General features: G+C 39.0%; 1 long non-coding RNA gene across 1 annotated transcript; it reads left to right on the forward strand.

Moving 5' to 3' along the window:
• The first annotated feature begins 8,878 nt into the window (after positions 1-8,878).
• LOC129658535 (uncharacterized) lies at positions 8,879-56,537 on the forward strand. Its single transcript, XR_008717394.1, has 3 exons — positions 8,879-8,918; positions 9,192-9,359; positions 56,420-56,537. It is a non-coding gene; the product is annotated as an uncharacterized LOC129658535 (long non-coding RNA).
• Positions 56,538-72,089: the final 15,552 nt, after the last annotated feature.

Consider the following 72,089-nt stretch of genomic DNA (forward strand, 5'->3'; position numbering starts at 1 on the left):
AAGAATTGAAAAATATGTCAAAGATAATGAACAGAGGTGGAATCTAACAGCCTGGGAGAATATGCTGTAGAAGACACATAGTTTGCCTCTGAAGCACACCTTTTTAGAGTACATGTCTTATTTGCAAAAGTGCTTTCTGTGGACTTTCCTGGTGGCAGAGTGGATATGAATCTGCCTGCCAATGCAGGGGACATGAGTTCGATTCCTGGTCTGAGAAGATTCAACATGTTGTGGAGCAGCTAAGCCCGTGAACACAATTACTGCGCCTGTGCTCTAGAGTTTGCAAGCTGCAGCTACTGAAACCCGTGCTCCTGGAGCCCATGCTCTGCAGCAAGAAAAGCCGCTTGATGCAAATAGAGAAGCCCATGCACAACAACGAAGACCCAGCACAGCCAAAAATAAGTAAATAAATAAAAACTTTTTTATAGAAGTGCTTTCTCTCTCACCTCCCTTTTGCTTTCAAAAGAAATGTTTAGTCAGCAAATTCTGTTGGGCTTTTAGCACACACATAGATAGCTAAAAACGCTTCTTATAAACTCAAACAGTTACAGATTAAATAAGAAAAATTTAATAACCTTAAATGACTGTAAATGAGTCCCTATAATTGAATATCAAACATGATCAATATTTGGTCTAATATTTATGAATAAATAAACACAAGCTTTTTACCAACAGAAATATTAATATAAACCTAAGCAGGCTCATTTGAACAAATAAATACAAAAATATTATGATCAAACTTAGTGTCTTCTATATATACATACTGAATTACATATTGACTGAAACAGAAAATATGGAACATAGATACACAATCTATAATAATATTGTCAGTATGTGGGCAACCTAGGAAGGAGGTTTAGAAATATAAAAAATTATGTCTGCCTAGACATCTCTTCAGGCCCCATTTCATTTGTTTCTTGCAATATTATTACAAATTCACAAATGAAGTCAGGTTCCGTTAAGTTTCCATTTTCAAGTTTAATTTTTAAAGTATAAATTTTTTCATAATTAAAACATTTAGAGAAAAATTTAAAGACTTCTGGAAATGTGTGGACTTGAATAGTAAATTTTATAAGGTGGGAAATAGTTCATTTGGATATTTCATTAATATTTTGTAATGTTAATGCTTACATTTTCTAATTTGAATGTTTTAAGTGAAACAATAGATTGTAAATGATTGATGTGAGTAATTTTAAATGATGTGTTTGATATTTTAAGAGTGCTATTTATTCCTCACAATCCAGTGATATGTATGGGTGGTTATTTGTACAATCCTTTCACATTGAATGAAAGAATAGAGTTCTTTGTATTAAAGTAGATATTTGGAATCTTGTTCTAAAGATACAAAATTGCTCTCGGAAAACACTAAGAGAAAACAGGCTGTATTGTTCTTTCTCAAAGAGCATAAAAGGCAATCAAATAAGTAAGTAGAATGTGGTAATTATTGAGAATGTTGATGGCACCCTTAAGATTAAGCCACAGAAGAGAAATGCTTTTTGGGGGATGACTTTTTTGAAAAATCTATTAAGTGAGGATGGGAGGAGGCTGGCAAACTTCTACAATCCATTTGGGTAATCTACCAAATTATATTTCTTGATTCAGCTTATACACCCTGAAAGGCACAACTGATTACTGGAGAGATGAAAAATAGGTATGAGGAAAAAAAAGAGAGAGAGAGAGAGAGACAGGTAAACTGAAGATAATAAAGATGCTATTTCCAGAAGATCTCGGACATGTCAAGACTTGAAGAAGCAGAAACCTGTGCATTCCATTTAGTTTACCAGATAGCCTCCAACAATGAAGATGAATTAAAGACTCCAGAAATATATGTCTTGGATATTAATTCCCTCACAGTTATCTTTCTCTCAGAAACTCCTTGGAGATCAGAGGACAAGACCTGATCTTTATATTCATGTTTTTGTAACTTCAAAATGAATTCTCACTGCTGCTCCTCAGACACTGACAACTAAATCCACAATGGAAATACTCAAAATGCTAGATGTTGAAACACAAGACACAAAGCAAAAAACTTTATTCTAGATTAATATGTATTTGCTAAATCAGTAACTTTCATGGCTAAACAATCTCATTAGGAGTTGTCATTGTAGTTTCAGAGTGAGGGATAACATACTGGTATGTGACACATCCTTGCATTGACCTCAGATGACGCATTTTTGTTGACTGACTCTATTACTGATGAAACATCAAGAAGGCTCTTAACTGGGTTGTGAAATACTGTTGACTATTTTAAATTGCTCTGATTCTTTTTGCTTTTGCAACCCTCCTATTTGACAGCAGCAAGTGCTATAGTGTGAATGCTTGTGTCCAGCCCCAAATTCTTATGTTGAAATCTTAACCCCCAAGGTGATGGTATCTGGAGATATTTTGGGGAGATTATTAAGTCATAAGGGTGGAATCCTCATGAAGGGGACTGTGCTCTTTCTTATAAAAGAGTCCCTAGAGAGTTTACTGCCCACTTCCCCAGGTGAAGATACAAGAGAAGTCAGCAGTCTGCAACCCAGAAGAGGGCCCCCATCAGAACCCCATCATGCTGGCACCTTGATCTTGGACTTCCAACCTTCAGAAATGTAAGAAATAAATATCTATTATTTATAAGCCACCCAGTGTCCATTTTTGTTTTGTTTTATTATAGCAGCCAGAAATAAATAAGACTGCAAAGTATTTCTAGTTTGCTTTAAAGTACAGAAATAGCTACAATATAACTCCAGTCTTCAAAACCGTGGAATAATGAATTTTAGTAATTATCTCATACTTAGAGTGGAAAGCCTCCTGAAAGTCCTTTCCTTTTTTTATTGTTTTATTGAAATATAGTTGATTTACAATGCTAATTTCTGCTGTATAGCAAAGTGATTCATTTAAACATTATGTATATACATATATATATACTCACACACACACATATATATATACACAAACTTTTTAAAATATTCTTTTCCATTATTCTTTATTGTAGCATACTGAACATAGTTCTCTGTGCTACACAGTAGGACCTTGTTGTTCATCCATTGTGTATATAAAAATTTACATCTGGCAAACCCCAACCTCCCACTCCACCCCTTTCTCCCTATGGCAATCACAAGTCTGTTCTCAATGTCCCTCTGTGAGTATGTTTCTGTTTCATAGATAGGTTCAATTGTGTCATATTTTAGATTCCACATATAAGTGATATCATATGGTGTTTGTCTTTCTGGACAAGTCTCTTCCTTTAAACCTAAAATTACATGTATTATCTTAAATCACCAAGTTCATAATATGTACTAATTATGATGACTAACATGGCCCATGACTTAAGAATAAGTATATATTATGAGGAATAAGAACTTTTTTGGCTCACACATATGCATGTTTATCATAAGCACCATGAACTGTCCTATTTCAAGCAATGTAATCATAAAGCAACATTATCACTGGAACTCCCACCACCCCTTTAAATCTACTCAGTGGAACTATGCCCTTCCTTGCACGTGCCTGTGAACTTATACTGATATGTGACTTGATTTCATTTTGCTTTTGGTAATTGAAATCCCTATGGGCATTTTTCCATTTCGGTTCCAAAATTAAACAAACTTGATTTTAAATTGAGATTTCTTCTCTCCCTCTAGCTGATTTCTTGTCATCTTACTGCCATCTCTGCTGTAAATAAAACTGCTTCACTCATTTAAGATTTTTTCTTTTTTTTTTAAGCATCTCTTCTGTACTGGTCACTGTGCTAGGCAAACCAGACATGAATGGTTCCTTATTTCAAGGACCTTACAGTCTGGTCAGGGGAGAATGGTAATAAAGATTTAAATAGACAAGCATAAGTGAATAACTGTCACAAAATATACAAATGAAAGAAGCACATAAAAGCTGTGATTGACTTCTCTGCAGGGACAGCCAAAATTTGATGGTGGTCTCTGTAGACATTCCCATTCTGTTTTTCTGAAAAGAAGCACCTTTGTTTGCTCCCCATAGTATAACTAAAACTGGACTCTGAAACTTAACCAAGTTTTATAGAAGACTTAGTAATAGCCTGAGAACATCAGCTGGAATGAACACTCTTTAGCAATATTAGTGAGTCTTAGAACCCAAGGGACAAAAGCTACATGCAGAGTCCCTACACAGAGTGAGGGTCAGTTCCCACCCACATGAAGCTGCTAGCATTTCTACATGGTACAAACTTAGGCCCAAATGCCCTTTGGACTAGAGTCCAGGGCATGGGATGCCCTGGGGTGACTAGCAGTAGGTCTGTCCTCTTCCTTCCAGGTATGTACTCCCACCATTGTGAACTGATCAAGACACATAAAACAACATGCATCACACATCCAAAACTGAGGTTATCAAGTCTTTAACGACACTAATCTTATAACTTAAGATAGCATATTAAAAAGCAACCAACAAAGGTTCAACAAAGTTTGGACTTTTTACTAAAAAAGGTCCATCTAGTCAAAGCTATGGTTTTTCCAGTAGTCATGCACGGATGTGAGAGTTGGACTATAAAGAAAGCTGAGTGCTGAAGAATTGATGGTTTTGAACTGTGGTGTTGGAGAAGACTCTTGAGAGTCCTTTGGACTGCAAGGAGATCCAACCAGTCCATCCTAAAGGAATTCAGTCCTGAATGTTCATTAGAAGGACTGATGCTGAAGCTGAAACTCCAATATTTGGCCACCTGATACAAAGAACTGACCCATTTGAAAAGACCCTGATGCTGGGAGAGATTGAAGGTGGAAGGAGAAGGGGACAACAGAGGATCAGATGATTGAATGGCATCATCGACTCAACGGATGTGAGTTTGAATAAACTCTGGGAGCTGGTGATATGGACAGGGAGGCCTGGTGTGCTGCAGTCCATGGGGTCGCAAAGACTCAGACTGAGCAACTGAACTGAACTGAAAGATATTTAAGTATCAGGACTTTCCTGGCAGACCAGTGGTTAAGACTCTGCGCTTCTACTGCTGGGGGCATGGGTTTGATCCCTGCTCAGGGAACTAAGGTCCTGAATGCTGAGCACCAAAAAAAAAAAAAAAAAAAAAAAGAAGATATTTAAGTATCTATGGTGAAGGGCAAAAACTGCTTATAAAAATCTAAAACTACAATTTTCCTAGTCCAGATCCATCAGGTACCTAACTAAACATGTTTGACTCTACACACAACTGAGCTACCTAAGGCCTGAACTCTTAAATTTTATTTCTGGGTTCTCACATTTAATCTGTGTCCGTCTGCAATATTTTATAAAAGCCAGAGTGAAGAAACAAAAACATTTTAATCAAATAAAATTCAAACCCTTAACAGCTTCATGACAAATGTCGATTACTTAACCAATCCAGGGGTCAACTTCATTATCTATACATTATTAATATACTGCATGCTCAATAAGTTGTGAGACTGTTTAGCATATTATTTAAGTAAGAGTTAGTATTATTATTAGTTGTTTTAAAAGAATTTTATGAATCCAATTATAAGTGGCTTCATAAGTAGTGGGCTGCTATAAGGTAACAGAGAATTAAACTGGGGAAATCACCTAGGAACTGGTAAAATGATTTACTCATATTGAAGAAACTGTAAGTAGGAAACCCCATAGGCATGATGTCAGGTCCTAACTGTGATTCTGCTTAGGTTTGTAGGAAATGGCACTAAGGCTGATGTTATACACCGACACTCTCTTTTGTTATGGAGTCTTAGCTACCTTTTGTTATCGTATAGTAATATGCTCATCCTCTTATATTAATTGGGTTTCCCTGATAGCTCAAGAATCAGGGAAACCTGATAGGTAAAGAATCTGCTTGCAATGCAGGAGATTCCAGTTTGATTCCTGGGTAAGGAAGATCCACTGGAGAAGGGACAGGCTCCCCACTCTAGTATTCTTGGGCTTCCCTGTGGCTCAGCTGATAAAGAATCCGCCTGCAATGTGGGAGACCTGGGTTTGATCCCTGGGTTGGGAAGATCTCCTAAGAAGGGAACGGCTACCCACTGCAGTATTTTGGCCTAGAGAATTCCATGGACGTCCATGGGGCCCAAAGAGTCTTGACATGACTGAGCGACTTTCACTTCACTTCCATTAGTAGACCAAAGACATGTTGGCGTGTCTTTTAAAAGGTGGCCTTATAGAGGAACTTTCACTTGCACACAAGTCTCAGATCTCAGGTCTGTCATTATTTTTCAAAGTTTCAGATTTGTGGGGGGTCAATTTTAGTGGATATAGAAAATTTCATGGATATAATTATTAATGTATAAATGATGGATTTTTAAAATATACATGTTGACAAGGAGAATATTTCTTTATGTCAATCATATTATAGCTCCTTCCTCTTCCCTACCTTGTTTCCTCTGAGAAGCAGTCCACAGGCATCTGGGATGAAAATGTGAGACTGGGCGAGGGCTGCACAGCAATGGTAATGTGTTTAGTGCCACTGAGTTGTATAGTCAAAAATGACTGAAGTGGTAAATTGTTATTCTGTGCTGTGCTTAATCGCTCAGTTGTGTCTGACTCTTTGTGACCCCATGGACTTTAGCCCACCAGGCTCCTCTCTCTATGGGGTTCTCCAGCCAAGAATACTGGAGTGGATTGCCATGCCCTCTTTTAGAGATCATTAAGTATATTTTACCACAATTAAAAAAAATTATAGACTACTGAGTACAGAAGTAATAGATTCTTATAGGAATATAATTGTGCTAAATAATTAAGCCCTTATTTATTTTTTTAATTTTTAGAATACTGAATTAATTTATGAGAGCTAAGGAAATGATAAAGTACCATCATCTCCCTCCCTTCTGTTTGTCTGCAACCAGTTCTCATCAGATACCCCTACCCTTTCTACAAGTCCAACCTCACAAGATTATCTCCTTTCTTTTTTCTTTTTTTTCTCTCTTTCTCTTTTTACACTTATTCCAAGTCTTTAAATTGCTGCACTCCTCAGGCTGAAACGGATGAATGAGACTTTAGACGACGGGTTCCTCTGAAGCTCTGTGAAATTCCTGATTGGTATATGTCAAAACAATCAAAACAGATTTAAATGTCAAGAGCTTTGCTCATCAACAGCTATGGGCAGCGTGGTCAGTTTACACTTTCAAATGTAAAGAAAAGTGTATGCTTTAGTGGAAAACTATGGATTGTCCAGATCCTAGAGGGTACCTTTTTGGGTTATTTCATTTTGATTCTACAGAAGCTATTTTGCAACTGTGTAAATATTAGCTGACAATGATGCAAAATAATTCTTGTTTTGCATGCACATTCTTTCCTCTCTGATAGACGTTGAGCTGAACTTTCTCTTTTCCCTTTCGTAGAAAACTAGTTTTATATTTTTCTGGATATTCACTTCAGCATTCCTGATGTATAAATGTGTCTAAGCTTTGGATTCTCATCTAAATGAGTTGTAACATCTGCCTGGTTCTATCATCGGCTATGAATAAAATAACATCCTTAATAGAGGTATTAATGTATCATACAGGTATTAATGTATCATACAGTTTTACACCTGTATGACAATCATGATTTTACTTTTCTTGAAAATTACTTGTTAATAAAGACAAGTAGACATTTATTTGTTTTCCTTAAACATAAGGGAAAGAAACAATTTATTTTTTAAGTTTGTCATTTATCCAGTCCTATTAGAAGATTCACATCAGAAAGTTAATTCTATAATAAGGATTGTATTATTTTTTGAATCCTATATGTATAATAATGAACAGTTGTCTTAATTTATTTTGCTTCTAGAGCTCATTTGTTGCTAAAACTCCACAAGATTGTGCAAAATGAACCACAGAAAGAATTTTATTCTCTTTCTGTAGAAAAAAAGAATTCAACAGAAAATAAGCTACCTGGACAAAAAAAGTGTGCAGATGTTGACAGCAGCTGGTTGACTAAAAGTCAAACTATTTTCAATAAAATCTGATTAATATGTTAATTCTAAATAAAATATGATGGTCCTTTTTTCATCTAAACATTTACAGAAGGTACAAGTATTGTGAGCCCAGGTGTGCAGAGAGTAAGAGAACTTGGAGAGACATTTCAAAAATCACTGAATTTCAAAAAGCATGCATTAGTTTCTACAGTGTCTTTAATAAATACTCTCAGGATGGATTAAACATTTCCTTAAAAATGTAAAAAAAAAAAAAAGAATCAAGTTACTACTAAATATGTTAAGAAGAAAAAAATCTGCAATATATATTTTTGCAGAAACAATTCAGAAATCTGTTTACGTGAGTATCTCAGAACATATTCAAAACCTGTTCAAGGCTTCTAAATACTTATAGCAAGTGTTTACTTTTTACCATGCTACAGCAATCAAGATAGCTGGAGACACTGTGAACAGTAGATATTGAAGATAACCTACAGTAAGATTGATCATATAGCTGTGCTAAAGGGAAAACCCTCGCCAGGATCTTTCTCCCAGTTTCTCTAAGATAGGTGTGTTAGGGTTGTCCAAAGAAACAAAACCAGGAGGACCTATATGTAGATTTAGATATACATAAGCAAACATATACATATATCTTATGTATATCTATCTATGCATAGAGATTTGTTATAAGGAATTGGTATACATGATTATAGAGACTGACAAGTTCCAAGATCTACAGTTAGCAAGCTGGAGACCCAGAAAAGAAAGCTGCAGGACGGAGACTTAGGGAGAGTCAATGTTTCAGGCTGAGTCTGAAGGTGGGAAAAGACTGCTGTTCCAGCTTAAGGGCCCTAGTGGCTCAGATGTTGTCTATTCAGGCTCTCAGATGACTAACTGAGACACACCCACATTAAGGAGGGCAAGGTCCTTTACTCACTCCTGCCAATTCAAATGTTAATCTCGTCAGAAACACCCTTAGGATGTCTGATCAACTGTCTGAACATCCAGTGGCCCAGTCAGTTTTACACAAAAAATTAAACATCACAGTAGGCGAGCAAAACTCAGAGCCTAAGAGATTCATGTTAATATATCTTCTATAACCATATGCTCCCCAATTCTGCCTCTCTATGTAAAAAGAGTCTAGAATATTGATTTGCATACATAGTTTTCTCACCCAGAGTTAACCTCTGAATATTCTAACATGCTTTGATGATCTGGGCTTCCCTCATAATTCAGTTCGTAAAGAATCTGCCTGAAATGCAGGGGACCCCGGTTTGATTCCTGGGACAGGAAGATCCACTGGAGAAGGGATAGGCCACTCCAGTATACTTGGGCTTCCTTTATGGCTCAATAGGTAAAGAATCCACCTGCAATGCGGAGACCTAGATTTGATCCCTGGATTGGGAAGATCCCCTGGAGAAGGGCATGGCTACGGCGGCTGCGCGGGCACAGGAGGGCCGAGAGGAGCTACTCCATGTTCAAGCTCAGGAGGGCGGCCATGAGGAGATACACTTCATCCAAGGTAAGGAGCAGCAGCTGCGCTTTGCTGGAGCAGCCGTGAAGAGATACCCCACGTCCAAGGTAAGAGAAACCCAAGTAAGACGATAGGTGTTAAGAGAGGGCATCAGAGAGCAGACACACTGAAACCATAATCACAGAAAATTAGTCAATCTGATCACACGGACCACCAAGTGAAGTGAAGTTGCTCAGTCATGTCTGACTGTTTGTGACCCCATGGACTGTAGCCTACCACTCTCCTCCATCCATGGGATTTTCCAGGCAAGAGTACTAGAGTGGATTGCCATTTCCTTCTCCAGAGGACCTTCCCGACCCAGGGATCGAACCTGGGTCTCCTGCACTGTAGGCAGATGCTTTACCATCTGAGCCACAAGGGACCACAGCCTTGTCTAACTCAATGAAACTAAGCCATGCCGTGTGGGGCCACCCAAGACGGGTGGGTCATGGTGGAGAGGTCTGACAGAATGTGGTCCACTGGAGAAGGGAATGGCAAACCACTTCAGTATTCTTGCCTTGAGAACCCCATGAACAGTATGAAAAGGCAAAATGATAGGATACTGAAAGAGGAACTACCCAGGTCAGTAGGTGCCCAATATGCTACTGGAGATCAGTGGAGAAATAACTCCAGAAAGAATGAAGGGATGGAGCCAAAGCAAAAACAATACCCAGTTGTGGATGTGACTGGTGATAGAAGCAAGGTCCAATGCTGTAAAGAGCAATATTGCATCACTTCAGTTCAGTCGCTAAGTCGTGTCCGACTCTTTGCGACCCCATGAACTGCAGCATGCCAGACCTCCCTGTCCATCACCAACTCCCGGAGTTCACTCAAACTCATGTCCATTGAGTCGGTGATGCCATCCAGCCATCTCATCCTCTGTCGTCCCCTTCTCCTCCTGCCCCCAATCCCTTCCAGCATCAGAGTCTTTTCTAATGAGTCAACTCTTCGCATGAGGTGGCCAAAGTACTGGAGTTTCAGTTTAGCATCATTCCTTCAAAAGAACACCCAGGGCTGATCTCCTTTAGAATGGACTGGTTGGATCTCCTTACAGTCCAAGGGATTCTCAAGAGCCTTCTCCAACACCACAGTCAAAAGCATCAATTCTTCGGTGCTCAGCTTTCTTCACAGTCTAACTTTCATATCCATACATGACACTGGAAAAACCACAGCCTTGACTAGACAGACCTTTGTTGGCAAAGTAACAGCAAAGTAATTTTGCCAACATTTTGGCAAAGTAATTTGCCAACACTTTGCCAACATTTTGGCAACTTTTTGGCAAAGTAATGGCAAAATATGCTATCTAGATTGGTCATAACTTTTCTTCCAAGGAGTAAGTGTCTTTTAATTTCATGGCATAGGAACCTGGAATGTTAGGTCCATGAATCAAGGCAAATTGGAAGTGGTCAAACAGGAGATGGCAAGAGTGAACGTTGACATTCTAGGAATCAGTGAACTAAAATGGACTGGAATGGGGAATTTAACTCAGATGACCACTATACCTACTACTGTGGAATGGAGTAGCCATCATGGTCAACAAAAGAGTCCGAAATGCGGTACTTGGATGCAATCTCAAAAACAACAGAATGATCTCTCTTCGTTTCCAACACAAACCATTCAATATCATAGTAATCCAAGCCTATGCCCCAACCAGGAATGCTGAAGAACCTGAAGTTGAACGGTTCTATGAAGACCTACAAGACCTTTTAGAACTAACACCCCAAAAAGATGTCCTTTTCATTATAGGGGACTGGAATGCCAAAGTAGGAAGTCAAGAAACACCTGGGGTAACAGGCAAATTTCGGAGAAAGCAATGGCACCCCACTCCAGTACTCTTGCCTGGAAAATCCCATGGACGGAGGAGCCTGTTAGGCTGCAATCCATGGGATCGCTAAGAGTCGGACATGACTGAGCGACTTCACTTTCACTTTTCACTTTCATTCATTGGAGAAGGAAATGGCAACCCACTCCAGTGTTTTTGCCTGGAGAATCCCAGGGACGGCGTAGCCTGGTGGGCTGCCGTCTATGGGGTCGCACAGAGTCGGACACAACTGAAGTGACTTAGCATCAGATCAGATCAGATCAGTCGCTCAGTCGTGTCCGACTCTGTGTGACCCCATGAATCGCAGCACGCCAGGCCTCCCTGTCCATCACCAACTCCCGGAGTTCACTCAGACTCATGTCCATTGAGTTAGTGATGCCATCCAGCCATCTCATCCTCTGTCGTCCCCTTCTCCTCCTGCCCCCAATCCCTCCCAGCATCAGAGTCTTTTCCAATGAGTCAACTATTCGCATGAGGTGGCCAAAGTACTGGAGTTTCAGCTTTAGCATCATTCCTTCCAATGAACAGGCAAATTTGGCCTTGGAATACGGAATGAAGCAGGGAAAAGACTGAGTTTTGCCAAGAGAACGCACTGGTCATAGCAAATACCCTCTTTCAACAACACAAGAATAGACTCTACACATGGACATCAGCAGATGGTCAACACTGAAATCAGACTGATTATATTCTTTGCAGCCAAAGATGGAGAAGCTCTATACAGTCAGCAAAAACAAGACCAGGAGCTGACTGTGGATCAAATCATGAAATCCTTATTGCCAAGTTCAGACTTAAATTGAAAAAAGTAGGGAAAACCACTAGACCATTCAGGTATGACCTAAATCAAATCCCTTATGATTATACAGTGGAAGTGAGAAATAGATTTAAGGGCCTAGATCTGTTAGATAGAGTGCCTGATGAACTATGGACGGAGGTTCATGACATTGTACAGGAGACAGGGATCAAGACCATCCTCATGGAAAAGAAATGCAAAAAAGCAAAATGGCTGTCTGGGAGGCCTTACAAATAGCTGTGAAAAGAAGAGAAGAGAAAAGCAAAGGAGAAAAGGAAAGATATAAGCATCTGAATACAGAGTTCCAAAGAATAGCAAGGAGAGATAAGAAAGCCTTTCTCACCGACCAATGCAAAGAAATAGAGGAAAACAACAGAATGGGAAAGACTAGAGATCTCTTCAAGAAAATTAGAGATACCAAGGGGACATTTCATGCAAAGATGGGCTCGATAAAGAAATGGTATGGACCTAAAAGAAGCAGAAGATATTAAGAAGAGGTGCAAGAATACACTGAGGAACTGTACAAAAAAGATCTTCAAAACCAAGATAAGCATGATGGTGTGATGACTCACCCAGAGCCAGACATCCTGGAATGTGAAGTCAGGTGGGCCTTAGGAAGCATCACTATGAACAAAGCTAGTGGAGGTGATGGAATGCCAGTTGAGCTATTTCAAATCCTAAAAGATGATGCTGTGAAAGCGCTGCACTCAGTATGCCAGCAAATTTGGAAAACTGGGCAGTGGCCACAGGACTGGAAAAGGTAAGTTTTCATTCCAATCCCAAAGAAAGGCAATGCCAAAGAATGCTCAAACTACCGCACAATTGCACTCATCTCACACGCTAGTAAAGTAATGCTCAAAATTCTCCAAGCCAGGCTTCAGCAATATGTGAACTGTGAACTTCCAGATGTTCAAGCTGGTTTTAGAAAAGGCAGAGGAACCAGAGATCAAATTGCCACCATCCGATGGATCATGGAAAAAGCAAGAGAGTTCCAGAAAAACATCTACTTCTGCTTTACTGACTATGTGAAAGCCTTTGACTGTGTGGATCACAATAAACTGTGGAAAATTATGAAAGAGATGGGAATACCAGACCACCTGACCTGCCTCTTGAGAAACTTATGCAGGTCAGGAAGCAACAGTTAGAACTGGACATGGAACAACAGACTGGTTCCAAATAGGAAAAGGAGTATGTCAAGGCTCTATATTGTCACCCTGCTTATTTAACTTCTATGCAGAGTACATCATGAGAAACGCTGGGCTGGAGGAAGCACAAGCTGGAATCAAGATTGCCGGGAGAAATATCAATAACCTCAGATATGCAGACAACACCACCCTTATGGCAGAAAGTGAAGAGGAACTAAAAAGCGTCTTGATGAAAGTGAAAGAGGAGAGTGAAAAAGTTGGCTTAAAGCTCAACATTCAGAAAACTAAGATCATGGCATCTGGTCCCATCACTTCATGGGAAATAGCTGGGGAAACAGTGGAAACAGTGTCAGACTTTATTTTTTTGGGGCTCCAAAATCACTGCAGATGGTGACTGCAGCCATGAAATTAAAAGACGCTTACTCCTTGGAAGGAAATTTATGACCAATCTTGATAGCATATTCAAAAGCAGAGACATTACTTTGCCAACAAAGGTCCGTCTAGTCAAGGCTATGGTTTTCCAGTGGTCATGTATGGATGTGAGAGTTGGACTGTGAAGAAAGCTGAGCGCGAAGAATTGATGCTTTTGAACTGTGGTGTTGGAGAAGACTCTTGAGAGTCCCTTGGACTGCAAGGAGATACAACCAGTCCATCCTAACGGAGATCAGTCCTGGGTGTTCATTGGAAGGACTTATGCTAAAGGTGAAACTCCGATGCTTTGGCCACCTCATGCGAAGAGTTGACTCACTGGAAAAGACTCCTGCTGGGAGGGATTGAGGGCAGGAGGAGAAGGGGAGGACAGAGGATGAGATGGCTGGATGGCATCACCAACTCAATGGACATGAATTTGAGTAAACTCCAGGAGTTGGTGATGGACAGGGAGGCCTGCTGCTGCTGCTGCTAAGTCACTTCAGTTGTGTCCGACTCTGTGTGACCCCACAGAGGGCAGCTGTGCTACAATTCATGGGATCGCAGAGTTGGACACGACTGAGCAACTGAACTGAAGTGACCCACTCAAATATTCTAGCCTGGAGCATTCCATGGACTGTATAGTCCAAGGGGTTGCAAAGAATCGGACATGACTGAGCGACTTTCACTTTGATGATCTGAGCTTGGAAGTCAGGTTGGATCAATTGGTGTGTATATACATTTGATTTGGAATGTAGAAGGTAATGTTTGCCTTCCAGTTAGTCCAGAGTCTCCAGAATCTCTTTTTTCAATCATTCTAGAAAATGCTGATAAATAAAATAGTGCTGAAGCTGAAAAATAACATAAAAAGACTAAAAAATATATATTTCCTCATATAAATAAAGAATTGGGCCAAAAAATATGATGTATTGAGATAAAAAAGAAATAGAATCAAAACTTATATTTTATATAATGTTATAGGTAGCATTCTAGGAACTTTTCATAAATTCATTTCTTGATTCTCATAATAACTCTATTTAGTAGGCTTTGTCATCTCTGGTTCATAGAGAAATAAGGTTATGAGAAGTATAGTTGAAATTGGTACTCTGGGCTGTTTGATTTCAAAAACACCACATTCTTCCCACTTCATCACATAGCCTTTTGCTTCTCTTTTACTTCTCTTTCCTTTTTCAAAATATCAAATATGGAAGTCATGTAAAAGATGAATATTAGTGTGTTTAATTTTTTTCTATTTCAAAATCATGCAAAGTATTCTTTAATTGGCAAAATATAACATATGAATGGATATCACCTTTAGAGTAAGTGTGTACGTATGTATATTCTAAACTTGGTAAGCTTGGGTGTTGTAAATAGAACTTGGCTACCGTTAGATAACTGGTGAAATTGAGATTCTTGACTTAAAAATTGAGGAGCAGAACTTGTATCCATGGTGATCCCACAAATGTGCCAACACCTGGCAAAGCACATTCGGAAACATCTTGTCAGCTTCCTTTAGAGACACATATAAAAAAGAGGAACAGGATAATGAAAAATCCATTGGGAAGAAACGCATGAGTAATAGAAAATTAAGAAAATACAAGTAAACACATTTGCTCCCCATGTGCAGGTCATTGTGGAAGCAAAGATGAACAAAATATGGTCTTTGTCTTAATGTCTCTATAGAGAGAGATAAGGATGTACAGAAATCACAATACCCATTTTTTTTCCTGTGTTGTTTTTAAAAAAAAATTTTTTTTAATTCACAATACACATTAAAAGTGGTGACTTTTGTCAATTAAAACACAAAGTGACAAGGTGCATTGAGGGGAAGAATTTGGATGACGGCTTGAATGAATGGCAGTATTTCTGAGGAGCATTGATAGTTAAGGGCAGTGAGAAATAAGGTGTTTAACTGCCCTGAGGTGGAGGTCAGTCAGTAAGGAATGTCACATGATATGGCTGCTCCCAGACCACCACCCCATCCCCTGACTGGCATGGTTTAGAGCTTGAAGTAATTTAGTCTGTATGCGCCATTGACCTTCATATAGATAATTCAAAGGGATATATTTCAGTCATTATTCCATCTGATATGTTAGATGAAATTGGGACTGTTAATCACTTTCTGCATCTAGAAAGGCTTCCTTCCTTTGGCTGCTTTTACTCCTTGGCATCTGAAAATTGTTATCTGTAGAGCTGCCCTTAAATTATATGCCCATCACATGTCTTCCCTGAGCTCCCAATGTAACCACTAAGAGCTTCAACAGGCAAATGAAAATAATCATACCTGAAAGAGAAGTTTCCCTCCCTCCTCCATTGTAAGCCTGGGATCATTTTGGTGTTCTTTTTCAAAGCAAACTACATGATCATCCAACTATTCACCAAGTTAGAAATTCAGGAATCATCCTCAATACCTGTCTCTTCTGAACACCACCATATCCAATGCATCCAGACTAAGGGTGACATTTTTTCCAAGTCTATCTCAAATTCTTACCTTCTCTCTTTCTCCTTCACTATTCCTTAGGCACACTGGCTTGTCTTGCTGTTTAGAACCTACACTGCCTCTTTCTGCCTTGAAGATTTTGCATGTACAGTATGTATCATTTGGCATTTCTATCCTACCCACCCCACACTTACAAACCATTTATTTTCAGACCAAATCTCAAATACAACTTTGTTGATAATGATGTTGATAATTCTTACAGATTAGATCTTTTTTCTCCAGCAGATCTCATAACTCCCATAGTTTTCTTTTGTATTAATTATTACAATTGTACTATACAGGTCAAAGGGACAAACTTATCTATCTGATTTGAACTGCTATATTTTGTTCTTCAAATTTTTATTAAAATAATTCCAGGTATATTTGGTTTGTATTACTAATAGAGACCTACTGAACTTTCCCTTAGAAAATGTCTCCAAGCCATCTTCATATAGTGATTTACATGGAAAATCTTACCATACTAAATATTAGAAGTTACAGAATATGATAGACTTAATTCTGTCATTTGTTTCTATTTACTATATATATATGTATATATACATATATACGGGTATAGAACATTTTATAATTCTATGGCAAGTGTATCACTGAGATATTTTTCCAAGCCAGAGAGAAAAAGAGACAGAAAGGAAGAGAGATTGAGAGAGAGACAGAATGAATGGGGTGGAGGGAAGAAGAAAGAAGTAGAAGAAACAGCTGGACTCAAATGGAAAACAACTGTTTTCCACATGTAGTTTAACAAATAAATATTTCATAAGGCCTTAAAATGTGCCCTGACTTTATTAAGCACAATATAAGGCACATTTCATTACTTGGTCCTTAAAATTAATTTCTTTACATATAAATCTAGCAAAAATAAGGAGGCCATATGACATATGTATGTCATGAGCAGGTGGATTAGTTGTTTTCTGATTGTGAATAAATACCCTTGACTACATCAGTGTTCCACACTGACCTCCAGATTGGGCAGCTAGAGGTATGTCAGACAGGTCACTGACTCTGGAACAGAGTATCTGGTAAATAGTAAAGCCTGTCTTCCAGTAGACTGGTGGAAGTCGTGAAATCCCCACATGTGACCTGCTTTATGATGCTCGAATTCAATCCTGGTTCAGATTATAGGAGATACTGCAATGCCAGTAGCTTTTCACTGGGCTCCAAAATCCCCTTGCTCTGTCTGGTTCTGGTCTAGTATGTACAAGGGGATTCAACCTATATCTTTATAAAGCAAAATGAAAGGGGTTTGACTCTCCCAATATGAAGGAGAATTTATCCCATGCTTCTTTAACAGCATTATGGGATGCTCAAATGGAGCATTCGTAACCTTTTTTAAAGCACCTACTTATTAGAAATACTCTGGTCAAGTAGGAAATAAGGGCCTTTCATCTTCCTTTCCTCCACCTTCTTGTTCTGGAGATAAGACACACCTAACCCAGCAGTCTTGCAGACCTTTTGATGCAGGAATGCATGCATCGGTGCAGGTGGCCCTCTGAGAGAAACGTGGGAGGCCTGCTTCACTAGCTGTGAACGAGGACAACTGTATGAGGCAAACGCTGAAATCACATCCCAGACTAATTTTAGGCTTTACTAAACTCATGAAAGAAACAGTGGCAATGTTCTTTGCTTCTCATTATATCGAATGCTTTCCTTTAACAAGGATGGCAAAGGATCACCTTTCCCTTTGTATGGACCTGGAAGATTCAAAAGGGATCCTGCCCTGTCTGACAGGTTACAGATTACAGATTCTAACAAAAAGCCAGCCCAGACCTCTTGATGCCAGTTCAGAAAAAGCAAAAGCAATTGTGAGACACTGAAAAAGATACTGCCGTTCACAATATGAGATTTTTATGAGGAATTAGAGCAAATATCTCAGTCTGAAACAAAGTTAGTCTGAGAGATCATTACTGATATACTATATAGGACATGAAAACCAGAATCAGTTCAGTTCAGTCGCTCAGTCATGTCAGACTCTTGGCGATCCCATGAACTCCCGCACGCCAGGCCTCCCTGTCTATCACCAACTCCCAGAGTTTACCCAAACTCATGTCCATTGAGTCGGTGATGCCATCTAACCATCTCATTCTCTGTTTTCCCCTTCTCCTCCTGCCTTCAGTCTTTCCCAACATCAGGGTCTTAGCCAGAGTTGTTTACTAAAGTGCAATGGAAACAGTTGATACCATATTGGATACAAAGTAGAAGATATCAGTAAGAAATTTTCAAAGAGCGTATGAAAAAGAATAAAGAGGTGAAAATAATAGAAGAAAAATTAGGATACAGATCCAGAGAATGAGGTATGCATATATTAGAAGGCACAGCAATGACCCTGGTGGCTCAGTGGTAAAGAATTTGCCTGCCTATGCAGGTGACACAAGAGACATGGATTCAATCTTTGGGTCAGGAGATTCCCCTGGAGAAAGGTATGGCTACCCAGTCCAGTAGTCTTGCTGGGAAAACGCATGGACAGAGGAGCATGGAGGGCTACAGTCCATGGGATCACGAAGAGTTGGACACAACTTGGCGGCTAAACAACAACAGCAATGAAGGACAGAGTGGACAAAGTGGCAGTTTCCATTTAACACAAAAGAAAATGACTGCTCTGAGTTGAAAAAACATTTTAGTATTTAGATTTATGTGGTTTGTAACGTTAACAAAACCCCAGAACTTAACATACTTTGTGAAGTTTTAGAATTTCAAAGGTGAATTTACAGTCCCACAGTATCCACACTGGGTGGCAGTCTACAAAGCAAATAAATAAATAAAACTAGCAATCACTCTACAGCACGGAGAAGGCAATGGCACCCCACTCCAGTACTCTTGCCTGGAAAATCCCATGGATGGAGGGGCCTGGTAGGCTGCAGTCCATGGGGTCGCTAAGAGTTGGACACGACTGAGCGACTTCACTTTCACTTTTCACTTTCATGCATTGGAGAAGGAAATGGCAACACACTCCAGTGTTCTTGCCTGGAGAATCCCAGGGATGGGGGAGCCTGGTGGGCTGCCGTCTCTGGGGTCGCACAGAGTCGGACACGACTGAAGCGACTTAGCAGCAGCAGCAACTCTACAGCATGAAGTACTAAAAAGTTGGTGGAAAAGTATTGTCACCATTTTGAGATGTTATTTTGATGCTAGAAGTATATAACTATGTGGATAACTTTCTGTTCTTTATTTTTGCTTACTTTTGCCTTCTTGATCTGTTAACATACACTACTATGTTCAAATTCTTAGACTTTTAAGAATTCTTTTATGTATTTTTGTGTGTCCAATACTCTGCTTTTTTTTTTTCATAGCAGATATATTCAGGTATATTTTCCATACAATAAAATTCAGCTATTTTAAGTATCCATTTTGTTGAGTTTTGGTGAACTAGTGCCTTTTGCTGACATTGGATGGTCCTCTCACTTAATGTTGATGTTCTGTATTCCAGCGGAGTCACGGTAGGCAGAGCTTAAAGTGAACGTTAGGAGTTTTCAGTTGTCTCACTTCTGGTTCTCCGTCCTCAGCAAAATAACAAGAGTAACTGTACCATTTGCAGGAGTGCAGCCACTGAGGATGGGCCAGCATGCTGTAGTGAGGTGAATAACACCAATAACAACCATAATGTATACATAATCAGGAAAGTAATTGTGTGTGTGTGTGATAAAGAAAGAGAGAGAGAGAGAGAACCAGAGAGGGATTTTACCCATCATCTTACTGAAATTTGTCTCTCATGAGTTAAGAATGTGTTTTGGAACTTTACGTATAATATTCTTAGATTAATTATAACTTGCATCAGTGATCTTAGCAGCCACTCTGTTTGTCATCGTTTAAAAAAAAAGGGGATCACAAGCTTGTGATTTTGCTACAATTTGAACAAATTAAACTGTCTAAGGAATTCCCTAGGAGTCTAGCAGTTGGGACTCCTTGTTTCCACTCCAGATGGCACAGGTTCCATCCCTTGTTGGGAAATTAAGATCCTGCAAGTTGCTGGGTGCAGCCAAAAAAGAAAAAAATGTCTAAGCTCAAAACACTTCGATTGCAACCTTGCGAGACCTTAAGCAGACTCAGTTAAGACAAGCCTGGACACTTGTGCAGTAATAAATGTATGCTGCTGTAAGCTATGAAGTTTGTGGTACTTTATTACTAAGCAATAGATAACTAATACAGTGGACATCATATTTTGTTCCTGCGTTTAGTGAAGATGTTGCTTTTTTGTTTGTGTGTGCGTGCTTAGTCGTGTTCAACTTTTTGCAACCTCATGGATGGCAGCCCGCCGGACTCTTCTGTCCCTGAAAATTTTCCAGGCAGGGATACTGGCGTGGGTTGCCATTTCCTACTCCAGGGGATCTTCCTGACCCAGGGATTGAACCCATGTCTCCTGCATCTCCTGTACTGGGAGGTGGATTCTTAACCACTGAGCCACCTGGGAGGTCCCAGAAAAGTCCCCCTCGTTCTCCTATTAATAAGAGTAATAGATTTAGACTGACGTTATGTCAAACAATGTATAACACAGAAAGGATGTATTTTCAAAAATTGAAATAAAAAAGGAAACGCAAATTGGAACACAAACCCCCAAGATATAATGTTAATGAAAGAAAGACAGATGTTTAGGATAGAGCTGGACTCTTTTATCACTTCCATTATTCCTGCTTTGTTTTTGAATTAACTCAGAGGGTTCTGAGAGCCTTTACCAATATGGAGTCTATAATTTCACTGAAACTATATTTTATGGATTTTTTGGGGGGGAGGGTTTGTTTTCAGGTGGGAAGTGGAAATATATTGACTTACTACAGATACATGCTTACAGGACATGCTGACATCTTTTAGATGCTACCTCCATTGTTTACTGTGAAAGATCATGAAACGATTTCTCCTTTAGAATTTCAGGTCATGGGCCTCTTTTTGCTGAAGCTTTGGACCTCAGAGTTCTACTCCATATGTGTTATTTTCAAAAATTTTGAGTAAAGTGTAAATGGACATTACTTATTTTTTCACCTGCTATTTGCTTAAAACATCTCTAATTTATTAAAAGAAAAAAACCAGAAAACAGTATATTTATGCTGCCTCATGAGATAGTGCATTTTCTCTAAGTGAAAATGTTTAATATGAGTGTGGATAATGAATGATCAATAATATTTTAAATCAGTTTCAGCAAAAAGAATTAGCTTAATCTAGGTGATAAGGAAAGTCCCTTTCAATTTGAGAATTTTGTTATATGTTAAAAAATAATTTTAAATTTAAGTTTAGCTCAAATAGATGGTTTAAGGCAATGTTTTTTAACTTTTTGTGTTATTTAAAAAATTTTATTGTGAAGATTGGTTTTCTTTGAGAATATTAACTACAGATAGGGTCACCCTAATAACGGAAAAAAATTTTAAATGTTGCAAATTAGAACCCAGTCAACAGCTGTATTTTGATTGCAGTAACAATGAACAAGATTAGGCCTGGCTTGGTATTTGACATCACAAATGCTACTCTGACACCTAGTGGTTGGTTCTGATATTTTCCTAAAAGAAATCTTAAAAAAAATTTTAAGTCTTTGTAAAATAATATATGAAATATGTACTATTTAAAGTATAAGATATCTACTTTATTCGTATTTAGGATAAAATGATTCTGGGAATGATTCAATTTATATTTTTTGTGTTGTATCTTGGTAAGAACATAGTATCTAAAATGTTTTTATTGAACAACATCAAACTGGTACAATTTAAAATTCTTAGCTCAAATGTTCCTTTACAAGATGCCTCTTGCAAACTATTCTTATTTGAAAGATTAAAATAGAAACTCTCATATTATTAAAAAAATAACTTTTAGAGATTGATAAAATCATTTCCTATAATGACATAAAAATGAACAAGTGTTAATTTGATTTAACCTAATGATGAAACTGGTGAAATGTAACAACTAGTTCAAGGGAAAAGTAGAAAAATGACACATTTATAGTTAAATGACTGGGCAAATGGACTGTGTAAAAGTGGCTTCTTCTATAAAAGTAGCTTCTTCTATAGTGGAGTAAGGAAGTCAGTAGATCTTTCAGACAGAATTTGCATGACTACAGATAATAACCATCTTGCATTGCTATCGGCTATCTGCATTTTACAGAGTAGAGAATAGCCTTCATAGAACCAGATCAGATAATCATTATATAAGAGAGCTATAGATATTTTGTCTGCCATTAAAAATTTTTTTTTCCTGCACATTAAACAAGTTCTGTCTCTGCTTTGTGTATTTCCCTATATATAAGACTATTGCAATATGTATTGTTTAAATATAGGTTCATGATTTGAAACTAGAGTAAGTAACGAGGCACAAATAATAAGTACTGCCAGGCCTCCATATCTACGGGTTCTGCATCTGCATCTATACATGAAACCAACCTGGGCCTACTTCAAACCAACTTAAAATCTCTGGAGGTGGAATCTGGACACTGATGCTTTAAAAAAATTACCCAGATGATTTTAAGGTGCATCCAGTATTGAGAACCATTCCTTTGACAGTTATCAGATAGCTTAGTTATGATCCTTACAGATTCTAGTCCCATCTCATTAGAAAAATCATTCTTATTATGAGATGTGGAATGTGGCTTGATGTTTTAGATATTCAAATTATTAGAATCCATACTCCTTAAGGAAACTCCTGACTATCGTTTAATTTGTCATGCACCATGCCTATAGTTAATAAAACACTTTGATCCTGTTGCATGAAAACAAATTTAGTCCTCTTTGAGAACATTTCGATCTGAGATTAACAAACTGACGTTTATTCCTTCAGATGAATCTCATGAACTTGATTATTACAAAGACGACTTGGAGTGGAGCCCAAAAGGCCTTACTTCCCAGGTGGCGACATCCCTACATGACCTCGCACCCTGTGTACTGCTTTCTACACTACCATGTTGTGGTTTATTATGGTTAAGAAACAAAATGCTTGCAAAGTAAAATCAAGTACTTTTAACCAGTGCTTCATAAACAGTTAAGTGCTACTATTTTTACCCTTCTATTTCCATAAACACTACCTTTTATTGGAGGGCTTCTCCCTAATTCAAATGTTTTCATTGCAGTGTTATCAATTCTCCAGGACACAGTCTGTGTTTCTGCTCCGAGACGAGGCTCTCCCAGGCAATATCCCTCAGTTTAAGCCTTTCCCATTTGCTTCTCTAGCTTGGCTTCCAAATTTTTTATTTGATTTCCCAAATGTACAGAGCAGTGAACCAACTGTGCACATCCATCTGTTAATTGATAAACAGACATAGAAGAGTATTACATACCGTGCCTTTGCCCCTTCAAAATAAAGTACGTTGTAAAGTTTTCCTTTTAAACTCGAATCATCTGTCCTTTTGAGTTTTCTTTTATTACCTATTTCTTTAAGCTTCCAAGGCTGACTAAAATCATTTTTTTAAAAAATGTGGTAAAATAGCATGACATCTACCAGAATCTTGTGATTCCTCATAAAGAAAAAAATGTATTTGTACTTGTACTCATGGGCTTCCCTGGTGGCTCTGAGGTAAAGAATCCACCTGCCAATGCAGGAGACACAGGTCTGACTCCTGGGTCAGGAAGATCCCTTGGAGGAGGAAATGGCAAACCACTTCAGTATTCTTAACTAGGAAATCTCATGGACAGAGGAGCCTTCTGGGCTACAGTCCATGGGGTTGCAAAGAGTCAGTGAGACATGACTGAACAGCAACAACAACTTGTATTCACATCTGTGTGTGGGTATTCTTTTTTAACCACACAAAGGGATTACATTTATTATGAGTTTTTGATACTGTTTTTCTAATTCTAAAATTTTATTATATAGCTTGATAATATAAGATAGTTGAATACATCTTTTTATGAGTGTTTTTTCCCCCCAACAGGATAAGTAAACCTGGGATTACAAATGTGCAGCAAATGAGCCACAATGTATAAATTTTAGTGGAAATTATTGTAGCCATGCTATTTAGGAGATTTAATAAGAATTAGTTTACTTAAATACTTGTGTTAAGCAGATTATGGTCAATTCCATTATTTTGTTTGTCTAGTGTTATCATACTATTTTGTACATGTCTCTTAAAAGTTGTTTGGTCACTTACTAAAGAAAGAATGGCTTCATCCTGACTTAACAAGCTGTTTAGCTTTTAGCTAACCTCTCCAGGCTTAATTTTATTTGAAAAATGACCTATGAATTTCCTTCCATTTATATGTATCTAATTCTTCAAACGTTATTATACAAATATCAAGGAATATTTGGTTAAAATATATAAGATACAACGAATAATGTTATGATGCAAAACTGCGTCTACCATACAGTTTGTAAAAATGTTTTACCATGTTCTTTAAAGTCTCCATGTGTCCCTAAACGTTCCCGTCCCTTTCTCTTTCTGCTCAGAGGAAATATTACCGTGCATTTAGAGATTATCACTCCCTTGTTTGTCCCCATAGTTTGGCCACACATGTTTGTATGATCAAACATATGTTTAACATGCTTTAAATGTTATGTAGATGCATTTATACTGTATGTTTTCCCCTTAGTAATGGGTAATTTCCTTATTTTAACCCAAGGGAAGCAGGCTTATACTCATTTTGCTAATCAATCTTGGGTACCCTGTTAGACTTCCTAAATCAGGCCATGTTTTGCTTCACTCCTTAGGTGAGTAGAAACTGGAGCCTGATTCACTTTTACTTGGTTGGTATTCTAAAATCATCTATTGCTTTCTGCTTTAACTTCAATTTTGCCCTTGGCTAACCCTTATTTTCTTGTTAATTCCTCAAAGCACTTAACAATGTGTTTTCAATAGTTTATCCATATGTTTAGTAGTCGTTTAGATCAAAGACTACATTAAGCAATTGACACAAAGTTAAATAATCAGGGATCCTGATTTCTAGAAGGCTGAATCCAGACTATGAAAAGATAGTCATGTAAACAATCAAAATATTTAATGACCTTCCATCTTCAGACACAGGCTTAAAGCAAGCAAAAATAATAAGAATTAGAACATAAATTAATGAGATAGAGAACAGGAGAACAATAGAGAAAAACAAGAAAATCAACAATAACCAAAGTTGATTCTTCAAACAAAACAAAACTTATAAACCTTTAGCTGGAGTGACCAAAAATCGGGGGACAAGACTCAATGATTAGAATCAGGAATGAAAAAGGAGCTCAACCACTTTGGAAAACAGTTTGGCAGTTCATCAAAAGGTTCAACTTAGAGTTCACATGAATTCTAATCCTAGGTATACATACTCAACTGAAATATGGAAAAGCAAAATGTGTCATAGTCATACAATGGAAGAATTTATTAAGCAATAAAGAAATGAAGTCCTGGTACATGCAAAGCATGGATGAACCTTGAAATCATTATGTCCAGTGATAGAATCCAGCCACAAAAGGTCACATTTTAAAAATTCCATTTCTATGAAATGTCCAGAATAGGCAAACTTATGGAGACTGAAAGTAGATTAGTAGTTATCTAGCAAATGGCATCGCACTCCAGTATTCTTGCCTAGAGAATCCCAGGGACAGGGGAGCCTGGTGGGCTGCTGTCTATGGGGTCACACAGAGTCGGACACGACTGAAGCAACTTAGCAGCAGCAGCAGCACTAGTTGGGGAGCTGTGGAAATAATGGGGTGACTGCAAAAGAATCTGAGGTTTCCTTTTGGTGTGACCGAAGTGTTTTAAAATTGTGGTGATGGTTGAACACTGTGAATATAGTAAACATCTTTGAATAGTAAACTCTAAATGGGTGAATTGAATGGAATGTGAAATCTACCTCAATAAAGTTACTACTGAATGATGAAATCACCAAAGCTCGACTTCAAATTAAACATGTTTGTGGATACTTAACATCTGATCTCAGCGGACAAGGCAACTTGATCCACAGCTATCAGGTTAAATAACACATTTTTAATAGAGACAAGGGAATACCAAGTGAATTTAGATGCTTTAGGGAATAATATCAGAGAGACCTTATTCCAAAATTCCACTGTGTTCTTCTTTCAAAGTGTTTCAAAAAGAAACACTTTTTTTCAAAGAAGAAAACTTCTCCAAAAGTCCACAGTGTGTTTGTCCACTGTGTAGTTCTGGTAACTCAGATAAACTTACTTCACATATTTGAAATTTAATTTTCTAATTAGTGAAATAAAAAATAATTTTTGCAAACTTTCAATAAGTCAAATCATAGACCTTTTTTAGCCTAGTGTCAGGGAGGTAACTTATTACTGTAGTTATTAATTTTCTTGCTATATTTATCAAACTATTATAGACCCTATTATAGTTATAGTGACTACAGGGGTAAAAAAAAATTTTGGATATATTTTCATTTACATTCCCTCACACAAAATACAACTTTTTGGGAATTTACATCTCTTAAGTCCAACTTGATCACAGAGAAAACGCTAACAGAGCAATTCTGAACACAAAAGAAGAGGAAAGGTGTATGTAAATATTTACTTTCTATTCATTGCCCATCCTTATGCATACATTTTTCTTTTTGAACCTTGCTCTCAAACAGAATCAGAGAACATTTAGGGCAGCCAACTGCGTTTCCAACCTAGCAACCACCCTGGGAAGCTCTTGCTTGCTCTTTGATTATTACTTTGCTGCTGCTGTGATGTGCTGCTTTCCCTGGAAGCACTTCAGAACCTTTGCCTGGCGGGTTAGGCAGCAGTGAAGCAGAGAAAACAGGTGGCCTTAATGGGTAACTTAATGGTGTGTTAAGTGTTCGTTTCTGCTAAACTGAACACAGGCTTTGGTGTGAGTGTCTAGTTTTACTGGGTCACTGTCAACCAACATGCATAGAGTGCTAAATTTTGAAGAAATTTGGGTTCGAGTGGAGCACAGCATGAAGAAACCAACTACAGGGATGGTATAAGGTGACCTTAGGCAGCAGGGATAGGATGTATATCTCCTCCACCCCCAGGTATGTTTTTAAATTATAGGCATGTATCAGGTATTCTGCTGCAAAATCATTATTTCCTCCCACTGGATTAAGATTTCCTAGAAATACTGGATATTTGGCTTCCATGGTGGCTCAGCTGGTAGAGAATCTGCCTGCAATATGGAAGACCTGGGTTCGATCCCTGGGTTGGAAAGATCCCCGGGAGAAGGGAACGGCTACCCACTCCAGTATTCTGGCCTGGAGAATTCCATGCACTGTATAGTCCATGGGGCCACCAAGGAGTCGGACAGGACTGAGCAACTTTCACTTTCACTTTTCAGAAATACTGTCTATCTTATTTTGCTTTGCTAGGCTTCTCTGAAGGAAAAAATATCCAATAATTATAAAAATTTTAAAATAGAAGTGCTCCTCTTTTAATAGAAAAGGAGCACTAGCATATTTATTATTTTATGAAATGCTTTTAAATATGTGATTTTCAAAACAAAATTAAAAATATAAAGAGTTTTAAGTATATGAAGTATATTTCATACACTTAAACAATGGTAAGTCCATTGCTTACTATATGTGCATAATACTTTTTGAAAGATGAAGAAACAAGCCATGATTTCATTACCTGCTGCTAAGTCACTTCAGTCGTGTCTGACTCTGTGCGACCCCATAGACGGCAGCCCACCAGGCTCCCCCGTCCCTGGGATTCTCTAGGCAAGAACACTGGAGTGGGTTGCCATTTCCTTCTCCAATGAATGAAAGTGAAAAGTGAAAGTGAAGTCGCTCAGTCATGTCCGACTCGTCGCGAACCCATGGACTGCAGCCCACCAGGCTCCTCCATCCATGGGATTTTCCAGGCAAGAGTACTGGAGTGGGGTGCCATTGCCTTCTCCAATATTTCATACACTTAAACAATGGTAAGTCCATTGCTTACTAGATGGGCATAATACTTTTTGAAAGATGAAGAAACAAGCCATGATTTCATTACCTAAGCACCCCCATCTTTGAAAATAGACTTCTGATAGGTTAGTGAAATCATAACTTTATGATTTATTTGTGATGTTTGAGTAATAAGAAAAAACAAAACATTAAAAATATGGACTTGTTAAAAAATATTAACAGTGACCTTGGTGTGATTACCATATTATGATTGACAAAGTACTATTAGATAAAGGAGAATGACACATGGCGAAAAAATACATGCTGTATTTTCGCTCATATTCTCACAAGCCCAAATACTGAAAGTCAGTGCTGTTCCCCATGATTATCAAGTGAAAATTATAAATAAAATAATCATGATTATATATATATATATGATACACTTTTTTCCACTTGAAAGGCTCTAATTACCCACTGAAATCTTAGTATAGATTTTATACTAATTGTAATAGCAGTGGAGTGATGGGAATTTTTATAACAATAGCATGAAGATGCTAAGTATACTATGAAAGAAAAGTTTATAAATTCTACCTCCAAGATTTTAAAAAACATAAAAGTATAATGGTAAATATTCTGTTCAATTATCTGATCAGAATACTGGTATTTTATACAGACACCTTCATGAGTAGTCACTCCCTCTTCCTCAGAGGGAGGTGGGATTCTTCTTTCTTTCCTTGAAAGGCTCCAGGGTTCGTGAAAGTTCTCAGAAAGGTACCAAGATCCTGGAAAAAAATCCAAGGATTTATTAAAGTTCCCAGAAGGATCTGGGCACCAGAATTGGGCTAGGATTGTTACATTGGAAATATTACTACACAACAGAAGGCAGCTCTTGGGGACTCACAAAGTTTTGAAGTAAATCCATAGCTTAAACCTCTGGACAACTTGGAAATAAGATGAGAAATTTGGACTGTTTTGACCATCAAAATCAAAATATAAGTAAGTACAAGTCAAACTATTAAAAGCCATCAAGGTATCTGCTACTATTAAAATGAAGAAATCTTTCTGTGAAAGGAATAACAGGTGTGTTGCTAATGGGCGATTTGCAGCCAAAGCTGCAAAAGTGGTGGGCATGAGTCAGATGCTTAAAAGCTCTTAGCACACTGGTTACTCAAACTTAAGGCTCCCGAGCTAAGACAAATTGGTCATGGAAGAGGCAAGGTTAACACTAGGTCACCCCACAACTTGAATAAAATTTCCATGCAGTAAGGCACATTGTTCAGCTCAGTTCAGTCACTCAGTCATGTCTGATTGTTTGCCACACCATGGACAGCAGCATGTCAAGCTTCTCTGTCCATCAACAACTCCTGGAGCTTGCTCAAGCTCATATCCTTCAAGTCGGTGATACCATCCAACCATCTCATCCTCTGTCATCACATTCTCCTCCTGCCTTCAATTTTTTCTAGCATTAGGGTCTTTTCCAGTGAGTCAGTTTTTCCCATCAGGTGGCCAAAGTACAGGAGTTTCAGCTTCAGCATCAGTCTTTCCAATGAATATTCAGGACTGATTTCCTTGAGGGTTGACTGGTTGGATCTCCTTGCTGTCCAAGGGACTCTCAAGAGTTTTCTCCAACATCACAGTTCAAAAGCATCAATTCTTCAGTGCTCAGTTTTCTTTATGGTCCAACCATCAAATCCATACATGACTGCTGGAAAAACCTTAGCTTTGACTAGACTGACCTTTGTAAACAAAGTAATGTCTCTGCTTTTTAGCATGCTGTCTAGGTTGGTCATAGCTTTTCTTCCAAGGAGCAAGCATTTTTAAATTCCATGGCTGCAGTCACCATCTGCAGTGATTTTGGAGACCAAGAAAATAAAGCCCATCACTGTTTCCACTGTTTTCTCATCTATTTGCCATGAAGTGATGGGACTAGATGCCATGATCTTTGTTGTTTGAATGCTGAGTTTTAAGCCAGCTTTTTCACTGTCCTCTTTCACTTTCATCAAGAGGCTCTTTAGTTCCTCTTCACTTTCTACCTTTAATGGTGGTGTCATCTGCGTATCTGAGGTTATTGATATTTCTCCCTGCAATCTTGATTCCAGCTTGTGCTTCATCCCGTCTGGCATTTCACATGGTATAGTCTGCATATAAGTTAAATAAGCAGGGTGGCAATATACAGTCTTGACGTACTCCTTTCCCAGTATGGAACCATTCTGTTGTTCCATGTCTGGTTCTAATTGTTACTTCTTGACCTGCATACAGATTTCTCAGGAGGCAGGTAAGGGGGTCTGGTATCCCCATCTCTTGAAGAATTTTCCAGTTTGTTGTGATCCACAGAGTCAAGGGCTTTGGCATAGTCAATAAAGCAGAAGTAGATGTTTTAGAGAAATGCAAATCAAAACCACAATGACGTATCATTTCACACCAGTCAGAATGGCTGCGATCCAAAAGTCTACAAGCATTAAATGCTGGAGAGGGTGTAGAGAAAAGGGAACCCTCTTACACTGTTGGTGGGAATGCAAACTAGTACAGCCACTATGGAGAACAGTGTGGAGATTCCTTAGAAAACTGGAAATAAAACTGCCATACGACCCAGCAATCCCATTGCTGGGCATACACACTGAGGAAGCCAGAATTGAAAGAGACACGTGTACCCCAATGTTCATTGCAGCACTGTTTATAATAGCCAGGACATGGAAGCAACCTAGATGTCCATCAGCAGATGAGTGGATAAGAAAGCTGTGGTACATATACACAATGGAATATTACTCAGTGATTAAAAAGAATACATTTGAATCAGTTCTAATGAGGTAGATGAAACTGGAGCCTATTATACAGAGTGAAATAAGTCAGGAAGAAAAACATCAATATAAAATACTAACACATATATATGGAATTTAGAAAGATGGTAACGATGACCCTATATGTGAGACAGAAAAAGAGACACAGATGTATAGAACAGTCTTTTGGACTTTGCAGGAGAAGGCAAGGGTGGGCTGATTTGAGACAATAGCATTGAAACATGTATATTATCATATGTGAAACAGATCTTCAGTCCAGGTTCGATGAATGAGATAGGGGGCTCAGGGCTGGTGCACTGAGGGATAGGATGGGGAGGGAGGTGGGAGGGGGGTTCAAGATGGGGAACAAATGTATACCCATGGCTGATTCATGTCAATGTATGGCAAAAACCACTATGTTGTAAAGTAATTAGCCTCCAATTAAAATAAATAAATTAAAAAAAAAAAGAAGTAGATGTTTTTCTGGAACTCTCTTGCTTTTTTGATGATCTAATAAATGTTGGCAATTTGATCTCTGGTTTCTCTGCCTTTTCTAAATCCAGCTTGAACATCTGGAAGTTCTTGGTTCACATACTGTTGGAGCCTTGCTAGGAGAATTTTGAGCATTAGTTTGCTAGCATGTGAGATGAGTGCAATTGTGCAGTAGGTCAAACATTCTTTGGCACTACCTTTCTTTGGGAGTGGAATGACAACTGACCTTTTCAGTCCTGTGGCCACTACTGAGTTTTTCAAATTTGCTGGCATATTTAGTGCAGCACTTTCACGGCAACATCTTTTAGGATGTGAAATAACTCAGCTGGGATTCTATCACGCCACAAAACCCCCAACTCAGAGACTCATCTCTCTTAGGTATTAAAATGGCTCTGAGACCTAACACTTAGCCAAGGAAATACGGTTCTTAAGTTTCAAAGAATTGAGCATGCCACCTTCTGGCACATGTCCTTATTTTATATCTAGGAACTGTGGTAACAGAAGCTATAGATATCCACAGAAATGGTAAAATCTTATAAAGAAAAGCTAAATTTATAATGGCTATTATGGAGAATGTTCCATTTAGACAAAATTGTTCATTTAAGAAATGCACTTGAAAGCAGGGGTTTCAAATGAACAAGCAAATTAACTGACATTCAAAAGCCACTGAAAAGCTTAAAAATTCCAAAATAGCTTCATTGACAGATTCACTGCAAAAGGCTTAAGAAAAACTAAAGACACAGAGGTATCTAAAACAAAAGACTAAGACTGATGTGACTCCTACTACTTGCCTCTACCCTCCTTCTAATCTTCTGTCTGAATTGCCTTTCCACCTCAAAGAGACCAAAAGATAATGAAGAAAAGTCCACCAAGTTAGTGGCTTGACAAATGCAACAGTTCGAAGACCAGAAATCTAAAACACCTGGGACTCCCCTGCTGCACCCTCCTGGGGTCTGCCATCTAAATCCTGGCCCAGAAACCAGTGCCTTGTTTGCATTCAATGGAGACACCAGAAAAAAAAAAATTTCTGAAAAGATTTTGTCAAATTCTTTCATACCAACACAAATGCTTCCATATATATCTACCCTCAAAAAAGGGCTCTCATATGGGCCTCTCCCAGTATTTATGGGACTCTGAGGGATTTCCCCATGAACTGCTACCAGATAGTCTTTTAAATAGCCAAGGGGAAATAAAAATTAAAAGTAATGGAAAATCTCACCAAATCCTGGTAGATACCAGGGCTACACTCTTTACTTTACATCCCGCTAGCTTTGGAAGCCCACAGATGAGATCCTGAGAAAACTGGGAGAAGTCAGTGAAGGGTGAGAATTCTTACCAGAGTCAGCCCTGATGGAACTCTGCAGGGTTGGTGGACAAAGGAGATGATAAGGTTAGTTAGTATCTTGGAACCCATACTATGGATGCTGGCCCAGTGGTCCAGTCTACATCACAAGACTAAACCCAAGTCAGCCTGCACTTAAGGGAAACGCTGTCAGTGAATCCTAACATACACCAATCACAGTAGTCCCACTCAGCTAAGCTAGCTCACAGTACGCTAGAACACAGGATATGCTAGCCTTATAAGGAAATCCCCCACCTCCTGGCCAGTCATGCCCTATTCTGCATTTCCTCTTCCAACAACTATAAAACTGGCTCTTGCCCAAAATCCCCAGGGGAGAGTGCTCCACTGCTTGTGAGACACTACTCCCCCAGTTCATGGATTGCTTTCCCTTAGAAAAAGTGAGGCAGAAACTGCTAGACAGTATAAGACTTTGAAGAACTCAATTCCTTGTTTTAATTTCAATTTTTCTCTTCTCAAATAAACATCTCACTCTTTGTTCCAATTTCCTGGCATTCAGAGGAATGCCGCCCTGGTCTGGAGGACCATAAAACATTCAGACCCAGGACAAAACAATCATTAACTGCTGCTCAGTTTATCAAGGAAAAAAACTCCAAGAAGACCATTAGCTCTTAAAACATACATTTGGTCCCTAAATCATAGTCTGGAGTCTTAAAAAGTGTCAAGAGATGGCATTGCAATGTCTGGAGAAACTGAGACACTAGGGGATCCAAGAAAGTCATAAAATTGAAACTGAACTTTGCAACATTTAAACTAATTGGTCAAAAATGACATATATTAAAGTCATAAGCCAACCAAAAATGTACAGATCAATATGTTAGGTAGTTAGAATAAGAAAAAAAGAGTCCAAAATAGCAGTGACTGAAAGACAAAGAAAGGAAAAAGCCCATGAAAATAGAACAAAAGAAGGTCTGAGGACCAGAGTGAGAGCCTCAGGTGAAACAAAGAGCCCTCCTGGCTAATCCAATTTAATAGGGCAGGCTCAGGGGAAGGAGAAAAAACATATACAAAGAGACAACACTGAGCTGCTCTCTTCTCTCTGCTTCTTTTGGGTCAGCCCGCCCTCACGCCTCAAGGATGTATTTTCCTTTGCTTGCCAAATAAAACTGAGCTGTAACCAAGCTGTAACATGAGTCTGCCATTTAATCTGAACTGTAACCGAGCTGTAACACTGGTCCATACGTAGCTTCAAATTTTTGCTGCAGTGAGACAGAACCAGGGAAATCACACATTCCCCCAACAAATACTGAAGATATAAAACTGCTGTAATCCCTGCCTTTCGGGGGCTCTTCATCTCCTCTCAGTGACAAGCTGAGGGCTTTATGTCTCTATATTCTAAAATAAACTTTGCCTGTGTGAGTGTTTGTGAGTTTTCAAATTCATACTTTGGCTCCATGAACAGAACTCGGGTTTCACACACATTTCAAAAGGACATCAAACTTGTTACTAAATTGTTTTAGTTTTGTCATTTGATGCGAGGTAAAATTTCACCTTGCCCCTTCCTCTGGGGTTCCCATTAATCATTAATCCTTCATATCCCAAGGAAAGCTATTGTCTTCCTGTGTGTCTCATTTGTGTCCTGAGTACTTGGCTTGCCTTTCTGTCTGCTTAGGGCATGCAGGTTTTTGGTTCTTGCATATGCAAGCAGCTCAGCTGCAAGTGTGAGGGGCCCAAAAATATGGCTAGACAGAAATGTAGGCTTAACTACATTTGCAGCCAGCATCCTATCGACTGCTGCGAGTTCTTTAGGGATCTAAGTCTGTCTTTCTTTTGGCTATCTTTGGGAGTAGATCTGGATATTGGGAGGATAGTTTCTTCTGCATCCTCTCTGGGAGTGCCTGTTTCATCCATGGGGCCATTCAATGCTGCCAAGAATGTTTACTATTTGTACCAGCTGAAATCTGACAGGATATTTGAAATAATTTTTTAAAAACTTAAATAGCTCTATAGTCAGGAGTTAGTAAAATTGGAAGTTGATTCTCTAGAGACTGATAGAAACATTTTTAAGGCCTTCTTCCCTAGGCTAAATGAAACTATGTAACCAGAGGGAAAGAAAACCTTTTCCAAGACAAATGGCTCTAAATTTGGAACATAGGAATATTTTATTTCTATCTTAATGAAGATGCCCCTGATATAAAGAAGCAAATTGTAGATAACATAATTAGATGGAAGGATCAGTGCCTTGGACTCATTCAAGTTGCAATCCTATTCTTTGAGAAATTAGAAACAGCTGTTTTTCTCTTTTATAGGACCTGGGGTGTGGCTCCAGAGGCAATTAAAAATCCATCTTATTATTTTTATCAACCTTCAGTCAGTTCAATCACTCAGTCATGTCCGACTCTTCATGACCCCATGGACTGCGGCATGCCGGGCTTCCCTGTCCATCACCAACACCTGGAACTTACTCAAACTCATGTCTACTGAGTTGGTAATGCCATCCAACCATCTCATCCTCTGTCGTTCCCTTTGCCTCTGGCTTTCAATCTTTCCCAGCATCAAGGTCTTTTCCAATGAGTCAGTTCTTCGCATCAGGTGGCCAAAGTATTGGAGCTTCTGCTTCAGCATCAGTCCTTCCAGTGAATATTCAGGACTGATTTCCTTGAGGATTGACTGATTGGATCTCTTTGCAGTCCAAGGGACTCTTAAGAGTCTTCTCCAACACCACAGTTCAAAAGCATCAATTCTTTGGCGCTCAGTTTTCTTTATAGTCCAACTCTCACATCCATACATGACTACTGGAAAAACCATAGCCTTGCCTAGACGGGCCTTTGTTGGCAAAGTAATGTCTCTGCTTTTTAATATGCTGTCTAGGTTGGTCATAGCTTTTCTTCCAAGGAGCAAGCATCTTTTAATTTCATGGCTGCAGTCACCATCTGCAGTGATTTTGGAGCCCCCCAAAATAAAGTTTGTCACTTCTTTCACTGTTTCCCCATTTATTTGCCATGAAGTGACATGACCAGATGCCATGATCTTACTTTTCTGAATGTTGAGTTTTAAGCCAACTTTTTCACTCTCCACTTTCACTTTTATCAAGCTCTTACGTACTTCTTCTCTTTCTGCCATAGGGGTGGTGTCATCTGCATATCTGAGATTATTACTATTTCTCCCTGCGATCTTGATTCCAGCTTGTGCTTCTTCCAGCCCAGTGTTTCTCATGATGTTCTCTGCATATAAGTTAAATAAACAAGGTGACAATATACAGCCTTGACATACTCCTTTCCTGATTTGGAACCAGTCTATTGTTTCATGTCCAGTTCTAACTGCTGCTTCTTGACCTGCATACAGATTTCTCAGGAGGCAGGTCAGGTGGGCTGGTATTTCCATCTCTTTAAGAATTTTCCACAGTTGTTGTGATACCAACCCTAAACTTCCCTATTCATTACAAAGGCTTGTAGGTATTGTATAAATTCTAGCCTTAGGAAACAAAAGTTCTTCTTGGAGAACCAGCATTCTTTCTCTGTGTTTTTGAGATGCAAATATTCTACGTGGTCTTCTATAGAAATGAGGGATCTCTCTTTGAAATGCAAACTTCAGGAAGGTCATTCTTATCAGAAGGGGGAAGAAGGGGAAACACAATTTGGAAACTAGCCAGGGACTTCCCTGGTGGCCCAGTGGTTAAGAATATTCCTGCCAATGCAGAGGACATGGGTTCAGTCCCTGGTCCAGAAAGATCCCACATGCTTCAGAGCAACTAAGCCCATGCTACTGCTACTGCTAAGTCACTTCAGTCGTGTCCGACTCTGTGCGACCCCATAGATGGCAGCCCACCAGGCTCCCCCATCCCTGGGATTCTCCAGGCAAGAACACTGGAGTGGGTTGTCATTTCCTTCTCCAATGCATGAAAGTGAAAAGTGAAAGTGAAGTCACTCAGTTGTGTCCGACTCTTAGCGACTCCATGGACTGCAGCCTACCAGGCTCCTCCGCCCATGGGATTTTCCAGGCAAGAGTACTGGAGTGGGGTGCCATTGCCTTCTCCGAATGCACCACAACTATTGAGCTGGAGTGCTGCAACTACTGAAGCCCACAAGCCTAGAGCCTGGCTCTGTAACAAGAGAAGCCCCTGCCTGCTGCAACTAGAGAAAGCCTGTGTGCAGCAAGACCAGGGCAACCTAAAATAAAGAAAAAATAAATAAAATAATTAATTGAAAAAAGAAACTAGGCAATGAAAAACCTTAAGTCTTCTCTACCAAAATTAGTAAAAAGTTTCAAGTCATCTGAGCAGGTAACCTTAACTTATTCCATCTACTAGAAATGCAACTTGGATTCAACTTTTTAAAAATAAATTAGTGAGTCTTGCATTGTCATACCTGTCTCATGGCTACAATTTTAAGCTGAAAGCTATAAGATCTTTTTTGAGTGTGTTCCTCTGTATGTTTATGAAACTGAACAGGACCCCATTAGGCCCTCCTGGGTATAAATGCCTTTCTGCCCTCCACTTCCACTTGTTTGTAGGAAATGAGCGTCATTCAGCCTCCTTGACCTTCCCTGATTTCTAAAGAACAGATTCAAGCTCTTTGCTGGGAAAGACTGAAGGCAGGAGGAGAAGGGGACAACAGAGGATGAGTTGGTTGGATGGCATCACCAACTCAATGGACATGAGTTTGAGCAAGCTCCAGGAGATGGTAAAAGACAGAGAAGCCTGGTGTGCTGCAGTCCATGGGGTTGCAAAGAGTGGGACACAAGTTAGCAACTGAACACCACCAACAACAAATGAGGGAATGGAGAGAATATAGAAATAAGGGAGGATCAGTCAAGAAAAAAAAAAAAGCACAACCTTGAGGCAGGGTCCTGGTTCCTCCTCAAGGAATATACATAACAATATCTTTGAACTGTTCTATAGGAACTAAAGCCTCTACCCACATGGAGGATGGTGACTTCAGGCTGAGTACAAGATTTCTGGAACACCACTCTCTTACCACCAACCTATCAGAAAAAAAGTCACAATATCCTGCAGCCCTCACCTCAAATTTTTCCTATAAAAACTTTTCTCGCAAAACCATCAGGGAGTTTTGGGTATTTGAACATGATCCACCCATTCTCCTTGTTTGGCTCTGCAATAAATCATTCTCTTCTCCAAAATCCTTTATTTTGGTTTGTTTGGCCTCACTGCATTAAGCATTCAGACATGTGCTAACAAAAAGAGCTAAATTTGTTCACACCTATGTAACTCTTTGTATTTTTAAAACTCTTCTATTTTTTTCTACAGTTAAATAGGTAATTAAGTATTATCTCATAATGACCTATGATCCTATTGATCAAATACACCTTTTGACATTTTGACTACTTCCCCAAATCAAATTCTAAACAGTCTTTTTGACTTCAAAATCACTTTGAGATTTCCCAGAGGACCCCTGGAAAATATCAAAGGATTTGTCTCTTACCCTGCTAAACTAATTTGGTTTATTCGATATGTTAAAATACATAGGAAGCACTGTCAAGTAAAAAGTGATGTTTAATCTTCTTAAATCATATTTGTATAGGTATATGTTATAAATATGTTTTCCAAAAATATATAACATTTCTAAAATTGTTATTTCCTAGTATAATGTTATCAGTCATAATTCCAGTTATCATCTTAAAATGTGTGTTACAGAAACAAGCAAATTCCCTTGTTAATTTCATTGCAATAAACTCTTAATATATCTTTAACAATGGAAATTTCAAGTCTTTTGTCATCCACAGACTGTTAATGTATCCTGATTCTTTTGCAAAAGCGAGATTTATGGAAAGGACCTACCAAGTATTCTTGACCACTGACACTGCTGCCAGTTTACAAGCGATCAAGCCTTTGGTGCATATTTCACAACTGAAGAAGGCTCCACTTGCTATCTGATTCTGTGCAAATGCTGAAGATCTGAAAATCAAACTGACTAAGAATAGAAGTAGCCCACATCTAGGCAGACTGCTTCTTCCCAAGACATCAGATCAAGAGGATCAAGAGTGCTTCTTTCTATTCCCCCTTCCCTTTCTGACCATCTTTTTCTTAATTCTTATACTGTGAAGGTCTTTATAATTCTTTGTCCACCACCTTCTTCCTTACCCTGGTCTTCCTTGGTGACTCAGTTGGTAAAGCCTGCCTGCAAAGTGGGAGACCTGGGTTCAATCCCTGAGCCAGAAGCTTCCAAGGAGAAGGAAATGGCAACCCTCTTCAGTGCTCTTGCCTGGAAGATTCCATGGACAGAGGAGCCTGGGGGGCTGCAGTCCATGGGGTCGCAAAGAGATGGACACGACTGAGTGATTAACAGTTTCACTTTCCTTGCCCTGGCCTGAAACGATAATGCTGTTGTTCAGGTATCTCTGGCTATGCAAAGGAGAGCAATCTAACCTCCAACTGACACACTACTATGTTGGTGATCCTATAGTTCTTTCTGCCAGTGATAAACCATTCCCCGATTTCTAATGCCTCAGTTTCTCTGGAACACGCTCTGTGTATAAACAATTATGGAGAAAAAGAGATATGGTTACACAAAACACATGAACAGGCCAACTGGCTTAAAGAAGTAGCCCCTGTCTGGGATCATTGCTTGGCTTACTTGATTCTAGCTGGCTTGGGTCATAGGGACTCTGGCTCAGGAATGCTCTCTAAACCACAGACATGGTTTTATTGCTAATAATTATTATTGTCTCCCTAATATATTACATTCTCTCAAATGTTTAAAATGCATGAAGGCAGCCATTGATCAGCCTACAGACGGTTTCTGTCTGACTGGAATGAAAAAATAGAACAGAAAAATGTAACCAGCTCTAAGAACAGGAGCCTGACATCATCTCTTGTGGATGACACACCAAGACCCAAAGAAGCAAAGGCAATCAAGGGTCACAGTAAGACCAATATTTCTGATCAAATGTCTTGAATGGTCAAGAGAATGATCATAAAAAGGAAACCTGAAATAACTTTATATGACCAATATGAAGCCAACTCTGCCGAGGGTACCACATCAACAGAACCAAAACTGAGATAATTTCTGTGTCCCTGTAAGCAGTCAGAGCAGAAATACAGTATATTTAGTCAACCCAGTTGCCACCCTAGCTCACTTCAGACAAAGTTGACTATGTGGCCTCAGCAAAGCAGATTATTTTCTATTTGTCTCCTCTTTGTTCTATATTCTCCATCCTATAAAGGCTTCTTGCCTTGTGCCCCATTTTTTGGTTCTCAAAAAAGAGACTATTTTATCAAGCGTTAAGATTTGTTTGTATCAACTAAACTATCTTCTTTAATCATTCTTTTAACCAAAGGTAACTTATTAATTCATATATGAATAAAAATAATATACATATAACAAGTCATTATAAATCTGTCTCAGAACTCCTCATTTTGAGAACCACTGCTCAGGACTACTTTCCCTATCTGTGACGTGTTCACAAAAGGTGAGGCGAAGTCAGCGAGTCTTTAATTGAAATGAACACATGCTGGCATTTCATATTAGCACACAATCTGTCAAAATTTGCACTTTTGGCCCAACAAATATTTTCCACAAGATTTAGTAAGCAATTTCTGTTAGCCTGTACCTCAGAATGCAGTGGTTTGGGGATAGTTATTCTGATATCATTGTGTTTGATAAAGCAACCATTTACACATGACTTGGGGTGTATTCCAATATTTTCAGAGTAATTCAATTATTAATAGCATTTGAAGCTTTTCTCTACACAGGCATGACTTGTGTCTTCGTGAAAATAAAAGAGAATCCTCTTTGTGGTACACTGTGCAATTACCTTATTGTTGAATAATGTCAAGGAATGATATCTTAATGATTTGTAAGAATGAAGGTATAAAAACTCCAAACCATAATTTAAATCCACTGATTGAATTTAAGGAAAATTCCATGAGGGATCCAACATAATAATCATAAGCATGACACATTTTAATATTTATGGGTAAAAGTTATGAATAGAATATATATTCACATTGTATAGAGCAAGGTATGAATTATGTACCATTTAAAATATTTATAAATATCACAAAGGTATCTCCAGAAAATGTCAAATCCTAGGAATTAATTTATTGTCAGAGTAATCAAGGTTAAACTGCCTTAGGAGGGAAACAAAACCTTTTCCTTTCAGCCTAGATAACAATCCGAGCTTTAAGTCTGTGCCCAGTGTGTGTGTGAGTGTGTGCATGTGTGTGTTCATTGCTTGTGAGTAGGGGACATGTTTAAGTAGCAAAATATAATAGTAAAACTGTTCTTCTACCCGTTAACAATAGGACATGAACACTTGCCTGGAACTTTTCTATTGTGGAAAACTATCAAATCTCAAATCTGGGGGAATACACTGTTTTCCTTACCAATAGTTTTTTTTGTAGAGTGATGTTTCTGGTAGTGTTGACACAGCACAACCATTACACAAGATTGGTCCAACTAACCACTACATTTTTTTCAATTTTGATCTAACCTCTGTTACCACGGAAGGAAAATGGCAACTCTCCTTCTTCTCCATAACTGTAAATAAATTAGGTTTTAAGAAATTCCAGCTGGGACTTATTTGACTTTCCATGTCCTGTAGAAAGCTTGGCTTAAAATATAATCCAGGGACTTCCCCGGCGTTTCAGTGGTTAAGGCGAATCATTATTTAAATATCACTCCCATGTGTACCTGAAAATTCCTTTGTTTAGTATTCCAACTCTGAGACATTTTATTTATTATCAAAATAATACATGTTTATTCATAAAGCATACTGCATTTACAATGGAAGAATTCTTACCTTGACATCTATAAGCACGTACAAATTGGTGTTTAGAGGTTTAACAATAAGGCAACCCTAGTGATTTTAAAACATATAGTGACAATGCTGTAGTATTATGCATTTTGAGTACGAGAGAATTATGCACCTAAAAATTTAAAATTACTCAATTGTAGCCACTAGATGGCAGTATAAGTCCTTGGATGCTCTCAATATGAAATACAACAGGAACAATTTAAAAATTTTATGTTTCATAACAGCTTTCACTATATCACCCCAAAAGGAAAAATCAGAGGCAAAAAGTCACTGTTACAGTACAAAGTATTTCTGAGGGTTGTCCCACTCTGATTTGGCATTTTTCTTTGTGAAATTAAACAAATAATTATCTAGTCAATTTTAGCTACAGTTAATAACTTGGGCTTCCCTGGTGGCTCAGACAGTAAAGAATCAGTCCTGCAATGCAAGAGACCCAGGTTTGATCCCTGGAGCAGGAAGATCCCCTGGAGAAGGAAGTGGCAACCCACTCCAGTTTTCTTGCCTGGAAAATCCCATGGACAGAGGAACCTGATGGGTTACATACAGTCCATGGGATCCTAAAAAGTTGGACATGATTGAGCAACTAACACTTTATTTTATTTTACTTATTCATTAAATATAAAAACAGCAGAATGTATTCATTACTATTATATTCAACAATGATGTCTGAAAAATTATTAAGGATTGTTATTCTTTAATATACACAGTACTTTCAGTGCTGTCATTAAGTTACATCAATGAAAAAAAGTTGCTCTTTTAAAAAATGTATGAGCATACTAGCTGCAAATAAAGTGTTACCTTATACTTATATGGTAATCAAATGTAAAGGTTTAGACATTTGATTCAATGATGGACAGAGCTCACATTCTCCAAATCCCATACAAATGATAAAAGAAACAAAAATGAGAAGTATCTATAGCACTGTTGGAAAATATGAGATGTTGCTAGTGTGACAGAGATAACTGATGAATTGTTGAAAACTATAAAGTAGATGGAATTCAATGAAAAGAAAAATTTCTAAAGTATATACAGTTGTCCCTTGATATTCATGAGGGATTGGTACCAAGACACCCTGCAGATAACAATGTTTGTGGATGCTCAAGTCCTTTATATAAATCGGTGTGTACTGGCATACAACTTACACACACCCTCCCATACATGTGAAATGATCTCTGGTGCTTAGTCAGTCAGTCGTGTCTGACTCTGCGACCCCATGGACTGCAGCCTGCCAGGCTCCTCTGTCCATCGGGGTTCTCCAGGCAAGAATACTGGAGTGGGTTGCCATGCCCTCCTCCAGGGGATCTTCCCAACCCAGGGATCAAACCCAGGTTCCCCACATTGCAGGCACATTCTTTACCATCTGAGCCACCAGGGAAGCCTGGTGAAGTCTTTGGCATATGAATGAATTCTATCTGCCAGTCCTCTCCAGGATATCTTCCTGTATGCTATAAGCCTGGGAGAGCTGACTGGTTGTTACAGGGATTATTCTTTTGACAGACTTCACATCCTTTAACAATTTGGCTTATAGCTTTTATTAATCCTTTTCCCTTAAAAGACTCTTAGCAAGTTGGTAACCATTTTCAATTCCCAAATGGAAAGTTTGATGTAGAGTTTTAAGAATTTTCCATTGGGTGCTAGAGGACAATACAAGTTTTTTATCTTCTGTTTAAAGGCATCCAGAGGTGAGTATGCTATCTCCATGAGAAAGACAGTGTTGAAGTTCCTTAAGTTTAATACTGGGGTTTTAAGTCAGTGGGGATTTTATCCCAGAGGAGGGGAGCCTGAGTATTAAAAGTCTGGGTGGCTGCCTTTTTCGCTAGTTGGTTGGCTTGCCTATTTCCCTCTGCTATGTCAGAATCATCCCTTTGATGGCCCTGGAAGTGTATTACTGCCACTTCTTTGGGTAGTTTAATTGTCTTTGGATAGTTTAATTGTATCTAAGATGTGCATAATATCTTGGTAGTATTTTAATGGGACTGCCATCTGAGGTTTTAAAGTTTCTTTCCTTCCAGATAGCAGCGTGAGCCTAAAGGACTAAGTACACATATTTAGAGTCAGTATAGATAGATGTTCACTCTCTTATCAGTCCCCAGCTCTAGGCCCTGGTTAAAGCAATCAAAATGATCTAGAGAAATGATCTCTAGATTACTTACAATACCTAATATGATGTAAATAGCTGTAAATACAATGTAAATACTATTTAAATAGTTGCCAGCATGAGGAAAATACAAGCTTGGGAATTTTCTGTTTTTTTTTTTTTTTTCTTTTAATATTTTTGATCTGAGATTGGTTGAATCCTCTCATGTGGACCCATGGATATAGGGGGCTAATGTTATGTGTGCTGAGGAACCAAACTCAGGCCAAGAACATGGGCACCAGGGAAGTGAAGTTTCTTTGCCCCAACATCATGGAAAAAGCCAAGTCTGGGAGCATGAAAGGGGAGTCTAACAAGTAAGGGGATTTAGAGACTGTGGAACTGTGAGGATACACAGCCACATGCAAGAAGAATAACTGGCTGTGGGGCTTAGTTACAGATTAAAGTTGGCCCCCAATTTTCTCTATATTAAATAAATGGTGCACCTTGGAAGATCCTACTTTGGGTACTGACGTTGGAAGGAGACTCTGGCTATATATAAAGTATTTCAGGACCACTACAAAGTATTTATGAAATGAAATTACTTCTGTAACAAGAAGGGAGAGTTCCAGAGTTTAACATAGGCACTTATTTTGTAACAACTGTGTTCTGGGTCAATAAATATTGTAGTTCACACTTCTGTGAGTGACAATGCTAAGAGAACTTTGGTTTCCTTAAAAGGGCAATGTGGCGAAGCAAAGACACTAAGTCTCTTACAGAGTATTCTTCATTAGAAGTGCCAAGTTTCAAAATATCTTCATTTCTTGAACTATACAATTCAACTTTTCCTTTTTAAAAACTTAACTTAACTATTCATTACCATCATATTTAAAATAAGAAATAACTTTTACTCAATGGATTTGTCAAAAAACTTAAGTATTACCAGGAGATTACTCAGTTTTATTATTAGCTAACAATTTTGAAAACGTGTCTGTGTGTGTGTGTACGTGTGCCCGCTAGTAACTTTAGTCACATCTCTTTGTGACCCTATGGACTGTAGTCTGTCAGGCTCCTCTGGCCATGGGATTTTCCAGGCAAGAATACCGAGTGAGTTGCCATTTCCTTCTCCAGGGGACCTCCATCCAGGGATTGAACCCGTGTCTCCTGCGTTGGCAGGTGAGTTACCACTAGCGCCAACTGGGAAGCTCCTTTTGAAAGCTTATTTTGTGTCAAATACCATGCTAAAAAAACTCTTTTAGATTTATTTTTAAATTATATAAATTAATGACACAGGTAGTATACTATCATGATAAGAGACATGTAGTAAAATCAAGTAAATTCTTACTGAGTTATAATCCAGTTATGTCAGTTTCCCAATCTATGCCCATACAGTTAGTGGTAGACAGAGTAATAGCCTTTCAAACCCTGCCAAAGAGGTCTATGCCCTGATTCCCAGAACCTGTGAATATGTTACATTACATGGCAAAGAGGAGTGAGGGTTGCAGATTGAATTAAGGTTACTAACCAGCTGACTTTACAATAGGAAGATTATCCCAGATTACCAAAGTAGGACCAATATAAGCACAAGAGTTACTAAAAGGGAAAGAGGGAGGCAGCAGAGAAGCAGAGAGATGGCAGCCTAAGGACTTAGCCCACTATTGCTGGCTTTGAAGACAGAGCAAGAAGCTACAAACCATGGAATGTGGGTGTCCTTTAGAACCTGGAAAAGGCACAGAAACAGATTCCTCCCTAGACCCTCCAGGCAGGACACAGTCCCGCCAACATCTTGATTTTAGTCTGTGAAGGACATTTTGGATTAGTTAACTACAGCTCTGTAAAATGATAAATTTGTGTTGTTTCAAGCTATTAAGTTTGTGGTAATTTGTTCCAGTAGCAATAAAAAAACTAATCCACTATTATACTCTCATTTCCTTCCCCTCTCTCACCAAAACAAATTACTGAGTCCACTAACACACATCAGAGGTGCTTTGCACCATAATTACTGCATCTGGGAAATTTTCCTGGGATGACTTTACCTACATAAAACCCTGAACCTTCCAAATGAGTTGTGCTTCATGAAGAAGCCCAGCTAATAACAAGTATCTGTGAGAAAATAAGGATTATGCTCTCTAAGCACTGCTCATTGGTAAGAACTCTTGTTCTTCCATTATTGGGATAAAGTACGACTTATGAGTACATTAACATTCACCCTTCCAAAGGTCTGCCCACAATCATATGTTCACAAAGTACACAGCACCATGTTCCTCGGCTGCTGGACTCTCTCAGATTGATGACCAAGAGCAATAACTAGGCACCCCTGAGAATCATCAAAATTATGTCTACTGAAATCACTGAGCATGACTGTTGCCTCTTTGTATTGGAGGACCAAGTTGGCTTGTTCAGTTCAGTCACTCATTCGTGCCCAACTCTTTGTGACCCCATGGACTGCAGCATGCCAGGCCTCCCTGTCCATCACCAACTCCTGGAGTTTACTCAAACTCATGTCCATTGAGTCAGTGATGCCATACAGCCATCTCATCCTCTGTCATCCCCTTCTCCTCCTGGCTTCAATCTTTCCCAGCAACAGCGTCTTTTCAATGAGGCAGTTCTTTGCATCAGGTGGCCAACATATTGGAGTTTCAGCGTCAGCATCAGTCCTTCCAATGAATATTCAGGACTGATTTCCTTGAGGATTGACTGGTTGGATCCCCTTGCAGCCCAAGGGACTCTCAAGAGTCTTCTCCAACACCACAGTTCAAAAGCATCAATTCTTCTGTGCTCAGCTTTCTTCATAGTCCAACTCTCATATCTATACATGACTACTGGAAAAAACATAGCTTTGACTACATGGACCTTTGTGGACAAAGTGATATCTCTGCTTTTTAATATGTTGTCTAGGTTGGTCTTAACTTTCCTTCCAAGGAGTAAGCATCTTTTAATTTCATGGCTGCAGTCACATCTGCAGTGATTTTGGAGCCCCCAAAACAGTCGGCCTGGCGTGCTGCGAGTCATGGGGTCGCAAAGAGTCGGACATGACTGAGCAACTGAACTGAATTGAACTGAAAAACAGTCAGTCACTGTTTACATTGTTTCCCCAACTATTTGCCATGAAGTGATGGGACTGGATGCCATGATCTTAGTTTTCTGAATGTTGAGGTTTTTGGTTTTTTTTTCAAACCAACTTTTCACTCTCCTCTTTCACATTCATCAGGAGGCCCTTTAGTTCTTCTTTACTTTCTGCCATAAGGGTGGTGTTATTTGCATATCTGAGGTTATTTTTCCCAGCAATCTTGATTCCAGCTTATGCTTCATCCAGCCCAGCATTTCACATGATGTAATCTTCATATAAGTTAAATAAGCAGGGTGACAATATACAGCCTTGATGTCCTCCTTTTCCTATTTGGAACCAGTCTGTTGTTTCATGTCCAGTTCTAACTGTCGCTTCTTGACCTGCATACAGATTTCTCAGGAGGCAGGCCAGGTGGTTTGGTATTCCCATCTCTTTAAGAATTTTCCACAGTTTGTTGTGATCTACACAGTCAAAAGCTTTGGCAAAAATCAATAAAGCAGAAATAGATGTTTTTTTCTGGAATTCTCTTGGTTTTTTTTTGATGATCCAGCGATGTTGGCAATTTGATCTCTGATTCCTCTGCCTTTTCTAAATCCAGCTTGAACATCTGGAAGTTCACGGTTCACATATTGTTGAAGTCTGGCTTGGAAAATTTTGAGCATTACTTTACTAGCGTGTGAGATGAGTGCAATTGTGCGGTAGTTTGAGCATTCTTTGGCATTGCCTTTCTTTGGGATTGGAATGAAAACTGACCTTTTCCAGTCCTGTGGGCACTGCCCAGTTTTCCAAATTGGCTGGCATACTGAGTGCAGCACTTTCACAGCATCATCTTTTAGGATTTGAAATAGCTCAACTGGCATTCCATCACCTCCACTAGCTTTGTTCATAGTGATGCTTCCTAAGGCCCACTTGACTTTGCATTCTAGGATGTCTGGCTCTAGGTGAGTGTTCACACTATTGTGATTATCTGGGTCATGAAGATCTTTTTTGTACAGTTCTTCTGTGTATTCTTGCCATCTCTTCTTAATATCTTCTGCTTCTGTTAGGTCCATACCATTTCTGTTCTTTATTGTGCTCATCTTTGCATGAAATGTTCCCTTGGTATCTCTAATTTTCTTGAAGAGATCTCTAGTCTTTCCAATTTTATTGGTTCCTTCTATTTCTTTGCAATGGTCACTGTATTATTCATTTTGAGAAATGAAATTGGAAAACAACTAACAATATGGAAGCAACTGCAGTTAGGAAACTAGGAGATGCAAATTCTGGTCCTGATTCAGTCATGAGTAGTTTTGTCACCAGCAGCAGCGATTTAATCTCCTTAAGTGAAAGACAGCACACCGGAGAAGAGCAGCTGTTCTAAAACTTTCAGTCACAAGGCTCTTTCTCCTTGTGCAAGAGAAATCCCAGGCAAAGGAAACAGATAGAGGCTGACATTTTCTGGCTGAAGGAAGGAAGTACTGGCTGTCCTGCTGTCCACTCCCTCTGCCTCCCCTTGTGCCTGCCTCCCAGGCCCCTGTGCGAATGTGGAACACAATATGAAAAAATGACTGCATTCTCAGCGCTCTCAAATGTCTCCCATGGAACAGCGCTCATGACACACATGGTGAAAGGGAAGGATGCACAAGTTGCGCTCTCTGTTACAATGCATACTAAGAGCAAGAAGTTAGTTCCTTAAATGTCAACTAAATGAAGCAAAACAACTTATTTAGAAGGTATTTCTTTCAGTATCAATGCAGAGAAAACTCTAGAAGAAACTGAATGTCAAAGGTAACTTCAGAATTGAAAATATAAATATAAGATGTAGAAATGAAATAAGACACATGAAAAATTCAGTCAAGTGCACATAAACAGTGATTAAGTTGAAAAAGCAAAACACCTTTACGTTCCTCTCAGCATCCGTATTACTGCTACTAGCAACCACGCTCATTCCTCACAGCAACCCTCCACTCTACCCACATAAAATCTGTATTGTTCCTTAAGGGTAGGACTTTTTAGTGCAGATTCTGACCCCACATTTGAAAAGATGCAAATTCACTGAATTGGAAAATGTCACCTTAAGGCTTGAGATTTTAATATAGAGAACAAATGTTTTCTAAATTATTAGCACTATAAACATCATTTTTGTGTCATTTCCTCTTATTAAAATAAGAAGAAAACAACATTAAGAGGAATCTTGTACAGTTCTAAAGAAGTATAGTTTAGAAGGTCTTGTGTGTATGCTAAGTAGCTTCAGTCTTGTCCGACTCTTTGTGATCCCATGGACTGTAGCCCACCAGCCTCTTCTGTCCATGGGATTCTCCTGGCAAGAATACTGGATTGGGGTGCATGCCCTCCTCCAGGGGTTCTTCCCCATCCAGGGATCCAACCTGCATCCCTTATGTCTCCTGCACTAGCAGGCGGGTTCTTTACCACTGGTGCCACCTGGGAAGCCCTTAGAAGGCTTCAGAACCACAGAAAAGTAGGTCATTTTAAAAACATTATTTTAAAAAGGCAAATATACTTATATCTCTATATTTTATCCTAGGTAGCAATCCCTATGTCTGTGAATTTATTATAAAATTCTAGGTTTAAAATGCCCATATATAATATAGGTATGACTTAGTTCTCCTTTTGATATTTAAGTGTATATATAATGTTACCTAAAAACAAAGTATGATAGTGTTTGAACATCTCTGTCTGTAAGAAATTTAGCAATTATGATCTCTAGGCACTGCTCAATGTTAAGAACTCCATTCTTCTGAATATTGGGCTAAAGGATGACCCAACTGTGGAAAATTCTGAAAGAGATGTGAATACCAGACCTCCTGACCTGCCTCTTGAGAAACCTGTATGCAGGTCAGGAAGCAACAGTTATAACTGGACATGGAACAACAGACTGGTTCCAAATAGGAAAAGGAGGACGTCAAGGCTGTATATTGTCACCCTGTTTATTTAACTTCTATGCAGAGTACATCATGAGAAACGCTGGGCTGGAAGAAGCACAATCTGGAATCAAGATTGCCAGGAGAAATATCAATCACCTCAGATATGCAGATGACACCACCCTTATGGCAGAAAGTGAAGAGGAACTAAAGAGCCTCTTGATGAAGGTGAAAGAGGAGAGTGAAAAAGTTGGCTTAAAGCTCAACATTCAGAAAACGAAGATCATGGCATCTGGTCCCATCACTTCATGGGAAATAGATGGGGAAACAGGGGAAGCAGTGTCAGACTTTATTTTGGGGGGCTCCAAAGTGACTGCAGATGGTGATTGTAGCCATGAAATTATAAGACGCTTACTCCTTGGAAGGAAAGTTATGACCAACTTAGATAGCATATTCAAAAGCAGAGACACTACTTTGCCAACAAAGGTCCATCTAGTCAAGGCTATGGTTTTTCCTGTGGTCATGTATGGTGTGAGAATTGGACTGTGAAGAAGGCTGAGTGCCGATGAATTGATGCTTTTGAACTGTGATGTTGGAGAAGACTCTTGAGAGTCCCTTGGACTGCAAGGAGATCCAACCAGTCCATTCTGAAGGAGATCAGCCCCGGGATTTCATTGGAAGGAATGATGCCAAAGCTGAAACTCCAGTTCTTTGGCCACCTCATGCGAAGAGTTGACTCACTGGAAAAGACTCTGATGCTGGGAGGGATTGGGGGCAGGAGGAGAAGGGGATGACAGAGGATGAGATGGGTGGATGGCATCACTGACTTGATGGACGTGAGTCTGAGTGAACTCCGGGAGTTGGTGATGGACAGGGAGGCCTGGTGTGCTGCGATTCATGGGGTCGCAAAGAGTCGAACATGACTGAGAGACTGAACTGAACTGAAAATATATGAGCTTTAAGATTTGCGCATCCATGGAATAAGTGCATATGTTTGGAGCATAGAACCCATTGCACTAAGTTCTGGTGAAACAATCAGCTTTACTCTTGCTAGACATCAACATGAATAGATTAAATAGCTGGTTAAGTGTTTTGAAACTGAAATGGATATTCAAGAAAGAGGTACAAGACTTCTAAAAGGAGATGGGGAGCAGGATTTGAAAGAGTATATCAAGACTTAGGGTTCCCTTGCAGCTCAGCTGGTAAAGAATCTGCCTGCAATGCAGGAGATTCCGGTTCGATTCCTGGGAAGGAAAGATCCTCTGGAGAAGGGATAGGCTACCTACTCCAGTATTCTGGCTGGAGAATCCCCATGGACAGAGGAGCCTGGTAGGCTACAACCCATGGAGTCGCAAAGAGGTGGATACTACTGAGCGATTAAGAATATACACAGCACATCAAGACTTAGGGTTACCTAATAAAATGTGTCAGATATGTATATGCCAGATGGAATCTTTCTAATCTTAAAATAAAACCTCCTCAATCTATGATGATTCCCCAATCAATGTTGATAACCCAAGTTGGGTGCGTAGATTTTAAAGCTGTGACTTTTCTTTTTCTCAGGCCAAAATACTGTAAGCAAGATCCTTGAGCACTCAGAAGTTGTCTAAACTACATTAAGGATCTCATATCTTCAACAAATACAAAAAAGACAGGTCAATATTTCAAGGCGTGTAATATATATTTGAGCCTAGAATAACATGTGAGAAAAAACTGTGTACTCTGGACTCTATTTTGAATCAAGTTTGCATTATATTAGAAATTCTAAGACAACTATCATCATAAAAGAATTTAGTAAGTAGCTATATATATCTTTGACTATATATAAAAAGTTACATGAATAATGTAAGTGACAAAAATGTGTCATCCTGGAAGAACTGACAACTTAAGATTCAGTGGTTTAGTTCCATGAACAGCACCTGAAGAGATTGATGAAGACTAATTATGTTATGGTTCCTACATATTTCCCATTAGAATAAAAGAGTCATGATTTCTGAATAGAAATTGTACTTTATGTGATTATTTAGTTGAATCTCAATGGGAAAGGAATACTAAAATATTTTAGACCTGGAGTCCTGGGTCTATTTTATATGAACCTCAAGCTAGTAGCAGCAATTTAAACTATTTTTTCTGTGTACAACACATTATCAAAACCATCCTGCTGTGAGAACAATGAAAAGATGTAAATGGAGAGAGATTTTACTTTGCTTTCTATTCATATATCTGCATCTTAAACGCCTGCCAGAGCCTTTGACTATGAAGGCAACTAAAGCAAGACAAACAGGTCAGTAACTTGACCTACTTTCTCCATCTTGCTGCTTAATAGTGCACGGCAAAGCTTAAGAAAGTGAATCTCAGTACTTTTAAAAATTTGAAAATGATAGAAATAGGCAAAGAAGATGTACTGTAGCCTCAGAAGTCATTAGAAAACAAACAAATGAGGAACAACGATTTAACATTAAGATACTGGGGAAGATTTTGAGTGATGGAAATTTATACCTAGTTTTCTCAGAAAATAATTTATTCAATTATGTCTACTTAAATGGAGCAAAGATAAATTCTAATTACTGGTTGTTTTCTTTCTTAGTTATAACCTTTTAGTATGAAAACCTAATTCTTTCATTCATTTAACATAATTTGTTGAAAGAACTGTAGAACACTGGCTAAATATTAATTTATCACATGGTCTTAGTCCTGGAGAATTTTTTCTATGTAGTTACCATAATCAAAATTGTGGTCCATATGATGAATGCTGATATAAGTATAACAACAGAAGGTGGGAACATTAACCAATGTTAATATTTGAGTTCAAGTTATAAAGATGACTTGCAATTTTCCAAGCATTTTAAGGTATGCAAACTGATGAATAACAAATTCAATGCAACAATGATTGAGAGCACAGGGCTTTGCAAGATAATTTCAGAAGAAGCTGGATCTATATGGGGCAGAAAGATTACTGAGTTGTGTATTAATTAACAATAGCTGTTACAGTGTGCATGTATGTGTGTGTGTGTGTGTGTGAGATTCACTTGTAGTCCAAAATGTTACTGCAGGTTGTGGTGGTAAGGGTCTCTGGTAAAGGTTATCTTTTGGGGATCTGGCTATTTTGAAGATCATTTAGGTAGAATATATAGGATATGATAAAGTAGGATAAGACTTGTAGGAGGGAAGCTAGGTCAGACACTGGCAGCATCGTAGGAAAACAGAGGTAAAATACAGAAAATACTTCTGAGATAGAATAAACCAGATTTGGTTACAGACTGAATACTGAACTGAAATATAGAGAAGGGTAGAAAATGACTGAACATTTTACTGAGAGAATGTACCAATGGTGACACTATTATAGAGAGTCAGGAACATGTCAGTTGAAGCAGGATTACATATGAAAAAAGAAAAAGGAGAGCAGTTTGGAAATGGTAAGTTGTTAGCATCGGCAGGATGTCTGAATGGAGATGTCCAGTGGGAGAATGAAGCCACAGATCTGAATCTTAGACAAACACATGAGGTGTGCTTTTTGGGGGAAGAGCTTTCAACAAACAGTCTATAGCAATGAGACTAGAAGCAAACACCCAAAGAGATGTCATGGAGTGAAATAAGAATCTTGCAGATCTGAGTCCTCCTAAGTCTATGAAAAATTAAAAAACAGTACTTTCCCTGTTGGCAATCAAAATACTTATCTGTCTCATTCAATTGTTGTAGGGACTAAATTAGTCACATGATGAATTTAAAATACTAGTTTTGGTGTCTGACAAATGGGAAGAATTTAATAAATGGTATGTGTAACTACCATATGAATGATAAGAAGAATGGCAATCACCAGTTGACTCTGAGTGCCTTTGACCATGTGGGAAGGTCTCCACTGTCCTTGACATCTACCTCTGGTTTTTACTAATTTTGCTCCTTTCTACAAGCAATCCTTTTCCCCACACGCTACACATAATTGTTCTGTAGTGATTTCTCTTAAGCTAAAGCAACTGCCCCTTGCACTGATTGCAAATTCTAGCAATTCTTCTTCACAGTGCTGTGCCTATTGCCTGGGATTGTAATGGCCTCTCAGAGAATTCTAATGATAATATTCTTTATCAAGTGATTGCTTTGTCCATGGTTGCCACATTAAAAAACACAAAATTAAAGTGAAAATGAAAGCCAAAAATCTATGACAAATGTAGCAATACTTTTTCTGATAGAAAGAACAATGTATCTAAAACAGCTTTCATGCTGTTGTATAATGTACCTTTGCCTTAAATTAGATTCCTCTCCCTGTTCAGTTAATGTGGAAACAACAAATAACCCTTTTATCTCCTTTCTTGAATTTTGCTATTGCACTGACCACTACTGATACATTTTTTTGTTCTACCCAGCCTTCTCTCTGTGAAAAAAGAAATAAGCCATTTTATCATGAGATAATACATTAATAAAAAACAAGCTGGTTTTAAAGTGTCGTTCAAATTTTTTTTTTCATTTAAATGAATCACCGATGAATTTATTTCAGACAGTGATGCTGATTTTGCCCATCTACTCTGTAAGTCTCTGCTGGGTGTAAAGAATATGCCCCCAGGAATTTGACAGCATGGAAACAGAAAGGCTCTTCACTCTAAAATTATGTAAAGAGCCTAATCTGAGATACATAAAAGCTTGAAACTAACTTAAAAACACAGATTGACCCTATGAGCACAGCAAAACAAGACCCAAACTAGGGACTGATTGGGTCATTCAGAAGAATGGATGCAGGCAGAGTGGCAGTCAGATAAGTTTATTTCTCCAGGAGACAGAAGATCCTGACAAAGACTGACTCTATCTCAGTGACAGATATTATGTAAAGTGTGAAGACTGCTATCTCTGGGTATGGCCTGATGCCATTAAACATACTATGTACTTTTCTTGTTCAGATGGCATGATCATTCAGCCACCTTCTGGTAATAATTTGGCTTCTTGTGAGTTTGGCTTCTTGTGAGAAGGGAACATTCTGACCAGAGGAGGCATATCTTCATCATCTATCCTCTTGGCAGATATACTTCTCAATATAAGTTAATAAATGAGGCAATTTACTTATAGTTCATTTTATATGAGTGAGGTTGTGTGAATCTGTTCAAATCATCCTTTACGTGATGACAAAAACCAAACTTCTGAGGCTGCAAAATAGCATCTCAAACCAAAGACCAAGGAACGTATGGTTCCATGAAGTTTCTCAGGAGAAAGTCAACAAAGAAACTACCCCTCTAGTCATCCCTACAACCAAGGCCATTGAAGCATCAAAGCTGATCAATGGAATAAAGTATAAAGGGATATTTAGTATAAAGGAATACTGACAATTTGCAAGCACAGGTTTAATTTCAGCATTATAATAGCCAACACTTATGGAATCTGAGGAAAATTAGACTGTATATCTCAAGCAGTTAGTAGAATTTGCAGTTTTACAGGCCTGAACACTTCTCAAAGCACAAATATTTATTACTTCCCCAGCCAGAACATGAGCTTCCCTGGTGGATCAGACAGTAATGAAGTGAAAGTGAAAATGAAAATTACTCAGTCATGTCAGACTCTTTGTGAACCCATGGACTATATATAGTCCATGGAATTCTCCAGGCCAGAATACTGGAATGGGTAGCCTTTCCCTTCTCCAGGGGATCTCCCCAACCCAGGGATCGAACCCAGGTCTCCTGCATTGAGGGCAGATTCTTTACCAGCTGAGCCACAAGGGAAGCCCAAGAATACTGGAGTGGGTAGCCTTTCCCTTCTCCAGGGGACCTTCCCAACTTAGGGATCAAACCCAGGTCTTCCGCTTTACAGGCCGATTCTTTACCAGTTGAGCCACAAGGGAAATCTGCCTGCTATACAGGAGACCTAGGTTTAACACCTGGGTCGGTAAGATCCGCAGAGAAGGGAACAGCTACCCACTCCAGTGTTCTTGCCTGGAGAATTCCACGGACAGAGGCGTCTGGCGGGCTTCAGTCCGTGGGATCGCATAGAGTCAGACAGGACTGAGAGACTAACACTTTCCCTTTCAGCCAGAACCCTGTGCCCAGTCCTTAGTTCTCTCCCTTCCCTACTTTGACCTGTACTGAAACATGATTCTAATGTCTCCGGAAACAGCTCTATTACTTGGTCTAAAAAACATTTTTTAAAAATACTCACCAAATATAAATTATTTTAGATATAACTGATAACTATCTCATTCACTTAAAAAAAAAACCCTTTTAAATTGCAGTATTTAAAAGCTTATTTTAAGAGAGTGAAAATACACAGATTTTAACATAGCTCATTTATTCTTTTCTCTACCATCCACTGAAAAATGATAGCACAATGGTTGAGTAAAGACTCAGAAAAAAAAAGGACAGGAAATTTCATAAAACTGTTTTGATCCATAATTATTATTTTTCACCTTAACAGAATGCATTATATATAATTAAAAACTAGTTGAAGTACATTAATTTTAAATAAAACTGTGATAGGAATAAAATTAAGTTATTCTGATCATGTGTAAATATGGAAAAATAAACATAATGGGTCTGATCTCTTAGTCTCCCAGTACTAATTATGTTTAGAAAAATTGTATGTACCTCTGATTACTGCTACTCAAGAGTCCATTTCATACAGTAAACAGCATTTGAATAATCTAACACATACAATTATATTTTTAATTTGTAGTTTTCAACAATTACCAGAATGGGAAAGCCAAACCTTTTTGGTATTTTTTGCAAGTGGTAAGTATTAATGTTTAATGCTTATAATATCTTTGAATGGCCACAAGAATATACACAAAGGAATTTGAAAATCAGATACATCTTTCAGAATCATTGCATTTGTAATCTTTCATTTTAAGATCAGGTGGAATATTACGTTGTATATTGTGAGGTTAAAAAATTTAATGATTCACATAGTTCTTTTTCTCAAGATAATTCTTGGATTTTAAAATGATTACTTTGCTATCATTGTGTATTGATTTTGAAGAAGAATATTAATTTTGCATGAAAGTACTGAGGGGGAAAACTGACATATATTTAAAAAATGGATACCAGATAATAAAAATAGAAGGAACTACAGTTATCTCTCAAACATTCTTACTTGTGACAGATGGAAATGTGCCTGTTGTTAAGGTTTGGTACTAAGTTGTTTTCAGTATATATACATATATATATATATATATATATATATATATATATTTGGTATCACTTATACAGCAATTCTTTCCTCAATTAAAAATTATGAAATGAGATTTTAGCCTACTGATCTTTTTTACTTCAAAAATCATATATTGTCTCACTTTTATAGAAATAATTTATAAAAATTAAAAATCAACTATTGTAATTATTGTTCTTTTCTTTTCAGGAATAAATCCTGAGTATACAAAAGTGCAGTAAAACTTGCTGTGAGCTGTTTTTGTATCCCATTGCATTCTTCAATCAAAACATGAAGCAGTGCTGTGTGCATCTCAGAACCTCAATATTATTCTTGTGGGTGGTTTTGTTGCTTCCAAAATAAACTTTTATTTTGGTCACCAAATAAGCTATTGCTTGAATTCAATGACTAGTAAGTATGCATAGGGACAAACTAGGTTGTGTTGAATGTGAGTATATAAAGTCATTTCTGTTTCAAAATGTATCTTTACAAATAATATCAATAGCTATATTTTGTTAAGTATTTATTTTGACAGCCAGATACTGCATTAACAGTTTTATAGGTGTGTTTTCTCATTTAATTCTAATAAAAAGTTTTATAACAGAGCTCTTATCCCACCTCACTCCACCCCCACAGCATGGTGGGAAAACAGGATGTCTAGAGATTAAAGTGTTTCACCTAAAGTCACAGCCCGAAGGAGTGAATTTAACTCATCCTCATGTTTGTGTATCTCCCAGCATGTGCTCTTGAGGATGACTGCATTTGTTCAGATCTGTTAACAATGTCTCCACACACTATATATTTGTTGCATCTACGCATAAACACAGGCAGGGTGTACTGAAAGAAAGATTTGTGTAAGTTTCAGAATCATTCCCATTATTTTGTATGAGCACCTCATATATTAGTGATAGATACAAACTGAATTTCTAAATTTCTTTCCATTCTTAGGGATGTTTTCAAAGAGCTCAGGGAATTATTACAACAGCAAGATACATGCAACATGGAGCAAAAATTTAGGTATTTGATGACTGAGAAATAACTAAAATCTCCCCAGAATATTATCTCTTTTCTTATAGGCAACAATTTACAATGTAGCAAAATTATGAAAAAAGTGCTCATAATGTTTAAAGTAAAGAGGCTTCTAAAGAAACAAGGCATGTGTATTTAGAATGATTATCTCGTCTAAAACATACTTAAAATTGTCCTGCCTGTACTACTCTTTTTTGGGGAAAAGAAAAATAGAAGCTATAGAGGATCACAGGGAAGGCAGAACAATGGGTGGGTGAGGGAAGCTTATGGGTGAGCAAGAGGGACACAGAAAAATATACTCTCCATTCAAACTCTCTGCTTGCATTAAACCTTTGCGCCTCAAACAGAATCTATCACTGAGTCTAGGAGTGGGATTCTCAGCACATTCATTGTTCCCTGCTCTCTAAATTGTGACAATGATCAAAATGCCTGTGTACAACTGACAAATGGAAAAAGAATTCTGTCACAGAGCTTCTAAATGGCTATTAGAAATATGTGTGAGTTGTATTGTCAGACTGGCTTAGATTCTAAGTCCTGGTGGGGGAGGGAGTGATGTTTTTCCTGACAGAATATACTGCAACACTTAATAAAAATAGTAGCAGAAACATAGTGGAGGCAAATGAACCCCTCAATCCCAGATTACGAACTCTGCACAAAGCCCTGTACCTTTCATGCAATTCCATTACCAGTGTTGGTATGAGTGTCAAGGGGAGCCTGCACTGAAAATCTATTTTCTGTGATACACATTCTGGTATAAAATGTTCACATGAAGCAAATAAGATTATTCACAGTAGACTTCTTAGTGGCTAATAAAATTAATCATTCTCTTCAGTGATATTAATCAGTAGTTGTTCCAATACGCTTGAACAAACAGAGCACCTGACTGTAGATTAACTGCACCGAAGATGGCTTGTGAATATTAGCGTATCACTTAACCATATGGTAAATTAGACTTCTCTCTGGTAATTCACCGGAAGGAAGTCAAAATAATTAGAAATCACTCTCAATAACTGCAGTTGCACACAACAGCTCAGCCACTGAAATGAAATGGCTCTCAGAAATTTCTGTTTTGCAGGTGGGTTCCAGTGACAGGCTACAAACTGCCTGCTGGTGTTAAACATCATCACGTAAAACGGGCTTGCAGAATGAATGTGAAACTGTGAGGTTGTGTGCCATCTGCTTTCTCTATTGATTTGACTTTGGAAGGTTTTCTTTTTTGTTCAAGAAGAAAACCAGATCATGTCCTAATCATGAGGGTTGCCAAAAATGGTACATACATTTCCTTATAAGAGGCATCCATTGGAGGGTGATAGAAATCAAATGTCAGTTTATACTTTCCAGGGATGTGCTTTTGTTATATCGAGAATTTTAAAACAATTTTAAATAGTTAATAGCATAAATATGAAGATACAATGGGTCAGTGCTTCTCAATTTTTAAAATATGCTTCGGAATCACTTGGGGACCTTGTTAAGATGCAGATTATGATTCAGCAAGTCTGGTGTGGGGAGCTCGAGAGTCTACATTTCTAGCAACTTTCCATGCACGGCCAAAGCTGCTGGTCTGTGGATCACAATTCAAGAAATAAGGCTGTAGATGCTCCATTCTCTACTAAACAAATAGCAGTGGTCACCAAAATGTGACATTTGCAATGTTTTCTTCACTAGAAGCAGTAGATAGATGTTTTTCTATTTATTGACTTCCTGGTCTTTGAACTTTGTTAAGAATCAAGGATTACCATACCCAACTCAAGCCCTATATGTCACTAACCCCAAATGGCAGAGAAGTCTTAAAGTACTATTTATTAATGCATTTACTCCATAGAAAAATTGTCATCTGGACTAGGTGAGATACAGGAAGTAGACATACATGGCTTCTGAACTGATGAATCTTATATATAGCCCAGGTGAAAAGACAGATTAAATCTATAGAAATATGTATTTATTCTGAAAGAGGTTGCAGAATACTAAAGATGGCAGAGGACCTAACTGGGTAAGGATTCCCTGAGAAACTGACATTTAGTTAAGCTCTGAGATACACGGAGGTGTTATTTAGGATAGTGGGAGAAAGTGTTGAGTAACTGGGAAATATATCCACAATCTTTTCAGTCATGCATGAGACAACTGAGAAAGTAAGTGGTGCAGAGATGAGACTGGAATGGTGAGGAGAAATCCTGTTCTGGAGATGTTATATGGCAGTCAAAGATTTTAGAGTGAAGCTAAGTGTAAAGGAAAAATGTTTTTAAGTATAAGCATTGTAAGATACACATTTTGAAGCACTCTTTCTTATTGCAATGTACTGGATTAATTAGGACAATAATGGATGTGAAAATTAGGCTACCGAAGTGCCCGAGGCCAAAGATAATGGAATTCAGAAAAGGTGGTGGTAAAGGAGATGGGGATGTGCTATGCTGTGCTTAGTTGCTCAAGTCGTGTCCAACTCATTACGACCCCATGAACTGTATGTAACCTGCCAGGCTCCTCTGTCCTGGAGAGGACAGAGGCGCGAGGCGTGCCGGGACCAGATGGAGGGCTACCACTACCGCTACGAGCAGGACGCCGACCCGCGCCGCGCGCCCGCCCCGGCCGCCCCCGCCTGCTCTCGCGCCACTTCCCCGGGTTCGGGCCTCTGAGCTTCTCCTGTTCTGACTTGGGGACTAACCCCTGCCAGCTGATGACCTTACTGAGGCCACCTCGCCCGAGACCGTGGGTATGGGACACCCGCGAGCTTGAGGCTTTGAGACCTGCCCCTGCCCTGAGACCTTTGGATTATGGCATCTCCCCCACCCAGAGGCCTGGACCTATACCCCTTCTCCCCAGCTTCTGAGCGCTGTCACCATCGAAGACCCAGAGACACCCTCTTCTGATTCCAGAACCTAGCCCCCCTCCATCCACTCATCCCAGGCTCTGAAAGCCCTCCTGAACCACCCGAAGCCCCTTCCCCCTTTCAGGACTCACTCGGAGACCCTGTCCTTCTATCCCAAGGCCCTGAGACTGCTTCCACCACCCTGTGCTTTGAACCCAGACCTCTCAGCAGGAAACACCCCCCCTAAACTACACTCCAGCTTGCAGCCCTCAGCTCCCTTCTAGTGCTCAGGGGCCCTCACATCCCATTCTAGTCTCAGAATCAGAGCACCCCCTTCAGAAGGTTTTTGTGGACTTTGAGCCTTTTTTCTTTTACCAGCTCATCCTGCATACAGACCTACATCTGGGGGCTCTGAGGGCTGGGCACCCTCCCCCAATCGGAAGATGTATTTCATGCCACCCACCACCCCAGCTCTAGCTCAAGCCCCTCCTTGGCCCAGGCTTGGCACTCAGCTCCTAACTCTCCCATCACAGGGACAGGGACACCTCGTTAAACCCTTAGTGTGGAGCCGATCCTCAGCATTTCCCACTTTGGGTTCTCATACCCCAATACTCAGTCCTTGTTCCCAATTTGAGACTCTCAGCTCTTTACCCGATCTGAGTTTCATCCCTCTACCCAAGTTCTGGGCTCTCAGTTCTCTCTAAACCCGTTGCTTGCACTCAGTAACCACACCTGCTGCTCACTGGGTCAGGTCCAGTGAGGACTCCATCCCTGGGAGATGCCCACCCCCCTTTCCTCTTAGGATGAGCTCTCTAGCCCTGCAAAACAGGCAGGTGCCAAGCACCGTCCCCCACCCCAACCATGCTAGCAGATCCTCGTGAGAGATCCTGGAGGAGAGAATCCTGGGGGTGCAAAGTAGATGGGCTGCCTTAGAACCAGGGTCAGCTGACCTTTGTGCCCACAGAGAGGGGTGGAAGAGGAGGCTCTGAAGGACTGGGAGCTGTTGGCCACATCCTCTTTCCCATGTGACTCTTCTCCCTGAAGTTTCCTTGCTGCCACCTTGCCATCCTTGCCCACCCCCTACCCCATATGACTTCTGGAAGAGGAAGGGGGCCTCTCCTCCTGTCTCAGGCACAAGCCCTCCTGTCCAGGGTCAGAGCCTCAGCACCCTGCCTTCTGCATGATCCCAAAGCACAATTGGTGAGTGGGAGGGGGCTGCCTCTCCTTGACTCCCACCCCTAGGTCAAGCAGAATGGCTGGCCTGTGCTGCCTCTGCACACAGGAAGTCACCCTCCTCCAACATATTGGCTTGAGGCCTCCCCCTCCACCTAGAAATCTGAATCTCCTTTGGGCAGTTTTCTATAAAGTCTGCAATAATCTCAAAAAAAAAAAAAAAAAAAAGAAAATTCTTTTTTTCTCCAGGCAAAAAATACTGGAGGAGGGCATGGCAACCCATTCCAGTATTTTTGCCTGGAGAATGGGGATTCTCCAGGCAAAAATACTGGAATGGGTTGCCATGCCCTCCTCCAGGGGATCTTCCCAACCCAGGGATTGAACCCAAGTCTCCTGCATTGTAGGAGGATTCTTCACCATCTGAGCCATCAGGGAAGCCCAAAATGGGGATGGAGAGACAATTATTTGTATATCTGGGAGGTGTTTTGACTGATTCAGTGTAGGAAGAGAAAGAGAACTCCGTGAATTCTCCTGGGCAGAAGCAATTTTGGTAGATGGTGGTACCATTTCCTGTGATGGGAACACTAAAGGAGAAACAAGTTTTGTGGGTAACATATTAAGATAATTTTTGGCAATTTTTTGTTATAGAAGTCTATTAAAGTCCCACTGGAGCTTTCCAGTGCAAAAGAAATAAGTGCTTTGTTGAAATAAAAACTGCCTATTTAATGTTTTTCTGTTACTTAGTCAATAATAACTTTATACAAATAATGAATTGATCTTTTTATAAGAAGGAAACTGAGAACAAAAGACATAGACTTGAAAAATTACACAGATTATCACAATGGTGTGATCACTCACCTAGAGCCAGACATCCTGGAATGTGAAGTCAAGTGGGCCTTAGGAAGCATCACTACGAACAAAGCTAGTGGAGGTGATGGAATTTCAGCTGAGCTATTTCAAATCCTAAAAGATGATGCTGTGAAAGTGCTGCACTCAGTATGCCAGCCAATTTGGAAAACTCAGCAGTGGCCACAGGACTGGAAAAGGTCAGTTTTCATTCCAATCCCGAAGAAAGGCAATGCCAAAGAATGCTCAAACTACCGCACAATTGCACTCATCTCACACTCTAGTAAAGTAATGCTCAAAATTCTCCAAGCCAGGCTTCAGTAATACATGAACCGTGAACTTCCAGATGTTCAAGCTGCTTTTAGAAAAGGCAGAGGAACCAGAGATCAAATTGCCAACATCCACTGGATTCATCGAAAAAGCAAGAGAGTTCCAGAAAAATAATTATTTCTGCTTTATTGATTTTGCCAAAGCCTTTGACTGTGTGGATCACAATAAATTGTGGAAAATTCTGAAAGAGATGGGAACACCAGAGCACCTGACCTGCCTATTGAGAAACCTATATGCAGGTCAGGAAACAACAGTTAGAACTGGACATGGAACAACAGACTGGTTCCAAATAGGAAAAGGAGTATGTCAAGGCTGTATATTGCCACCCTGCTTATTTAACTTCTATGCAGAGTACATCATGAGAAACGCTGGGCTGGAAGAAGCACAAGCTGAAATCAAGATTGCCGGGAGAAATATCAATCACCTCAGATATGCAGATGACACCACCCTTATGGCAGCAAGGGAAGAGGAACAAGAAGCCTCTTGATGAAAGTGAAAGAGGAGAATGAAAAAGTTGGCTTAAAGCTCAACATTCAGAAAACTAAGATCATGGCATCTGGTCCCATCACTTCATGGGAAATAGATGGGAAAACAGGGGAAACAGTGTCAGACTTTATTTTTTTGGGCTCCAAAATCACTGCAGATGGTGACTGCAGCCATGAAATTAAAAGACGCTTACTCCTTGGAAGGAAACTTATGACCAGCCTAGACAGCATATTAAAAAGCAGAGACATTACTTTGCCAACAAAGGTCCGTCTAGTCAAGGCTATGGTTTTTCCAGTGGTCATGTATGGATGTGAGAGTTGGACTGTGAAGAAAGCTGAGCACCGAAGAATTGATGCTTTTGAACTGTGGTGTTGGAGAAGACTCTTGAGAGTCCCTTGGACTGAAAGGAGGTCCAAACAGTCCATCCTAAAGGAGATCAGTCCTAGACGTTCATTGGAAGGAATGATGCTGAAGCTGAAACTGCAATACTTTGGCCACCTCATGCAAAGAGTTGACTCATTGGAAAAGACCCTGATGCTGGGAGGGACTGGGGGCAGGAGGAGAAGGGGACGACAGAGAATGAGATGGCTGGATGGCATCATCGACTTGATGGATATGAGTTTGAGTGAACTCCAGGAGTTGGTGATGGACAGGGAGGCCTGGCATGCTGTGATTCATGGTGTTGCAAATAGTCAGACATGACTGAGTGACTGAACTGAACTGAACTGGTGATAAAATTGGTCATAAAAATTTAGATATCTCAGTTTAATACCTATTCCCCTATTTTACTTGTGAGTTTGATTTCTTAAGAAACAATCATGGTGAAATACGGCAATATCTCAGAGAGGTGTCCAAACCCTCACCACATGGGTTATCACTGATCTACTATGTATTTGATATTAAAGTCACCTTTATTATTCAGAAATTTGGGGCTTTAACTTTTTTAAACTGGAAACTATTGTCATAAGGATCTTTAGTAAGCTACCTTATATACTGTAAATCTGTGCTGATATTATAGCTATAAAGTGTATGTATGCTGACTATGCATACACTGATAATAACTAATCATACCACACTGGCTGAAAGAAGGGTATCCAAATAAACTATTCATACCTAATATGGGCTTTTTTATCAACTATGATACAGTAAATATTTAAACTCCATTGTCTTGCTTCAACTGAGGAAACTTTACTGCCTCAGCATTTCTCAAGCTGCATGCTGCTGCTGCTGCTGCTAAGTCGCTTCAGTCGTGTCCAACTCTGTGTGACCCCACAGATGGCAGCCCACCAGGCTCCTCTGTCCCTGGGATTCTCCAGGCAAGAATACTGGAGTGGGCTGCCATTTCCTTCTCCAATGCATGCGTGCATGCTAAGTCGCTTCAGTCCTGTCCGACTCTGTGCAACCCCATGGACAGCAGCCCACCAGGCTCCTCTGTCCACGGAATTCTCTAGGCAAGAGTACTGGAGTGGGTTGCCATTTCCTTCTCCACAAGCTGCATGAATCACATGTAATGTTAATATGTGCTAATAAACATCCTCAGCAGCACTTCACCCAGTTGTGGCTCCCCAGAAACAATTGTCACATTGATGGTAGTTTTTCAAAGCAGGGTGTGAGTTTTGTACTGACACATATAGCTCATTAGATATATAGTGAAAGTGAAAGTGCTGGTTGCTCATCAGTGTCCAACTCTGCGATCCTGTGGACTGTAGCCTACCATGCCTCTCTGTCCCAGGAATTCTCCAGGCAAGAATATTGGAGTCGGTTGCCATACCCTCCTCCAGGGGATCTTCCCGACCCAGTGATCAAACCCAGATCGCCTGCATTGCGAGCAGATTCTTTATTGTCTGAGCCAGAGGTAAAGAATCCTCCTGCAATGCATGAGACCTGGGTTCCATCCCTGGAGAATTCCATGGTGGGTCACAGTCCATGGGGTCACAAAGAGTCTGACACAACAGAGTGACTAACACACAATATGAAATACTACATAGTCACAGGAAGTTGAAAAAAATGTACAGGACAGGCTATAAGGTTTACAATGGTGGTGCAGGAAGACACAGAACTCATTTCCTCCCAAAGACACACTGAATCTACACCGACATATGGAGCAATTTCTCCTGAAGATGAACTGAGGGCTAATTGAAGAACTTACACACAACAAATGAGAGAGGCACCCCAAAGAGACATATAGAAGAGACAGAGATAAGGTATCAATGGAAACCTCACCCTATTGCCTATAACTGCAGGGAGGGATCGGAGAAGGCAATGGCACCCCACTCCAGTACTTCTGCCTGGAAAATCCCATGGACAGAGGAGCCTGATGGGCTGCAGTCCATGGGGTCGCTGAGGATCAGACACGACTGAGTGACTTCACTTTCACTTTTCACTTTCATGCATTGGAGAAGGAAATGGCAACCCACTCCAGTGTTCTTGCCTGGAGAATCCCAGGGACGGGGAAGCCTGGTGGGCTGTCGTCTATGCGGTCACAAAGTCGGACACAACTGAAGTGACTTAGCAGTAGCAGCAGGGAGGGATATCCCTGAGAGGCCCACACACAGAGTTGTTTTAGAAAATTCTCAAACTCTAAGTGAAAAGACCAAGAGAAGAAGAAAGGAAGAGAGAAAAACTACAAAAACCCAGTAAAACAAAACCCAAGTAGTTTGAAGGGCATCTAGACTACACATGAAGAAAACCATTTACTAACTTTAGCGCATCTGCCAAAGGAGCACGGAACCGCTAGAACTATCCCTGGGGTTGGAGGTCAGACTTCTCAAAAAAAAAAGTGATAGCACAAATAAATAAAATAAGAAATGAAACAGGAAAAGTTACAAATCATACTATATAAATACAAGGAAGGAATCATAAAAGATTACTTAAAAAAATTATATGCCAGTAAACTGGATGATCTAGAAGAGACAGATAAATTCACAGAAACACAGATCTTCCAAGGCTGAATCAAGAACAAATAGAAAATATGAACAGAGGGATTTATTACTAATAAAACTGAATCAGTAATAAAAAAAAAACTCCCAACAAACCAAAGTCCAGAACTAGACAACTTTATATATGAATACCAGCAAACATTTAAAGAAGAGTTAACACTATTCATTTCTAAGTATTTCAAAAAATTGAAGGGTGAAGGAATGATTCCACATTTTTTGAGGAAATCATCACCCTAATACCAAAACCAGACAAAGTATAAGAAAGAAAGAAAAGTCAGCCCAGTATCCCTGATGAACATAGATGTAAAAATCCTCAATAAAATATTATCAATCTGAATTTGATAATACATTAAAAGGATCATACAGTGTGAGCAAGTGGGATTTATTTCAGGATGCAAGGATGTTTCAGTGTTCACAAATCAATCATTGGTAGATACTACATTAAGAAAACAAAGGATCAAAAGTATATGATTATCTCAATAGATGTAGAAAGAACATTTGACAAAATTCAACAAACATTTATGATAAAAACTCTCAACAAAGTGGGTAAGGAATGAACATACTTCATAATAAAGTCCAGATATGACAGGTCCAAAAGCTGATATCATACTTAATGGTGAAAAGCTGAAAAGTTTTCCTCTAAGATTTAGAACAAGATAAACATGCCATTCCTGCTAATTTTATTTAACATAGTATTGGAAGTCCTGCCCAGAGAACTTGGGCAAGAAAAAAAAAGGCATCTAACTTGAAAAAGAAGAAGAAAAAGTAGTTATTTTTGAAGGTGACATGATACTATATGTAGAAAACTTAAAGACTTCACACACAAGCACACAAAATCTATTAGAACTAATAAATTCACTAAAGATGTAGGATACAAAATTAGTATACAGAAATATTTTGTATTTATATACACTGATAATGAACTATCAGAAAGAGAATAAGAAATAAAGAAAACAACCCCATTTACTATTGCATCATAAATAAAAAAATTCCTGAAATAAATTTAACCAAGGAGGTGTAATATCTGCACTTGGAAAACTATAAGACACTGATGAAAGAAATTAAAGATGACACAAGTAAATGGGAAGCTACACCAGGCTCATGGATTGGAAGCAATACTATTGTTAAATACCTGTATTACCCAAAGTAGTCAATGTAATCTCTGTCAAAATACAGATGGCATTTTCACAGAACTAGAACAAAAATCCTAAATTATGTATGAAACCACCAAAAAAAAAAAAAAACCTCAAATAATCAAAGTAGTCTTGAGGAAAAAGAACAAAGCTGGAGGCATCATGTTTTCTGATTTTAAAATATACTACAAAACTATAGTAATCAAAACAGTATGGTACTGGCACAAAACAGACACATGGATTGAAGGAACAAAATAGAGATCCCAGAAATAAATCATCTTATAGATAAATTAATCTAGGACAATGGAGGCAGGAATATACAATGAGGAAAAAGTCTCTTCAATAAGTGGTATTGGGGAAACTGGGCTATATGCAAAAAGAAAGAAACAATATCACTTTATTATTGACACAACATATACAAACATAAATTCAAAATGGATTAAAGACATATGTAGACTTGAAATGATAAATGTCTAGAAGAAAATATAGGACATATGCTCTTTGACACAAGTCACAGCAATATTTTTTGAATCTCTATCTTTAGGTAAGGACAAACAAAAGCAAAAATAAACAAATGGAACTGTATCAAATTAAAAAGCTTTTGCATAGGGAAGGAAACAACAAAATGAAAAGGCAACTTAGTGAATAGGATAAAATATTTGCAAATGATATATTCAATAAGGGGTTAATATTCAAAATATATAGAGAAGTCATAAACTTAATAAAAACAATCATACTAAAAAACAGGCAGAAGACCATAATAGACATTTTTCCAAAGATAACAGACACAAGGCTAATAGGCCCAGGAAGAGATGCTTGACATCACTAATCACCAGGGAAATATAAATAAAAACCACTATGAGGTATGATGTCAGACTTATTCAGTTCAGTTCAGTTCAGTCACTCAGTCATGTCCGACTCTTTATGACACCATGAACCACAGCACACCAGGCCTCCCTGTCCATCACCAACTCCCAGAGTTCACCCAAACTCATGTCTATTGAGTCAGTGATGCCATCCAACCATATCATCCTCTGTAGTCCCCTTCTCCTCCTGCCCTCAATCTTTCCAAGCATCCAGGTCTTTTCAAATGAGTCTACTCTTCGCATCAGGTGGCCAAAGTACTGGACTTTCAGCTTCAACATCAGTCCTCCCAATGAACACCCAGGATTGATCTCCTTTAGGATGGACTGGTTGGATCTCCTTGCAGTCCAAAGGACTCTCAAGAATCTTCTCCAACACCACAGTTCAAAAGCATCAATTCTTTGGTGTCAGCTTTCTTCACAGTCCAACTCTCACATCCATACATGATTACTGGACAAAACATAGCTTTGACTACATGGACCTTTGTTGGCAAAGTAATGTCTCTGCTTTTTAATATGTTGTCCAGGTTGGTCATAACTTTCCTTCCAAGGAGCAAGCGTCTTTTAATTTCATGGCTGCAATCACCATCTGCAGTGATTCTGAAGCCCCCAAATTAGCCATCGTTCCCACAGTTTTCCCATCTATTTCCCATGAAGTGATGGGACCAGATGCCATATCTTAGTTTTCTGAATGTTGAGCTTTAAGCCAACTTTTTCATTCTCCTCTTTCACTTTCATCAAGAGGCTCTTTAGTTCTTCTTCACTTTCTGCCATAAGAGTGGTGTCACCTGCATATCTGAGGAGATTGATATTTCTCCTAGCAATCTTGATTCCAGCTTGTGCTTCCTCCAGCCCAGCATTTCTCATGATGTACTCTACATATAAGTTAAATAAACAGGGTGACAATATACAGCTCTGACATACTCCTTTTCCTATTTGGAATCAGTCTGTTGTTCCATGTCCAGTTCCAACTGTTGCTTCCTGACCTGCATACAGGTTTCTCAAGAGGCAGGTCAGGTGGTCTGCTATTCCCATCTCTTTCACAATTTTCCACAGTTTATTGTGATCCACACAGTCAAAGGCTTTGGCATAGTGAATTAGGCAGAAATAGATGTTTTTCTGGAACTCTCTTGTTTTTTGGATGATCCGGTGGATGTTGGCAATTTGATCTCTGGTTCCTCTGCCTTTTCTAAAATCAATATAAACATCTGGAAGTTCACAGTTCACGTATTGCTGAAGTCTGGTTTGGAGAATTTTGAGCATTACTTTACTAGTGTGTGAGATGAGTGCAACTGTGAGGTAGTTTGAGCATTCTTTGGCATTGCCTTTCTTTGGAATTGGAATGAAAACTGACCTTTTCCAGTCCTGTGGCTACTGCTGAGTTTTCCAAATTGGCTGGCATATTGAGTGCAGCACTTTCACAGCATCATCTTTTAGGATTTGAAATAGCTCCACTGGAATTCCATCACCTCCACTAGCTTTGTTCGTAGTGATGCTTCCTAAGGCCCACTTGACTTCACATTCCGGGATGTCTGGCTCTAGGTCAGTGATCACACCATGATTATCTGTGTCGTGAAGATCTTTTTTGTACAGTTCTTTTGTGTATTCTTGCCATCTCTTTTTAATATCTTCTGCTTCTGTTAGGTCCATACCATTTCTGTCCTTTATTGAGCCCATCTTTGCAGGAAATGTTCCCTTGGTATCTTTAATTTTCTTGAAGAGATCTCTAGTCTTTCCCATTCTATTGTTTTCCTCTATTTTTTGCATTGATTGCTGAGGAAGGCTTTTTTAGCTCTCCTTGCTATTCTTTGGAACTCTGTATTCAAATGGGTATATCTTTCCTTTTCTCCTTTGCTTTTTGCTTCTCTTCTCTTCACAGCTATTTGTAAGGCCTCCTCAGACAGCCATTTTGCTTTTTTGCATTTCTTTTTCTTGTGGATGGTCTTGATTCCTGTCTCCTGTACAATGTCATGAACATCCATCCATAGTTCATCAGGCACTCTGTCTATCAGATCTAGTCCCTTAAATCTATTTCTCATTTCCACTCTGTTGTCATAAGGGATTTGATTTAGGTCATACTTGAATGGTCTAGTGGTTTTCCTCACTTTCTTCAATTTCAGTCTGAATTTGGCAATAAAGAGATCATGATCTGAGCCATAGTCAGTTCCTGGTCTTGTTTTTGCTGACTGTATAGAGCTTCTCCATTTTTGGCTGAAAAGAATATAATCAATCTGATTTGGTGTTGACCATCTGGTGATATCCATGTGTAGAGTCTTCTCTTGTGTTGTTTGAAGAGGGTGTTTGCTATGACCAGCGGGTTCTTTTGGTAGAACTCTATTAGCCTTTGTCCTCCTTCATTCCATATTCCAAGGCCAAATTTGCCTGTTACTCCAGGTGTTTCTTGACTTCCTACTTTTGCATTCCAGATCCCTATAATGAAAAGAACACCTGTTTGGGGTATTAGTTCTAGAAGGTCTTGTATGTATAGCTATTATCAAAGAGACCAAAAAAAAGTGTTGGGAAGGGTGTGGAGAAAAGGGAACACCTGTACACCATTGGTGGGAATGTAAATTGTTACAACCATTCTGGAAAACAGTATAGGGTTTCTCAAAAAATTATAAATAACAGTATCACATGAATTGGAAATTCTACCATTTGGAATTTATCCATAAAAAATGAACACATTAATTTGAAAAGATACATGTACTCCAATCATTGAGGTACTAATTACAATAGCCAAAATATGGAATTAACATGTGTCCATTAACAGATGAATGGATAAGGAAGATGTAATATACATATATGTATATTATACATATATATATATATATATATATATATATATCTTATCACCGACTTGATGGACATGAGTCTGAGGAAGCTCCAGGAGTTGGTGATGGACAGGGAAGCACGGCGTGCTGCAGTCCATGGGGTTACAAAGAGTCGGACATGACTGAGTGACTGAACTGATCTTATCTAATGACACACACACACACACTAGACTGTTACTCAGCATTAAAAAACAAGAGAGAGAGAAAGAAATCTTGCCATGTATGATAACATGGCAGCTCCCAGAGGGTTTTATGCTAGGTGAAGTAGGTTGATGACAGACAAATACCATATGATTTCACCTACACGCGGAGTCTGAAAATCAAAACAAATGAACCAAAATAATGAAACAGAAGCAAACTCATGCAAACAGAGAACAAACTGGTGGTTGCTGGAGGGGAGGTGGATGAGGGGATAAGTGAACTAGATAAGGGAGGTGAAACTTCCAGTTATAAAATAAAGGTCACTGGGATATCATGTACAGCATAGGGAACACAGTTAATAATATTTTAAAAACTTTTTATGGTGACAGATGGTAACTAGGCTTATTGTGGTGCCCTCATAACATGTAAAAATATTGAATCACTGTTACCACCACCACGACCTAGATACAGAACTTTCTTTCAATCACCACAAGTCTCTCTGTAGAGACTATAATCTCTGAGTGCCTCCATCTCTATCATTTTGTTATTTCAAGGTTATTATGTAATACATGACTGTCTTTTTTCATGCAGTGTAACTTGTCAACCAAGTTTTGCATTTTTCAGTATATTCTTCCTTTTCATTGCTGCATTGCACTGTAAGGTGTGGGAACACCCCCATTTGCTTACTCATTGACCATTTGAGGGACATTTGGATTGTCTCTAATTTTGGACAGTGCTGAATGAAGCTGCTACGAACATTTCTGTGCAGCTTTCTTATTTTTAAAAAAAATTTTATTGGAGCTGTACAGCTTTCATGTGGACATAACTTTCTATCCTTTTGGGATACATACCCAAGAATTCAATGACTGTGTGGCATATGGTAAGTGGATGTTCAGTATGAAACTGAAAAACTCCTTCCAGAGTGGGAATACCATTTTGTCATCTTTGCTATCAATGATCACCTATATTCTTAGAAACCTCACTAGCATTTGGTGTTGAATGTAATTTTAAGGCTGTAAATTTTTTGTGGCCAGGTACTGTCTGATATCACCTTTAAAAACGTTAATATAATAGCAATATTGATTTTTTAAAAGGCTATTGGATATTTGCTATAAACAGGACATTGAATAGGACAAACACATGACTTTCCTCCAGGCAGGGATCCCAGGTTTACTGGCATGCAGCAATTGCAAACGCAAATGTCGGAGACCAGACAGACAACATGAATGGTAGAACTGTCAGGGACCAGAGCCTATGAGAGCACTGTGGGGACTGTGACCTAGCAGACAGCACAGGCCTGGCTAAA

The sequence above is a fragment of the Bubalus kerabau genome, chromosome 8, assembly GCF_029407905.1.
Source record: "Bubalus kerabau isolate K-KA32 ecotype Philippines breed swamp buffalo chromosome 8, PCC_UOA_SB_1v2, whole genome shotgun sequence".
Taxonomy (NCBI): Eukaryota; Metazoa; Chordata; class Mammalia; order Artiodactyla; family Bovidae; genus Bubalus; species Bubalus kerabau.